This window comes from Rhinopithecus bieti, unplaced genomic scaffold, assembly GCF_001698545.2.
Source record: "Rhinopithecus bieti isolate Rb0 unplaced genomic scaffold, ASM169854v2 scaffold_6935, whole genome shotgun sequence".
Taxonomy (NCBI): Eukaryota; Metazoa; Chordata; class Mammalia; order Primates; family Cercopithecidae; genus Rhinopithecus; species Rhinopithecus bieti.
In genome coordinates, this window is record NW_016805255.1 from 411,956 (window position 1) to 463,721 (window position 51,766).

A 51,766-nucleotide genomic window follows, 5' to 3' on the forward strand; every position below is an offset into this window, starting at 1 on the left:
TTTTTTTTTTTTTTTTGACAGAGTCTCACTGTGTCGCCAGGCTGGAGTGCAGTGGCGTGATCTCGGCTCACTGTGACCTCCACCTCCCAGGTTCATGCCATTCTCCTGTCTCAGCCTCCCGAGTAGCTGGGACTACAGGTGCCGCCATGACACCCAGCTAATTTTTATATTTTTAGTAGAGACAGGGTTTCACCATGTTGGCCAGGATGGTCCCAATCTCTTGACCTTGTTGTGATCTGCCCACCTCGGCCCCCCAGATTTTTTTTTTTTTTGAGACAGAGTCTTGCTCTGTTGCTCAGGCTGGAGTGCAGTGGTGCGATCTTGGCTCACTGCAACCTCCGCCTCCCAGGTTCAAGTGATTCTCCTGTCTCAGCCTCCTGAGTAGCTGGGATTATAGGCACCTGCCATCACACCCAGCAAATTTTTGTATTTGTAGTAGAGATGGAGTTTCACCATGTTGGCCAGGGTAGTCTAGAACTTCTGACCTCGACTGATCTGCCCATCTCAGCCTCCCAAAGTGCTGGGATTACAGGCGTGAGCCACCACACCCAGCCCATAGAAGCTTTCAGTTCATTTATGTAGAGTTTAAGCTGGGAAAGTGAAAGCCTAAACTCATCCCTTTCTTTCCCCACTTTCTCCAGCAACCAGTGACTATTATACTCCTCAGTTTAACTAAAATGTTCTCAGGTGTCATCAAACACATGGGCACCCAGAACCTTGCCTTTTATATGTGTTTGATTGAAAGTATCCAATGGTAATATTTGGTATATCTCTATTGCCACATCATGCCATGGAGTACCTAAATGCCCTCTTGGCCACTGGAAATAGATTTAAGATTCTGTTCCTGTCTTCTGGTACCAAAATTTGTATCAGTCAGCATCCCATGAGAGAAACAGAATTAGTAGGAGGATATGTAGAGTACTAAGAGATTTTTTTCACTTTTTGTGGGTACATAGCAGGTGTATGCGTTTATGAGATACATGAGGTATTTTGATACAGGCATGCTGTGCATAATTACCATGTCAGGGTGAATGGAGTATCCAACACCTGGAGCATTTATCCTTCATGTTATAAACAATCCAATTATATTCTTTTAATTATTTTTAAGGTGCAATTAAATTATTATTGACTGTGGCCACCCTACCGTGCTATCAAATACTAGGTCTTATTCATTCTTTTATTTTTCGTACCTATTAACCATCCTTACTTCTCCTCCACCCCCACGACTCTTCCCAGCCTCTGGTAAGCATCCTTCTACTCTCAATCTCCAGGAATCCAATTGTTTTAATTCTTAGTTCTCAGAAATGATGAGATGCAGAGTTTGTGTTTTTGTGCCTGGCTTATTTCATGACTTCCAGTTCTATGTATGTTGGTGCAAATGACCATTGTTTGAATAGCTGAATAGTACTCCATGGTGTAAATGTACCACATTTCCTTCAGCCATTCATCTGTTGAAGGACTGTTAGGTTGTTTCCAGATCTTGGCTATTGCAAATCGTGCTGCAATAAACATGAGAGTGCAGCTACCTCTTGGATACATGGATTTCCTTTCTTTTGAGTAGATACCCAGCAGTGGGATTGCCGGACTGTCTGGTAGCTCTATTTTTAGTTTTTTGAGAAACTTCCAAACTGTTCTCCATAGTGGTTGTACCAACGTCCATTCATACATTAGCAACAATGTATGGGAGTTCCCTTTTCTCCACATCCTCACCAGCATTTGTGATTTCCTATCTACTGGATATAAGGGACAATTCTTCCCCAGAGCCTCTGAGGGGCTGCAGCCCTGCTAACACCTCAGTTTCAGACTCTGGCCTCCAGAATGTGACAGAATAAATTTTTGCTGTTTTAAGCCACCCGGTTTGTGGTGATTTGTTATGGCAGCCCTGGGAAACGAGTACATGGCCACGCAATCTTTCTCTGATACTTTGAGTCTCGAGGGTACATGAGATTGATTGGGCTGGGCCCAGGGCCGCTGCAAGGTGTGGGAGAGTATGTTTAGGGAATCAAGGGACGTAGGTCATGGCCCTGGTGCTTGTGGTCAGCAGGTTTGCAGATTCCTGGGGGCAACTGTTGGGTCTGAAGGGTTCCTGGCTACCTTCTCCATCCATGGATGGGCTCTGAGAGCTGGGCCTCAGGAAAGGCAGCAGGAGGGGTGGTCAGGAGAAGCTCAGAGGCGGTCCAACTAGGGCCTGAGAGCTTTGGACCTATCTGCATGGGGAGTGAAGACGAGGTGGCCCTGAAAGGCTCTGCCAGTTCTGTACCAAGATGGAAAAACAGCCCATCCCTAGAAAAACTGTTTCCACTACATCGGGCCATTAGTTAAAAACCGCCTGGTTAGTGGTCTTGGGACTTTGGTCCTGCTGTAGCCACAGAGGGCCTGATGTACTGGACAGAGCTGGCTCCCAGGCCTACCCAACCCACCTCCTAAATCAGGGGCTTCGAGAACCACGAGTCCCAGTCCAGATGCTTGTCTCATTCTCAAGGATCCCCCGACTGCTTCGGACATTTGGACAGAAGCTCCTCTAAATGTAATAATTTCCCTCCTTCCTTCCTTCCTTCCTTCCTTCCTTCCTTCCTTCCTTCCTTCCTCCTTCCTTCTTCCTTCCTTCCTTCCCTTCCTTCCCTTCCCCTTCCTCTCTCTCTTTCTTTTCCTTCCCTTTCTTTCCCTCTTTTCTCTCCCTTTCTCTTTCTTTTTTCCTTCTCTTTCTCTCTCCTCTCTCTTTTTTCTTTCCCTCCCTCCTTCTCCTTCCTTCCTTTCCTTCCGCCTCCTGCCTTCCTTCCCTGCCTCCCTCCCTCCCTTCCTTCCTTCTTTCTTTCTTTTTTGAGACTAAGTCTCACTGTGTCACCCAGGCTGGAGTGTAGTGGTGTGATCTCCCCTCACTGCAACCTCCGTCTCCCAGGTTCAAGCGATTCTCCTGCCTCAGCCTCCTAAGTAGCTGGGATTACAGGCACCTGCCACCACGCCCATTTTTTTCAATGTCATTTGGTTGTAATGTTGATAAGGAAAAAAAAAAAAAGACCAAACCTGATTCCTAGCTGGGGGCACTGTCTGTGTGGAGCCCGCACGTTCTCCCCATGGCTGCAGGGGTTTTCTCTGGGAACTCCGTTTCCTTCTACATCCCAAAGCTATCGGTGCATACGCATGTCTCGTGTCCCAGTGTGAGTAAGCATGGGTGTGTGTGAATGTGTCCTGAGAGGGGATGGGGTCCCAGCTGGGGCTGGTTCCCACCTTGCGCTGTCCTGAGCTGCTGGGCTGGGCTCCGGCCCTTGCCACCCTGAACTGGGTAAGTGGATAAATCATGATCTGACTTATTTTTTAGTAATCATTCTTAAAGGTATGTATAGCTCACAATTATTTTAATGTTTAATATTAAAGTATTTGGGGTCCTTATGTAGATGGTTGGTGATGTTTTTGTGACCAGGAATATGCCATAGGAACTTACCTGTTGTCTATAGCAATTAGCCTATGGGAAAATTGGTTTCCTTACTGCACTTCAAGTTGCAGTCTCCAAGAACCTATCAGTGAGCTAAGTGAGGACTCACTGGACCCGCCATGAGCCTCTGCCTTTCTGGCCCTTGGGAGGCTCAGACCCCTTCCTGTCTATCCGAGCAGCCGCTGCCCTCTGCGCAGAGGGGACGAGGCTCCAGTTAGGTGCTTCCCGAGGAGGGTTATCAAAATCCCCAGCTGTGCCTGAAGGGCCCCCGCCTGACCTTCCTGGACTGGCACTCAGGGTGTGGGGGGTGTGGAGGGGGAGCACTGGGGGACTATGGGGAGGTTGGCTGCAGGGTGACGGAATGGGGTGGCAGAGACAAAGGGGTAGAGTAAGCTGAGAGAGATGAGGGCCGGGATAGGAGAAGGGAGGAGGGCGGGGACAGTGGTGTGGGTGGAATAAGGTGGAGGGAGTGGGGAGAATAAGCTGGGGGAGTGGAGTGGGGACGAGGAAGGGAGAGGAATGGAGGAGGGAAGTGGAGGAAGCAGGAACAATGTGGTGGTGGGAGATTTGAATGGAGGAGGGGTGGGGGGAGTGGTGAGGGGAGGGAGTAGTGATGGGCCAGGAATGAGCCCCAAGTGCTCAGTTCAGCCCACTTGTTCCAAGAGGGTGAAGAAGAACTGGGTGGGGGATGAGTGGCTGCGTGGAGAGCTGGGGGAGGGGGAGAGCCCACTCCCTCGCCAGCATCAGCAGCATCAACAACGGGTGTAACTTACCAACTGGTTTCTGCTCAAGTCAGCACTTATTGGGCACCTCCCCATGCCAGGCACAGTACTCTGGTGGGCAGGTACACCCCGCCGTGTGGCCCTCCCAGAGCTCTCCACTGGGGGTTAACTTTGGAGCCTGCCCTGGCATCTGTGCTCCAGCCCCTTTGCTATGAGATGAACACCACCCTTTCCATTTCTCAGATGGAAGCCGGCAGGGAGGTGGGGAGAGTGGACTCCCCGGGAGAGTGGGGCCCTGGTCCCCCCGGAGGACCTGCCGGCTGTCCAAAGGTCTCTGAGTGCTTGGCCAAGGCAGGAGCCCCAGGAGAGGATTGCCGGCAACTGAGGTGTGGCCTGTGACACCTGGCATTTGCCTGCCTGGACCTCACAACTCTGGGAGTTTCCCAGGTATGGTGCTGGGGAGCTGGGCTTCAATACTGGTCCTGCCTGGACCTTCTCAGAGCCTTGGCTTCCTCTTCTTGGCAATGAGGCTGATAATTTACCCTCTTTTTTTTTTTTTTTCTTGAGACGGAGTCTCACTCTGTCGCCCAGACTGGAGTGCAGTGGCCGGATCTCGGCTCACTGCAAGCTCCGCCTCCCAGGTTTACACCATTCTCCTGTCTCAGCCTCCCAAGTAGCTGGGACTACAGGCGCCACCACCACACCCGGCTAAGTTTTTGTATTTTTAGTAGAGACGGGGTTTCACCGTGTTAGCCAGGATGGTCTCGATCTCCTGACTTCATGATCTGCCCACCTCGGCCTCCCAAAGTGCTGGGATTACAGGCGTGAGTCACCACGCCCGGCCAATTTACCCTCTTTACAGTGCCGTTGGGTGGTCTGTTTAGCAGCACACATTTATTAGACACCTGCCAGGTGCCAGGCCCTGTGCTGGGCTAGATGTGGGGTGGCTGTGGGGCAGCAGGTGACTGGGGTCCTCTGCGCTTGGAAGGAGATGCAGTTGCCCCAGCCTGTGCATACAGCAGGCACAGCAAGCATACCAGATTTTCCTTGAGCTCTCAACAGGTTGCACGTGCACCCTCGCCCCATCCTCATTTCAACCTGTTGGGACCCAGCCCTGAGAGGCAACCCACCCTTCTGCTGGCCTCCTACCTCTACCCTGGGCTTGCATTTGAGGAACAAGCCCCATCAGTGCTTACAGCCTCTGCCAACAGTCCCCGCATGGCCTGTGGGCCCCTGGGAACTGCCCTGAACTAGCATTTCCATTTCGCTTTCTCCATCAAAGAGGTGGCTGCCTTTGTGCTCTCAGTTTGCCTTCACGCTAAGTGAAGCCTGGCAGCTTTAGCTCAGGGTTGGTTCAGCCTGCTTGTCCCTAGCTTGATGAGAGCAGTCACCCTGATAGCATAGGGGATTTCAGGGTGGAGCCCTACGGAAGCTCCAAGCTCCCTTTGAGCCAGGAGGTCCCAGGCTCCCCACTTACTAGGTGTGGAATTTCAAGCCTAAGTTTCCTCTTGGACTCAGTTTCTAGATCTGTAAAATGAGGCCAATCTTCTACTCGCTGGGGCTGTTGTGAGCATTAAATGTACCTTAGCGGGGGCCAGCATGTAGTCGTGCTTGATAGAAAGGAAGAGATGCATTTAAGCTGTTATGAATATTCTGCAAGACTTAGGCGCTTTGTTTGCCATTCCAGCATCTGTCGTCCTTCCAGCCACTCCTTCCTTCCAGACTGTGCTGTGGGTGGGGCCTGTGGCCCGGTCCTAAGCCACTTCCCCATGTCATCTGCTGGTGTCAGGGATAGGCTGGGGGATGGACAGGTGATCTACTCAGCCAATGAGCTGTGTTGGGGGTTTTTCCGGTAATACTGAGAAATTGATTCTTGTTCCTTGAACAGGATTTGAAGTTGAGTCACTTTCTTGGACCATAGGGAGAAACCTTGTCTGAGAATGAAGCCAACAACCTTGGGGCCATCAGTTGAGCCCAGAGCAAGCTGTTCCTGAAGCACATATGTGGGATTTTTTCACCCATCCATGCAATATTTATTGAGTACTGTTATGCTAGGTACCACTCCAGTTGCTGGGGCCACAGCTGGGAACAAGACAGTTCCCACCTCACAGATATCACAGTCCCGCTTAAGACATTTGTTGGGAATGCTGCTCTTCTCCCAGTATCTCTGTGGGTTTCTCCTGCATCTCCTTCAAGTTTTTTTTTTTTTTTTTTTTTTTTTTTTTTTTTTTGAGACGGAGTCTCGCTCTGTCGCCCAGGCTGGAGTGCAGTGGCACGATCTCGGCTCACTGCAGGCTCTGCCTCCCAGGTTCACGCCATTCTCCTGCCTCAGCCTCCCGAGTAACTGGGACTACAGGTGCCCGCCACCTCGCCTGGCTAATTTTTCTGTATTTTTTAGTAGAGACGGGGTTTCACCGTGTTAGCTAGGATGGTCTGGATCTCCTGACCTCGTGATCTGCCCGCCTCCCAAAGGGCTGGTACTACAGGCGTGAACCACCGCGCCCGGCCTCCTTCAAGTCTTGATTCACAGGTTATCGCCTCCGAGGCATGCCCTGACTGGCTCAAAATTACATGCCCACAGACCTCACCTACCCTTTCTGATTTATTTTACTCCTTAGCACCTGTAACCATGTGACACACTCTATGAAATACTTACCTATTTTGTTCATTCTCTGTCTCTCCCACTAGAAAGTCAGCTCCACGACGGAAGGGATTTTCATGTGCTATTCACTGCGGATCCATAGAACAGAGTACCTGGAAAAGAGTCTGGCATAGCACGGGTGCTCAGTGTTGAATAAAGAAGTAGCCAGGGGTCTCAGGAGGTGGCAGTGCCATGGCAGTTTGAAGGCTTCCGAAGGTGCCATCCATTTGAGAAACCCCCCAGGGGAGAGCCCAGCATGTGGCTACTGTGGCCAAGCAATTCTCTTCTGACTTAAACCAGCTGGATTCATTTTATTTTATTTTATTTTATTTCAGGGCAGGGCGGTGGTCACTTTCAGCCTTCAGGGAAGCCCGCGTTGTGCTTGGTAGCCTGCAATACTGGAGAGCTGCCTCTGGAGGGCGCACGGGAGTCTCGTTGCCGTGCTCGGACGCGCAGTCACTCGAGGTGAGAGATGACCGTGGTGGGGGCAGTAATGGAGCCTTTGCCTTTAGGCCTCTTTTCACTTTCACAGCAGCCCTATGAGACAGGTACCATTATCCCCATTTCCCTTTTTTTTTTTTTTTTTGAGACGGAGTCTCCCTCTGTCCCCCAGGCTGGAGTGACTGGCGCCATCTCGGCTCTGCAAGCTCCCCCTCCCGGGTTCGCACCATTCTCCTGCCTCAGCCTCCCGAGTAGCTGGGACTACAGGCGCCGCCACCGCGCCCGGCTAGTTTCTTGTATTTTTAGTAGAGACGGGGTTTCACCGTGTTCGCCAGGCTGGTCCCGATCTCCTGACCTCGTGATCCGCCCACCTCGGCCTCCCAAAGGGCTGAGATTACAGGCTTGAGCCACCGCGCCGAGCTCATTATCCCCATTTCCTAAGGGAGGAAACCAAGGCGCAGGGAGGCTAACTAACGTGCTCATGGTCCCTCAGGGTTAAGTGGCAGAATCAGAAAAGAACTAGAAGGAAAGGAGATACAAGTCACCATTTTTTCTGTACACCCAGAGGGAATCCAGGAGGGACCCTGGCTGGAGGGGCTGTCGTCTTTTGGGGCTCATTGTGCTGGGGTGTGACCCCTCTTGGGCCTGCTGCAGCCTCTACCCCGTCCCTGCTGCACGTCTCCTAGCAGTGGCCTCTGTCTTCTTAACTGTGCAGCCAGATTGGAACTGCTCAGCTCCAGGTGAAATGGACAGAAAGCCCCATCCCTGCCTGGTTTGAGGATTGGGAAGGGTTCCTGGAGGAAAACATGCTTAATTGGAGACCTGAAAGAGGACTAGGAGACAGGCAGGTGAAGAGGCGTGGGCAAAGACCTGAAGGTACTGGGGTGAGTGATGAATTTCTTCAGAGCCTCTTGGCATGAGTAGAGTGAATGTTTACCCAAACCCAGTGAGGCAAATGCACCGCAACTTTCCTAGCCCACATTTCCATCTTTGCCCTTTACTGTAAACATTCAGAAGATGCATCCGCCTCCTTCCACTCTGGCAGAACAGAGGACGTTATCTGCATGCCAATCTCAGATTATCTGTAGCCCAGTCTCAGAAACCTCTGAGCACTGGGCTTTGTAGTTTCCAGACCAGCCTCTGGGACAGGAAGCAGGGGGGCTCAAGGGCTATAGGGCCAGTGCCTTGCAGAGGCTGGGAATCCTCTTCTCAGGATCCAAAGACGCTGGAAACTGGAAGTCCCCCACCCACACAGAGGCACCCTGTCCCATGACGGGCTCAGCTTCCAGCTCTCTGGCGAGCTGGCCCCCTTTGGGGAGATATTTTACAACCAACGTTTTCTTCCCTTATGTCCACCAGCATATGGGTGTGGTCAGGCTGCCTGGGCTGCAATCCCACCTGACTATTTGGCATCTCTTAGTTAACCTCTCTGGGCTTTACTTACCTTATCTGGAAAATGGGTTGAATGGCTTATTAATTGTGATGTGCATAGAGCAATGTCTGGCATATAAACAGTGGGACTCTCATTATTGTAGTATGAATGTGATTTGATGCTGTAATTTCTCCTCTCTTCAGTGCGCCAGGGTCTTCTTCTCTCAATACTCCAAGAAATGAGTGTCCAGCATGGATGTGAAGGGACGTTTTCTGCACCTGGAGTTTCAAGATGCCGCTGGGGAAAGGGGAGGCTGCTAGCGAACACCATTTTGGAGGGGGGCTCTATGTAGGAGAAAAGTATCCTAGCTTAGAGGTCGCAACTCAGATTTTCTAAAGGAGATTCAGGTGGCCAGAGGATAGTAGAGGCCCGGAAAGGAGGTCCCCAAGAAGGAGGTTTTGGGGTGGGGGCGTGAGGGGATCCTCAGGCCGACTGGGGAGCTGAACCTGTTGTAACCGAGCGAGTTAGAAACGCCACACTTTGAGATGAATTCAGGAGTCCTTTATTAGCCGGCGACCGAGAGACAGTGCTCAAAATTCTCTCAGCCCCAAGAAGGGGCCTGATTTTCTTCTATACTTTGCTTTAAAGAGGGGAGCGGGCAGGGTCTAGTTAAATCAGTCTTACAGAAGTAAAGCAGGCAAACAGTTAAAAGGATAAATGGTTACAGGCAGGCAAACAGTTCCAGGTGCAGGGGCTTTAAATCTATCACAAGGTGAAAGACACGGGGCTTTGGGTGTTACCAACCAGACACAAACAGGCGGGCTCTGGGTGCTATTAACCAGGAGAATTCCTGGGAACTGCGGAGAAAGCTTGCCACAGTATCTTATCAGTTAATTGCATTCTTGGATGTGCTGGGAGTCAGCTTGCACAAGTTAAGTCCTTGAGGAAGGAGGGTGGGTAAAGGGCTGCAAATGAAAGAGCCAAGATGGAGTCTGTTTGGGTCTCTTAGTGAAGGGAGAGTCAATTCAGGTTAAAACAAGGTAGGGTATCACAAGCCCACTTAACAAGAGCAGCAGGACCCCAAGAAGAAGAGCTTTAGGCGTCTCCCAGGGCAGTTCCACACAGGTCTCTGAGATCCCACAGACAGGAGAGCTGTGACAACTCCTAGTGACCAAGAAAGCGAGGAGGTGGTGGACGAGAGGCTCCCAGAGGCCTTGGGGCACTAGAGGGGAGATGGAGCTGAGAGAGAGTGGCTCTGCAGGCCGCCCTCTGAGAGGGTGCATGACGTGTGGCCCCAGGCCCAAGGGTGGGTGGGTACTGTCGGGGTGCACGGGGTGAGGGAAGGGAGGACAGGAAGAGGAAGAGGAGGTGGTGGCCGCAGTGACGTGGTGCTCAGCCAGATTCAGCTTCGTGGGAAGGTCCCTGGTGGGCTGGGCTGGCACTGGGGGTGCCCTGGCTCTGTGTCTCGGCTGGGTGGCTGACTCCTCCTGGAATGTATCCCTGACATCCTCCAGGCGGGGCTGGGGCTCCCATCCTCCCAGCGCTGGCTCCCTGTGGACTCAGCTGCCCCCCACAAGCCTGCGAGCCACCAGAGAGCAAGGGCAGGCTGTCTTTGCTGTCCAGATACCTGGCGCAGGAGGGGGTCTCAACCTTCAGGGTATGGGCTGACTCAGTGGGTTTCTCCTCCCTCCAGCTCTAACCCGCCTGTGGCATAAATACATCACTCCTCTGGGTTGTCTGGCTGGTGCAGGCCCCAGGGCGGCGCCCCTTTGAGGGGAAAATGATTCTAGTTTCCATGAGCCCTGGGACTCCCCTGCCTCCCACCACTGCTGTCTACCCTCCCGTTCCAGGTACGCGGGCTTCCTTCCGTCTGACGATTCCTGCTGCTGGAGTCGTCCTTCCTGAACCCCTGCCTTTGCTTAGCCTCATCCCCATCTCTCAGTCCCATCCTGCAGCTGGGCAGGCAGTGCTGGGCCCCGGAAATGCCCTGTTCCTCCCTGGAACACGTGGCCTGTGATTTTCCTTGAGCACAGCATTTTGTGACTTTGGTGTAAACATCAAACACAGCCCCCTTTCCTGTCTTCGCATCCAGGAAATAGGTTAGTTTCAGACAAGCCTGCTTGCTGGAGCTCAGCAGACACCAGGCCTTCCGGCCAGGCCTGGCCCCCCGTGGGCCTCAGAGCTGCTGCTAGGGCATTCAGGTAGGTGACTGTCCTCGGGCCATCTGCCCGTGTCCTGCCACCAGGGCCACCCCAGGGGGCTCTGGGAGACCTGGCAGAGGGTGAACGCCCCATCCATGAGTGAGAAACCCTGGCGGGGTGTGACATCCTCCCCCAGAGTGGGTGCAGAGAGTGTGAGCGGCAGGGCCTCCCTCTCAGGCTGGGGGCTCGGCCTGCAGGGAAATCCAGACTGGGTTTGTAAGTCCTGATTCTTCACCCAGAACCGGCTCTCTGTTGGCGTTGGGACCAGAGACCCCACAAGTGGCCTGTTTGCCTGGACATCTACCTGTACGTCCCCAGGTAAGTGGTGCCTGGGTGGAGTGGCACCTGGCCACCGTCTCCATGGTGGGCTGTGTCTGGAGGAGGAGGACAGAATATTAACCGGGAGTCAGGAGGCTGCTGGGAGGACCAGGAGGGCTGGAGGACTGGGCTGGGTGGTGACCGGCTGGAGATGGAGGCAGACAGGGCGTGTGGCCATGCTGAGGGAAGCAGCTCCCCCTCCAGAGGCTTGGCCAAGCCGGGCTGTTCAGGGGACACAGCGAGGCCTGCTTGGTCCCTGGGCTCCTGCTGGGCCCTGTCTGGCTGCATCCTTGGCTCCCGGAAGCAGAGAAAGCTCCAGAGAAAGCGCAAGTGTAGTCTAGCCCCCAGGCCCTGTGAAGATAAGGGGAATGTTCACCAGGGCCACGAGCTCCATCAGCAGAATGCTGTCATTCCTGTGACGGGCCCAGGGCAGGCTTGAGCCACTTGTAGCCAAGCTCAGGTTAGAGGAAGACCTGGGGAGAGAAAGAGCGAAACACCGGGTTCCGCTTAACTACTCTGTGTTCTTGGCAAGTTGCTCGGGCTCTCTGACCTCAGTTTGTGCATCTGTTAAATGCACATGCAGATACGGGCACCTGGCAGGTGCCTGGTTCCTGACTGTTGGCGAGAGGCTGGGAAGCGTGTCCCAGGTAGGAAGGATCCCCGACAGGAAGAACAGGGGTTCGTGAGGTGAGCAGCTCGAGATGATTCCTTATTCTCGTCTTGGTTAGAACAGCAGGCAGACGGGAGGTGCTTAATAATGCCTTGCTGAGAGATCAGGGTCAGGGACTCCTAAGGTGCCGCCTGTGAAGGTGCCTCCTGCTGAATCCGGAGCTTGCTTTTCCTCTTCTCACCGGCCCTCCAGCCTCAGCCCCGCTGCCCTGGCAGTGTTGGCGGGGGTGTTGATGTGTACACTCTGGAGCCTGGGGGCCTGGCTTCACATTCTGGCTCTGCCACTCACCAGCTGTGTGAGTGGGCCAGTCACTGCATCTCTCTGTGCTTCCCTCCCAGGGCTCTCGGGAGAATAAAGAGAGTGACTGTATCCACAGTGCCTGGCACATACAGGTGTGGAGAAACGTCTTGCTAAAACCCTCATTATCCTCACTAGCTCTGGGTGGCCTTGGGCTCTGGACTCCACAGTTCCTATCTACTCTCTGGGGCTGCAGCACCTAGACCACCCCGTGCTGACCACTCCCTGCCCCAACCCAAGGTACAGGGTTAAGGCAGCCGTTCTCATCAAAGCCAATTTTGCCTCCTCCCGTACCCCTGGGATAGTTGATAGTGCCCGGAGACAGTTTGGGTTTTGACCCAGCGGGTGTTACTGGCATCTAACAGGTCCAGGACAGAAATCCTGTGAACAGCCTACAAGGCCCAGGACAGTTCCACGCTGTCCCCTCTTCTCTTTCAGCCCCTATCCTCCCGACTCACTCCGCCTTTTCCCATCTCCCTTTTACAGTCACAGAGCCTGAGGCCCGGAGAGGGACTGCTGGTTGCTGAGGTCACACAGGCAGCGGAGGCCGGAGTTGGGGGCCTCCCTGGAGGGGCGGTGGAGGGGCGTTGTTCAATCCAACGCGCCTTAGAGAGTCTGCTGGGTTTGGGACTCTGACCCTGACCCCGCCCCAGCCCGGCTCTCCAGGGTCTCCTGATAGCCATTTGCTGGAGTGGTTAGCGCTGGCTGCTGCATTGGACACACCTGGGTTCAAATCATGGCGGCCCCTTGCAGGCTGCATGTTCTGAGCGTGACATTGACCTCTCTGAGCCTCAGTTTCTTTTTTTCTTTTTTTTTTTTTTTGAGACGGAGTCTCACTCTGTTGCCCGGGCTGGAGTGCAGTGGCCGGATCTCAGCTCACTGCAAGCTCCGCCTCCCGGGTTTACGCCATTCTCCTGCCTCAGCCTCCCAGTAGCTGGGACTACAGGTGCCCGCCACCTCGCCCGGCTAGTTTTTTGTATTTTTTTTAGTAGAGAGGAGGTTTCACCGTGTTAGCCAGGATGGTCTCGATCTCCTGACCTCGTGATGCACCTGTCTCGGCCTCCCAAAGTGCTGGGATTACAGGCTTGAGCCACCGTGCCCCGCCAGCTCAGTTTCTTTAGCTGAGGAGTGGGATAATAGTTCCCACCAAATGGAGTTGTGGTGAGAATTAGAATAAATGACTAATGCTCGTGAAGGGCTAGGCAGTCCCCAGCACAGAGGCTGTTGTGGTTGTCCTTGCACACTTGACAAATACTTGTTGGGAGGAAGCAGGAGCTTCCATAGAAAACAAGACAAGAGCCGTGGGCCGGGCCTTGGGGAGCTCAGCCTGGTCACGGACCGAGGAGCAGAGACAGAGGCCCTCAGGACTGTGATGTGGCAGGATGGGGACCCTGGAAGCCTAGGGGAGGTGCCTGACCCAGGCTGGGGAGGGGGCGGGGCCCATGGGATGCTTCTGGGAGGATGGGACAACGGAGGAGGCCTGAAGCCTGAGGCCCAGGAGGAGGATGCAGCGCTGTTCTGGGCTGAGGGAACAGCCGGTGGCCGGGATCCTCAGGACGGGCCCCTCCTCTCCCACCGTGGGTCAGTGGAGGCAGTCCCAAGGTCCACCATCCCCCACCCGAGGAAGCCCTTCTGGCCCCTCCCCCCTCCCCAGGTGTCAGGTTCCACTGGTGTTCAGAGGCCCCACCCACCCCAGCGGACTGCGGACCTTTGTAGGTACCTGGTATATTGAGCACCTGCTCTGTGCCTTGCTGGTATAGGTAGGGGAACAAGACAGCCTCCACTCCCATGGTGCTTACCTTCTGGCAGGGACGAAGATACCATGTCACCAAGTTGATACAGTGTCGTCTTTTAGGTGGTGAAGAACCCTAAAGTCGGGTCAGGGCTAGAGAGAGAAGGAGAGGCTATTTTAGAGAGGGAGGTCAGGGAAGGCCTCCTGGAGGAGGTGACTTAGGCAGAGACCTGAATAAAGTGGAAGGTGTTGGGGGAAGAGTGTCCAGGCAGAGGGAACAGACAGTACAAAGGCCCCGAGGCTGCACCATGCCTGGTTTGTTCAAGGAACCTGAATGAATAACAGGAGGAGGCCCGTGTGGCTGGAGGGAGCGAGTGGCGGGGAGTGACGGGCATCATGAAGGGCCGTGGGAGCTGCCCTGAGGACTTGCATTTTCGCCCCGAGTGAGGTGGGAGCCTAGAGGGCTTCCAGCAGAGAAGAGGAGGATGTGATGGCGTGACGGGGCCCAGCAAGTCTCACCCCAGGGGGTCCCTGCAGCCCCAGGGCTGGGCACCTTCACTGGCCCTGCTTTCCAGAGGTCTGGCGAGCTTCACTCGCTGCTCAGGCTGCACCGTGACCATGTGGTGGGTCCAGGATCCCATGATTTGAATCCGATCCCTGCAGTCAGGAAAGACATATGAAGGAGGAGCCTGTCGCCATGGCTCACTGCTGCTGTGTGGCTCATGGTGCCACCAAGCTGGCATCTGCTGGCAACCAGTGCCTATGCGGCCACTGTTGGTAGGCACAGGCGCCCAAGCACATCTTGGGGATTAAGGAGCAGGAAACAGGCTTCAGAGGGACTTAGGGTCTCAGGTGAGGACTGGGGGTTCAGAGAGAGAGAGCCAGGAGCTGGTGTGGGAACAGGATGGTAGCGGGGGCAGTAGGAGGAGGTGGGGGCAGTAGGGGGCCGGGGCCCCGTTCCAGCAGTGCCTTGGGTGGGGACATGTCAAGCCTCTGGCTGGGGTGACATGGGAAGCCTCTGGCTGAGGGACACATGGAGCCTCTGGCTGGGGGGACACGTGGAGCTTGCGCTGCTCCTGCCCACTCCCACCAGGTCCTGTGGCTTTGGCGTGATACCTCTGCTCTGACGATGGGCATGTAATGGGGGCTTTTGATACCTGGAGAATGTTCTGTGAAACAGTAGACCTTCACGGCTTTGCGGAATAGGCGTGGGAATTAAGTGACGCTGAAAGGGGTCCTTCCATGTGGTCTTCTCGGAGCCTTTAACGTGCTTTTCACAGCATTTGAAACTGTATTTGACCCCTTGACTCTTTTTTCCTTTGAAGCATGTTTGGGGAATCTGATCTCTCTGCAACAGCTGTAATCTAGCACTGCCTTTACCCCAGGAGGCCGGGTGAATGGTGGGGTTCCAGGCAGGTCCTTCTGACCAGGCTCCAAGGCTTCTTTCCATCGTCCTCCCAGGGCCTGGGCTGTGAGCGTGGGGCAGGTGCCCCGTGGCTGCTCTGCTGTGATCTCTCTGCTGCGATCCTGGGGCTGTAAGCTCTGGGAAGGCCAAACTAGGATCTCTGAACTGTGAGCTCAAGAGGAAGCTGGCTGGGGTCAGCCTAGGGAGAACCGTAGGCCAGGCTTGGGGAATGAACAGGCTCGCTGGGGACTGAGGGATAGGGCTCCTAACCCAAGTCCTGACCATTGGGGTGGCCCAGGCAGGACGAGGGCCGGGATGGGTCTCAGGGTAGGTGTCTCCTGGGAGGGCCGCGAGTCTGCAGGGACACAGCTGAGAACAGAAACATCTGATCCCCTGCCTGGGGTCTGGGGTCATCCCGGGAAGCTGTAGATCGGTGCAGCTCACTGACAGCAGACACTCTGGCTAGCCACTGCATGGCAAATTCTCCCCCCTCTTGCCCCCGGACTTTTCATCTCTGCCACCTCTGCCCACCTTCTCTGGCCTCCCCAGCATCTCTGGCCATGGGGTCCCTGTGAACTTGGGCCCCATGTTTTACTAGTGAGGACAGTCCAGAAAGGCCCCAGGGGTGGAAGAGGAGCCGCCCATCACCTGACCTGCCTGCTGTGGGCGGTGTTTGTGATTACGGTTGTCCTTGTGGGCCGTGGGACAGGGAAGCTGGGATGCAGCTGAGATGCACAGGAAGAGAGCCTGCCTCTGGGACTCCTTAGCCTCGGGTCACGGATGGCAGCCCTGGGCTGGGCACCGAACCTCCCTCATCTCCTCTTCTGCCCTAACCTGCTTGCAGCTACCCAGGCTGCACCTGTGGCCACGTGGGGAGGAGCTTCTCAAACTGTGTTGGCGACAGTTTCCTGCCACAGCTTCCGGCCCCAGGGACCAGCTTTGCTACCCTGCACCCATGGTCCTTGGACAAGCCCTCAGTTTGCTGCCTCATCCCGCATCCTCAAGCTTTGTTGGGAGTGGCTCCATGAGTCTTCAAGGAAGGGCTGGCTGGGTTGGAGAAGGTGGAGGGGAGACGGAAGGGTGCACTAGGTGGAGGGTACTGTGTGGATAAAAGTATGAACGTCCTTTGAAGGAAAGCAAGTAGCACAGCTCAGCTGGGGCAGAGGGCTGGGGAGATCCAAAGCAGTAGACAGTAGGGTCTTGAGCAAGGGAGGCCTTGGGGAAGAATTGCCAAGGAGCAGCTTGCAGACTCTGGAGCTCAGCTCTGTGGAAATAGACTGTGGGTTCAGCCAGCCACAGGCAGCATGAGCGTGCCATCTGGATCTTAGTTGGTTGTATTAATGGAAACAGTTGGTGGAGATCAAAGGAGATGATGCCAGCACCAACCCACCTCAGTCAGACGAGAGATCTGGGCGCAGGGAGAGGTGGGTGTGGCAGCATGTATGGCTACTGACAGAATGACCCAAGTAAGGGGACGGGGCTGGGGGAAGGAGAGTGAGCACGATGGTCAGAGGGCGGAGGCAAGCCAGGGGGTTGTGAAGGACCAGAGAGGTCTGTGAGGCTCAAGCAGGAGGGAGGAGTCATCGGTGTCGGCCACTCAGGGGACCCAGGATTGAGGAGGTCGCAGAGTGCTTGTCTGGTGCCCACAGACTGCCAGGGGTGCTATCAGTGCTGGAGAACAGCCTAGGGAGTGGGCGCAGACCGTGGGTCTGGCTGAGAAGGCTGGGAGTCGGGGACATAGGGGCGGGAGTGTAGACAGCCCTTAATCACTTTTCCTATTTTCATTAGCATTTTTAGTGTCCATTGTGTTTGTATCTTCCAATTCCTTTCCCCCTTAATCAAAATTTAGGGTATAAGTTACATACAATAAACTTTTATATCATTTTAGTGAAAATTCTGAGATTTGACAAATGCATACAGCCCAGAGACTACCACATCAATCAAGATACAGACTGTTCCCCCGAATTCCCTCCTGCCCTCTGTCATCACTCCTTCCCCGACCCCCAGCACCCAGCAACCCCTGGCGCGTTTTCCATCCCTGCAGTTGTGTGTGGAATCACAGTAGCCCTTTGAGCCTGGCTTCTCACACAGCCAGAGGCCTTTGCGATGTATCCGTGGAATTGTGTGTCTCCGTATGTTGTTCCACTCATTGCCAGTAGAATTCCACGATAGGCATGTCCCGCGGTGTATCTCATTCATCTGCTGGGAAACATTTAAGTTATCCCTAATTTTTGGCAATTGTGGCTAGAACTGCTATAAAGGTTCCTGGGTAGGTTTTTGTGTGAATGTAAATTTCCATTTCTTTGGAGTGAATACCTCGGAGCCTTCATGACTTTTTTTGTTTTTTTTAGATGGAGTTTTGCTCTGTTGCCCAGGCCGCAGTGAAGTGGTATGATCTCAGCTCACTGCAACCTCCGCCTCCTGGGTTCATACGATTCTCCTGCCTCAGCCTCCTGAGTAGCTGGGACTGAGTAGCGTGGTGCCCGCCACCACGCCTGGCTAATTTTTGTATTTAATTTAATTTATTTATTTATTTGAGACGGAGTCTTGCTCTGTCACCCAGGCTGGAGTGCAGTGGCACCACCTCGGCTCACTGCAAGCTCCACCTCCCAGATTCACGCCATTCTCCTGCCTCAGCCTCCAGAGTAGCTGGGACTACAGGTGCCTGCCACCACGCCTGGCTAATTTCTTGTATTTTTTTTAGTAGAGACATGGTTTCACTGTGTTAGCCAGGATGGTCTCGATCTCCTGACCTCGTGATCTGCTCGCCTCAGCCTCCAAAGTGCTGGGATTACAGGTGTGAGTCACCGCGCCCAGCCCTTATTTTTTGTATTTTAATGGAGACGGGGTTTCACCATGTTGGCCAGGCTGGTCTCAAACTGCTGGCCCCATGTGATCCACCTGCCTCGGTCTCCCAGAGTGCTGCGATTACAAGCGTGAGCCACTTCGCCCAGCCACTTCATGACTTTTTAAAAACACTCTTATGGAATGGTGACCTGTTTCTCCAGGTGGAGCCACAAATGCAGTCCCTTATGAGTCTCTGGAACACCCACCTGTCCAGGACCCCCCTCAAGCTTGGCCCTCCCAACCTCACCATCACAATTAATCGGGTTACAATGCACATCCTGGCCCCTCCTCCAGCTACTCTGACCCAGACCTCACCTGATTCCCATTCCAGTACCTTCCTTTCAGCTCCAGAGCCCATCCCTGGACACCCAGGGCAGAGGAAGCCCCGATTTCACAAAAGCATTCATTTTACCCCTTGGTTTCATTTGCATAACTACGAAGGGCACCCAAGGTCACTTCTCCAATGCAAACTTATGCCTGAGTAGCCTTGCTGGGCCTCTCTTAGTAGAGAAACGCCTCGTAACCGCTATGGAGAGGTATTTTTCCCCAACATTCTGTGAAAACTTACAAATATGCAGAAAATAGAATTAACTGTACACCAACAACTCACCTGCTAGATTCAACAGTTAATGATTTGCTATAATTGTTTTATCACATACAGTTGATCAACACTGTTTGTGGAGTTCTTATTTGTGAATTCACCTACTTGTTAACAATTATTTGAAACCCTAAAACCAACGTGGCACTTTTGTGGTCATTCTCAGACATACAGAGTGGCAAAAATATGAGTCACTCGATACAGATGTTCCCACTGAGGATGTACAAGGCAAACGTTCTCATGCTGCAGACAAGTGTCTTTTCTATGTTCTTTTTTTTTTTTTTTTTTGAGACGGAGTCTCACTCTGTTGCCCAGGCTGGAGTGCAATGGCGTGATCTCAGCTCACTGCAAGCTCTGCCTCCTGGGTTCACACCATTCTCCTGCCTCAGCCTCCCAAGTAGCTGGGACTACAGGCGCCCACTACCACGCCCGGCTAATTTTTTGTATTTTCAGTAGAGACGGGGTTTCACCATGTTAGCCAGGATAGTCTCCATCTCCTGACCTTGTGATCTGCCCGCCTTGGCCTCCCAAAGTGCTGGGATTAGAGGCGTGAGCCACCGCACCTGGCCAGTCTTTTTCATGTTCTATTTGGTGGTGCCACATATTTTGTTTTTTTATTTTATCCTTTTTTTTTTTTTTTTTTTTTTTGAGATTGGAGTCTCGCACTGTCACCCAGGCTGGAGTGCAGTGGCAGTGGCGTGATCTCGGCTCACTGCAACCCTCCACCTCCCAGGTTCAAGCAATTCTGCTTCAGCCTCCTGAGTAGCTGGGATTACAGGCACCCGCCACCATGCCCGGCTAATTTTTTGTATTTTTAGTAGAGACGGAGTTTCACTATGTTGGCCAGGATGGTCTCCAACGCCTGACCTTGTGATCCACCCGCCTTGGCCTCCCAAAGTGCTGGGATTACAGGCGTGAGCCACCACGCTTGGCCTACTTTATCTTTTTAAAGACAGAGTTTCGCACTTGTTGCCCAGGCTGGAGTGCAGTGGCCTGATCTTGGCTTATTTCAACATCTACCTCCTGGGTTCAAGAGGTTCTCCTGCCTCAGCCTCCCAAGGAGCTGGGATTACAGGTGCCCGCCACCACCTCTGGCTAATGTTTTATATTTTTAGTGGAGACAGGGTTTCACCATGTTAGCCAGGCTGGTCTCGAACTCCTGACCTCAAGTGATCCACCCGCCTCAGCCTCCCAAAGTGCTGGATGACAGGCATGAGCCGTCGCACCTGGCCTCATATATTTTGAATGTTTGTGCTTTTTGTTGGTGATGTCACTGGTTAACATGGCCCCCAACCATAGTGCTGAAATGCTGTCTAGCATTCCTAAGGGCCAGAAGGCTGTATGTGCCTTATGGAGAAAACATATCAGATAAACTTATAGTGCTATTGGCTAAGTGTTCAATGTCAGTGAATCAACCAGGTATATTAAATAAGGTGTCTTTAAGCAGAAACTCGCAAAAAAACAAGGTTATGTCTTGATCAGTTGATGAAAATGTAAACAGAGGCTCCTAGGAATCTAACTCTACATTTCCCCTAGGAGGGATAGTTCTATATTTGCTAGTTCAGTGTTTGCGTTGACTTTATAGAACTGCGGAGAACAACAGGAGTCAACTGTGTCTCTCTGGCTGTCTAACCTTTTATCCGTCCCTCTCGCTCTGTGTGTCCATCCATCAGTGTTATTTTGGGGTTTGCTCTCAAACTAGATTACAGTCCTCAGTTCCCATCACTCCTAAACATTTCTGCACACAGATTGTTACCGAGGGTTCAATATTTTATGTTTCTTTTTTAATTGAGGGAGGCACATACAATTAAATGAACACATTCTCAAGTTTTGGCAAGATCAGACACTTGTGTAACCCAAGCCCTGTGAATATACAGGACGTCACCATCACCCCAGAAAGTTGAGGGCAGGCAATTTTAAGTTATCTGCCTTACCAGATGTCCATCCATCTAAATAGCCTTAATTCCTCCTCCCCTCAATCACACGTTTTGTTTGTTTAATAGCTGTATCAAAGTTCACTTTGAGATTAAACCCTAATGTATTTAACCAGTCCCCTAGGGATGGATATGCAAATTAGCATATGCTCCGTAGAAACTTGCCAAGGAAGGCAGAGGGCAAGGCGAGGGGGCCTGCTAAGGCCGAGGGGAAAGCGTCAGCGGAAGCGACAGGGGAGGCTGAGAGGTAGGGCGCTTGGGTGAACAAAGCTGGGTGTGGCCTCAGGACTTCTGTGCATGCCGTCCCCCTCTGCCTGATGCGCTGTCCCGCGTGCTTTTTGAAAAGTTGGCTCCTCCTTCAAAAAGGAGCTCCACTCAAATGCTAGCTCCTCGGAGAAGGTGACCGTCCTAGCGAGAGCCACGTCCTCTCTCTCTTAATGTCACTCCACTTACTTCCTTTGTAAAGCCGACCTCAGTCTGTAATGATAGTTTTTGTTTCTTTCTCAGTTTATCTTACGGCTCTCCCTCCATAGAATGTTGCGTTCGGGAGGGAGGGGTGGGACCGCGTCTGCCTGGAGCGTGCATATCCCCAGCACTGGGCCTGAAACACAAGAATTCAGCACGTGGTTGGGACACGAAGGGATGGGTACAGGTGTTGGTGCTTGGGGACCAGTTGGCGTGCCTGAGTGTCCACATAATGTCTCTGGAAGTCAGAGGGGGGTTTGGGACTTCTGGATCTGTGCCCAGCAGGCTGCGGCTTCTCTCCAGGTTGACTCTGGCACAGAGCAGGCTCTGTCCCCTTGGCGCGCTCAGCCTGCGGCACTGATGCCCTCCACGCAGAGTCTCTTGCGCCGTCTCTGGGCCCCACGCACCGGGTTCAGGAAGGCCCTGATGTGCCTCCGACCCTCTGTGAATCCGCAGGTTTGGGGAGGCCCGGGGCGATGCCAGACCCTGCGGCGCACCTGCCCTTCTTCTACGGCAGCATCTCGCGCTCCGAGGCCGAGGAGCACCTGAAGCTGGCGGGCATGGCGGACGGGCTCTTCCTGCTGCGCCAGTGCCTGCGCTCGCTGGGCGGCTATGTGCTGTCGCTCGTGCACGACGTGCGCTTCCACCACTTTCCCATCGAGCGCCAGCTCAACGGCACCTACGCCATCGCCGGCGGCAAGGCTCACTGTGGACCGGCCGAGCTCTGCGAGTTCTACTCGCGCGACCCCGACGGGCTGCCCTGCAACCTGCGTAAGCCGTGCAACAGGCCGTCGGGCCTGGAGCCGCAGCCCGGCGTCTTCGACTGCCTGCGCGATGCCATGGTGCGCGACTACGTGCGCCAGACCTGGAAGCTGGAGGTGAGAGCGCGGCCTGGGGCGCGGGGTCTGGAGAGGCGTGGCCCGAGAGGGGCAGTCCGGGGTTTGGGGGGATAGGATGGAGGAAAAGGTCGTCTTCCCCATTCAGTCCCCTTTGGAAGCTGGAGAGGTGGGGCACTGGTTGGGGAAGAACCTGAAAGGAGGCCTCAGAGGTAGGGGCTCCGCGGTGGCGGTCGCCTTCCGCAGGCTGAGCGATGCTATGGTGCGCTACTGTGCCAGGTGGGAAGGTGGAGGGATGCACGGGACCGGGCGAAGGCGAGGCTTGGACTGGGGGCGGGGCTGAGAGGAGGGTGCGCGGGGCTAGGGTGAGCCCTTAGGGTAGGGCGGCTGTCTGGGAAGATGGGCTGTAGTCTTGCACAGCCTGAGTGACGCCACCGTGCACAAGTACCTGAATTAGGTCTTCAAGCTGGAGATACGCTTGGGGCCATGCTGGAAGGTGGGGGTGGTTCCTCCCTAGCTGGACTGGGGAGGGGACCATGGAGGGGGCAAGGAAGTGGTCCTCGACAACCTGCGTAACACGTGCTAGGGGCGCCTGGGTGAGGTGGGGTGGGGAGTCCTCTGGGACGGGGCTCCCGGAAAGGGGTTCCTGTGGCGAGCACTTAGCCACACCTACAGACCTCCTCGACTCTCCTTTTATAGGGCGAGGCCCTGGAGCAGGCCATCATCAGCCAGGCACCGCAGGTAGAGAAACTTATTGCTACGACGGCCCACGAGCGGATGCCCTGGTACCACAGCAGCCTGACGCGTGAGGAGGCCGAGCGCAAACTTTACTCTGGGACCCAGACCGACGGCAAGTTCCTGTATGTGGGGCCCGGGGTTTGGGTGCGGTGAGGTCTGGGGCTCGTTGGCAGGGATCCTGGGGACTGGGGCAGACGTGAGCGTGCAGGTGGGCCGTGAAGGTGTGCCTGTGCTCCCATGTGCAAGTGGGTTGTGCGTTTCTGATGTGCAAAGGAGCTTGCGCATGGGGAAGTAGAGGCAGTGACCAGGAAAGCCTCCAGAGTCGGTCCCTTGGCCTGGCTTGGAATCCCGCTTCTGCCACCTGCTGGCTGTGGCCCTTGGGGCAAGTAGCAGACCTTATTTGTCTGCCTGTTTCCCCTCCTTCAATCAACAAATATTTACTGAATACCTATTGTGTATCAGGCACTGAGGACATGGCAATGAGCCAAACAGACACAGTGCCTGTCTTCATGGGGCAGGTGGACAAGAAAAGGAATCAATAAAATAGAGGCCCTGTCAGATGGTATACGTGCCATGTGTGCAGGTGGGGAGGGGCTGCAATTTTCGATTAGGTGGTGGGAAGAGGATTCCTGAGAAGGTGGCTTTTGAGTAAGGGAAAGAAGCTGAGGAGTGAGCTGTGCAGCTTTCAGGGGAAGGGTGTTCCTGGAAAATGTAATGGCTGGTGCAAAGATCAGGAAGCAGGAGTCTACCTGGTGTGTTCCAGAAACATTGCCATGTGCCTGGAGCTGTGTAGGTGAGGGGGAGAATGGGAGGAGGTGAGGGCAGGGCAGGGACTTCAGCTTTTTGCCCAGGTGAGGTGGGATCCCAGGAGAGTGATGAAGCAGCCCCCTCTAACTGTCCTGTGGTTGAATCCCGGGAGAGTGATGAAGCAGCCCCCTCTAACTGTCCTGTGGTTGACAGCAGTACCTCCCCCCGGGGTCCTCTAGGAGGATGACATGAATTAGTACGTGTGAAGCGAGAGGATGGTAACTGACATAGGAAAAATGTGGTAAATGTTAGCTTTTCTATGTGGGTGAACGTGCGTGTCTGAGCCACAGCTGAGGCCGTGTGGCTGTTTGTGAATTTGCTAATGTGAAAAAAATCTCTCAGAAGCTCTTTTTAAAACTCTGAGTGTTTGACAGCCCTGCTGGGGCTGTTGCTTTCTGGTTTGGACGCGGGATCTTTTCTATAACAGATGGTATCCAGGTGCAGCTGAGGTCACTCAGGCCCCAGAATACAGAGAAACTGGTGCTGCCTCTTTCCCATGACCTCAGGAAGCCCAGTGTTTTCCCCCAAGAAATCTGTGGGGACAATTCCTGGGCCCTCCTTCTCGTGAGTGCTTCTTGGCCTGAGCCCCTGCCCGGCAGATCCCTCGGGTCACCTGCTTCCCCCAGGGCTGTTTCCTCTCCTGAGGTCAACCCACTTGGAGGAAATGACCACATCCCTTGATTTTCCTCACCCATGTGACGTTTCTGTAGATTGCCTGCAGGCTTCTTCGCAAGATGCAGCTCCCTCTCCAAGAGTCTGTTGTGGGCTGATAAAACAACTCTTTTTACCCTACCGTACAGATTCAGATTTAGGCTGTAAATTGGAGTGGAGTTTCCCAGGCTTCTGAGGGAGTTCTTAGATACATGTTGCAGATAATACTCAACTGCTGGCACAACTTCTGAACAGCTCAGGACAGGGCTGTGTTCTCTAGGAGGAAACCTTTGCATTTGTATCCGTTAGCTTTTGCTATATAACAAACAGCCCTAAGATTTATTGGCTCAAAATCACAGTTATTACTCTTCCTGATTCTGTGAGCTAACTAAGCAGTTCTGGTTTGGGTCATCTAGGCTGGTCCTGAATAGGCTGGGATGGCTACACTCACATGACTGGCCGTTGGCTCAGTGTCACCTGGGTGATGGGGATGAGCTGGCCCAGTGGAGTCATCATCCAGCAAGGAGCTGGGGCTTGTTCGTGTGGTGGTGGTGCAGGGTTCCCAAGATCAGTCGGAGAGGAGAGGACAAGTTCAAGCCTTTGTTTCTGTAATGTCACTGATGTCCTATTGGCCAAAGCAAGTCACACGACCAAAACCAAAGTCACTATAGGGAAGGGACTCCCTAAGGGAGAGGAATGCAGGGAGCCATTTTTGCAAAAGGTTGGTTGTAGGATTGGATCAAGGGGGTTGTTCATGAAGGTATGGGCATTGTGAACATGGGTGTTGGGGGCTGTCTCTCTTTCCTTTTGGACTGTCAGCCTGAGGGTAGGGGCTGCCTCTGGAGGGCTCTGTCTTGCAGTACATGGTGATGGCTGGTCCAGGTGTTACCCACCTTCCTCCAGATGTTGCATCACCCCACCCCAGGTGTGACCCTCACCAAGAGGTTACTAACATTAGCTCACACGTCTCATGCTCATATCCCCCTTGTCCAGACATGTTACCCCAGGTGCCTGAGAGTCCAGGCTCTCCCCAGGCTGGACACAAAGAAGGCTCTAAGCCCTTCCTATTGATGTAGCTGATTCTTTCCTCCCGTCTCTGCTTTCTCCTTCATAAAATGTAAATTCATCTGTCTTTGATTTTATAATCTGAGTTTCTACTCTGGTTTCCCCCTACATCCCCAATGTAGTTTTTCATCCCCGCAGTCTCTGTTCTTAGTTTTCCTTTCTTGTTCTCTTTCCCTCCCCGCCCCATCTCTCTTCTTCATCCTGCACTCACACACACACATACAGGTCGTGATTCTGCCACTGTAATGGCTTAAAAATTTCCCCCAGATTCCCTAAAGCCTCCTGAGAGTGACAGAGGATTCTAGGGGGTGGGAGAGTGAGTGGAGGATTGAACAGGTGGGATTTGGGCCCCCATTCCGCTTGAATGACAACAGCAGCTCAGCTTTGATCTGTTTGCTATCTTAGGCTTCCACATATAGTATTGTGTGGCAAAGCTTTCACTGCCCGAAGGAAAAGTTCAAACACTTTTTGTGTAACACAGCAGAGCTCATGACAGGTTTAGAGTTAACCAGTCTACTGAGATTAGAGGAGTCTCAGGAGGGCCAGGGCCAAAAGCTGTAAGCAGCTGTCTGTGCATCGCATGTCAAATTGGCGTGCAGTCTCCCAGGCAAATAGGACCAGCGTTGGCAGTGGGAGGGTGTGGCTAGGAAGGAGAGATGCCCAGCATCTGGGCATGACATAAAGCCTGTGGCTGGCAGTGAGGTCCAGAAACAGCTGGCACAGGGGTATGAGGGACAGTGACCATTCTGGGTAAATGTCAAGAGACCAGAAGCAGCTACAAGGAACCCGGCTCCTGGAAAATTAGGCAAGGCACGCTTTGGACAGAAACTGTGAGAGCTTCTTCTTGCGGTTCCTGAAGTCTATAACAGCTTTCTCAGGGCTCGGGGTGTGAAAGAAAGACACGTGCCACTCAGGCCTAGAGCGAAGACCAGGACCATGCTTACCGTTGAGCACAGTTCATAGTTGCCAAAGAACGGATGGAATTGTACCCAAGCCTGTGCGCTGCCAACGCTGGCCTGTTTCTGTGTTATTGGCAGCATTTTATGGAATCGGCTGATTTGACTTGAAAAGAAACTTGCCCTGGAAAGGGCCTTTAAGAGAGTACATTGTCCAGTGTTTCTTTTTTTGAGACGGAGTCTTGCTCTGTCACCCAGACTGGAGTACACTGGTGCAATCTCAGCTCACTGAAACCTCTGTCCCCCAGGTTCAGTGATTCTCCTGCCTCAGCTTACCTGAGTAGCTGGGATTACAGGCGTGCACCACCACGCCCGGCTAATTTTTGTGTTTTTGGTAGAGACAGGGTTTTGCCATGTTGGCCAGGCTGGTCTCAAACTCCTGACCTCAGGTGATCCGCCCGCCTCAGTGCTCCCAGGGAGACTTACTCAGCCTCCCAAAGTGCTGGGATTACAGGCATGAGCCACCACACCTGGCCTGTCAAGTGTTTCTTACCCTCTCCTGGACCGCAGACCTCTTTGGAATCCTACTGACTGCCCCTTTCACAATCCCCCAAAACATATTCACCTCAAGGACTTTGCAGACAGTTATACAAGATTATGGTTGGTCCTGAACCTCGTCCTTCGAACCCTTTTCAGGTCAAGAAGTTATGATTTAGACCAGTTATCTCATTTTATACATAAGGAAACCGAAGCCCAGCGAAGATTAGCAGTTTATTCAGGGTTTCACAGATAATCTGTGACAGAGCTGGGTGTTAGTCCTAGGTAGCAATTAACTGTAGAGTCAGAAATGCATTTGAATCCTGGCTCCACCTCCCACCTCTTACCAACTCTGCAATTTAGGCAAGATACATAATCTTGTGCCTCAGTTTCCTCATCCACAAAATGGAGATAACAATATTACCTACTTTGTGGGGAGTGCTGTGATTATAGGACAAATATGTGAAGAATTTAGAACCAATATCTTAATAAATAAATAAATGGTAGCTCTTTTTTTTTTTTTTTTTTTTTTTACAATCATGAACCGGAGATAGATGGAGCTCTTAAAGGTTCTACGTATTATTTTAAGAGCAGAGATACAAGTTCATTTTTTAGCCTATACTTCTGGCTTAAGTGCAAGTTCCAACTGCAAGAACAAAGAACTGCCACTATCTAGCATTTTTTTTTTTTTTGTAAATAAAGTAGAATTTATGGTACTGAAATATATGTGGTGATAACACCAATGTCTTAGCCTGTGTGGTTATTATCTGGCAATTTGTGGCTGCTCTTTATGAACTCATGTGTCTCTTTCCAAAGAGTGTATTAGTTAGCATTTGCTGTGTAACAGTGTGCTATATTCACACCCTGAAACGTAGTGGCTTAAAACAATGGTCATTTACAGCTGGGTGTGGTGGCTCACACCTGTAATCTCAGCACTTTGGGAGGCTGAGGCAGGCAGATCACCTAAGGTCAGGAGCTTGAGACCAGTCTGGCCAACATGGTGAAACCTTGTCTCTACTAAAAATACAAAAATTAGCTGGGTATGATGGTGAATGCCTGTGATCCCAGCTACTTGGGAGGCTGAGGCAGGAGAATTGCTTGAATCTGGGAGGTAGAGGTTGCAGTGAGCCAAGATCATACCATTGCACTCCAGCCTGAGTGACAAGAGCAAAACTCTGTCTCAAACAAACAAACAAACACCAGTCATTTATTCACTCTTGTTTTACTTGGCAATTTGGCTGGTTTGCTTGGTAATCTGGGCTAAGTTCAGCTGGGTGCCTCTTCTGCTGGGTTTTTGAGCTTACTCATGTGGCCACAGCCAGATGGAAGATTGGCTGGAGCTGGATGGTCTCTGGGATGGCCTCACTCACATGAATGGCTATTGGCCACTCATGTGGGGCACCTTGGTTCTCCTCCATGGGCCTTCTCTAGCAGGCTAGCTTGGAGTCATTCCCATGGTGTTTGGAGAGCTGCCAGGAAAAGCAAGTGAGGGCAGGCCAACCTCAATGCTCAACTACTTTTCAAGTCTCTGCTTGTGTCATGTTTGCTAATGTCCTGTTAGCAAGGCACATGGTCAAACCCTGATTCAGGAGACAGAGGAGGAGACCCCACCTATTGATGCAAAGAGCTCCCTAATATTGTGGCTGTTTTTCTCCAATATTCCACACGGAAGTTTAAATAAACAAGGAGGAAATTATTAGTTCCAGAAGAAAGAATGAAAGAGACAGACAGAGGGCCGGACACGGTGGCTCATGCCTCTAATCCCAGCACTTTGGGAGGCCAAGGTGGGCAGATCACGAGGTCAGGAGATCAAGACCATCCTGGCTAACACGGTGAAACCCCGTCTCTACTAAAAATACAAAAAATTAGCTGGGCGTGGTGGCAGGCGCCTGTAGTCCCAGCTACTTGGAACCCGGGAGGCAGAGCTTGCAGTGAGCCGAGATCGCACCACTGTACTCCAGCCTGGGCGGTAGAGCAAGACTCCATCTCAAAAACACAAACAAACAAAACAAAAACAAAAAAAAACAAAACAAAGAGACAGAGGAGGGGAGATGGGAGGGGAGGTTTGCTGTTTGTTGGTGAGTGACTTGGCATCGAGTCCCTTGGCATCGAGTCTCCGTTGTCAGTTTAAAACTTCAGGCTGTGACCCTTAGGAGGTGCTTTCACTTCTCACAGTCCCTGGAGACCATCACCTCCCGGCCAGCCTGCCAGCTGCCTCTGACTTCCACAGCTCCGAGACCCCCAGGGCCAACAGCCTTCCCTCCTCACTGGAAAGCTGCACTTAACAGGAGCTTGTGCCAGTGACTCAAAATAGAAATGTTTTGTAGGAGATGTTGACTGGTGTCACTGCGGGGTTTCACGTGATGGCGTTGCATCTGCTGTCCCCGCCTCATGTCTCTGTGGGACGTTTGTTTCCTAATTTGTGGCAGGCTTCTCTTCCTTGCCCGTTTGTGTGCCCTCATTGTCCCCTGCCTTGATTTCCCATCTCTCCACGTTGTCTCCAGACTGTTGTGGGCTAGCCTGGGAACTGCCCCACCCTTCACTGCACTGTTCTTTGGGGAACATGCTGTCCAGGAATGGAGGCGATGTTCACAGCTGTACCTCTCTCCCTCACTCAGGGGACATTTCCCAAGGAAGGGCCTCATTGCAAGGTTGCGCCCACGGCTGCCTTGCTCACTGCCATATCCCTGCACTCAGAACAGTGCCTGGCCTGTGGTCCACAGTCCGTAAAGACTTGTCCAGTGAATGAAAACCCGCAGGCAGGGCCAGGCCCGGTCTAAGAATTTGCACCTTGGAGGGTGCAGCTCACAGGCCATCCCAAGGGCTCTTCTGTAGGGCAGTGCAATCCCTGAGTCAGGAGTTGGCTGCTTTTGCCCTCCACAGCTTCCATGGGGCCAGCTGCCCTCCCTCCTCACTGGAAAGCTACACTTGATCCTGCAGTAGAGGCTTGTGCCAGTGACCCCAGACAAAACTGTTTTGTGGGGGATGCTGACTGGTGTCACTGTGGGACTTCATGTGAGGGTGCCAGTGTCTGACACTAAGTTGGTCTGTGTGTATGGGGGATGTGTGTGTACTCAGGGCTGGAGGGGATGGGGGGACAGTTTCTCACCCCACAAACACACCACCTTTGAGGAGCTCAATTCCCATCACAGACATGGAAGATTTCTATATTTATTTTGACAAAATTCCAGCAGAAAGCAATCGAGGGTCTCATTCTAGGAAAGGTCCATCTATTATGGAACTGGTCAGTCTTGTGATGAGAAAGTGACTTGTTCTGATTTGCACAGGGTGCCCTGTGAGCTGGTCATGGAGCTGCACCTACCTGTGTGGGTCTAGGTGGAAAAGGCTTTCTCTCCCGAGGAGAATGGTGCTAGGTCTACCTGTTGAAGGCTCTGTGTCTGTCGTAGAAGACCAAGTGCCCCCCATGGTTGGCTGACTGTGTGGCCAAGTGTACCCTCAATGAGTGCCTGTAGATGGCTCTCTCCCTGTGGATGGCAAGTGTCTGGCCATGGATGGCCAAGTGTTCAGCCATGGGGGACCAGGTGTTCCCCAGTGGATGGGTGTCCCCCTCCTCCACGGCTGAGTGTCCACTGTGGATGGTCAGGTATTCCCCGTGAATGGCCATCTGTTGGCTCTTGGAGGACTGTGCATTTTCCTGGGAACACAGCCATGGCCCCTCCACCACCCTCTGCCACTCAGCCCATCATCAGCAGATCTGGAGGCGATGGGGGCCTGGCCTGGCTTCCCCAGTCCCTGCAGCTTCTCTGCAAGGCTCCTGGGTGTGGAGCCCATAGGGTGTGTGTGGGGGGAACCGGGGCACAGTAGGAGGCCCCCAAGTGGCTCTAGGGGTTACATCCCTTCTCTTCCCCTGCCAGGCTGAGGCCACGGAAGGAGCAGGGCACGTATGCCCTGTCCCTCATCTATGGGAAGACGGTGTACCACTACCTCATCAGCCAAGACAAGGCGGGCAAGTACTGCATTCCCGAGGGCACCAAGTTTGACACGCTCTGGCAGGTAGGCCACCCATGCAGCTTGTTCTGGGAGATGTTGTGCTCCGATGGGGTGCCGGGCTCTGGTGAGGAGAGGAGCCTCTGCTAGCTGCCTGCTCCCTGCAGCTGGTGGAGTATCTGAAGCTGAAGGCGGACGGGCTCATCTACTGCCTGAAGGAGGCCTGTCCCAACAGCAGCGCCAGCAGCGCCTCAGGTGCCTGCAGCGGGCAGGCGGGCGGGCAGGCGGTGGGCGGGGCGGCAGGAGACCTGGCCCCCAGCCCTCACTGGTCCTTCTGCTCCCCCAGAGGCTGCTGCTCCCACGCTCCCAGCCCACCCATCCACGTTCACTCACGTGAGTTGGGGGCACCTGGAGTGTGGCCTTGGGGATGGAGCTGGGGGGTGGCTGTGGGGGAGGCTGGGGTGCCTGTGGAGCAGAAGAGGTTGTGTCTCCACTGTCTATGGGAGTCCTCAGTGGACATGGGTCTCATGAGAGGGGATGGACATCCCCAGCTCAGGCCTTGCTGACTCTGTGGCCTTTAGCCTCAGAGACGGATCGACACCCTCAACTCAGATGGATACACCCCTGAGCCAGGTGAGCGGGCAGAGGTGGGGGTGTGGGTTGGGGCTCATGCCAAGCCGAGAGCAGAGTCCCTGTCAGGGCTGTGGGGTTTCACAGGGACGCTGTGGGCCGGGCCGGCCTGTGGCAGTTGGCTTGGTTAACCCCGTGACACACATGCGCATGCCCATCATGCCTGCCTGTGCGCACGTACGTTCCAGTGTGTACTGACGTGCAGGGAGCGTACCTGGCCCCGCCTGGGGCTCCCCAGACACACGTTTGTGGAGCGCCTACCATGTGTCAGTCACGTTCCGAGGTCACTGTGTGTATGAGCCACCGAGCCCTCCTGACATGCCATATGAGGTGGCGATGGTGATTACCCTCACTTTACAGATGACAGAGGGAGGGCTCTGTCTACTGGGATGTGAGGCAGTGGTGGGGGCGGGATGTGAACCCAGAATGGACCCCAGAGCTCACACTCCTAAAATGCTCTGCTGCGGGTGCTCCTGTGTCTCATGGGTGGGTGCAGACCTGAACACGTGTGTGCACAGAGAAGATACATAGTTACATGTGCACCCAGAAGCTCAAATTGGAGGCCTTGTAAATGTGGTTGTGTGCTGCATACACAGACAGTGGCAGGCCTGGCCATAGTTGTACACGTACGAATGCACACACATGCACACCGCAGCTGGCACAGTAATGGTGCCACGTGGATACCAATGCACCTGCTCCTAGAGTCCACCCTCCTGTGGCCTCATGGTGCACCCACAGCTGTGGCTAGGAGTGTATGCCAGTGCCTGCGTGTGGATGTGCAGGAACACGCATGGGCACCCACCTGCCTGTGCATGCTCCAGGGACGGCACCCTTGTCTGGGGCTGGTGCTTGTCGGGGCTGAGGCTGCCCTGCTCCCCACGCCACTGCCCCTGACCTGGGAGTATACGGCTGTGTGTGCCCAGCACGCGTAACGTCCCCAGAGAAACCGCGGCCGATGCCCATGGACACCAGCGTGTATGAGAGCCCCTACAGCGACCCAGAGGAGCTCAAGGACAAGAAGCTCTTCCTGAAGCGCGATAACCTCCTCATAGCCGACATTGAACTTGGCTGCGGCAACTTTGGCTCAGTGCGCCAGGGCGTGTACCGCATGCGCAAGTATGGCCGCCCCTGCCGTGGCCGGGGCTCCGCCGCAGGGGGGCAGAGGGGGGTGGCTTCACCAGGCTGTGGGGTGGGCACCGGGATGTCTGTCTCACCGCAGTTTGCCTGCGAAACATACTCTGGGGCAGGACATTGCACGCTGCAGGATTCCCTGAGAGAGCGCGGGACACCTGAGGGGGGTGGGATGTGGGCCTGGGCAGGGGGAGGTGGCTGAGCTGCAGTTACCCAACCCAGCGGAGCTGCAGTGAGGTCCCCGATCCGTGAGTCCGCTGGCCCCTGACAGGCTGCCCCTGGGCAGGGTGTCACTTTGGATTCCTTTTGGCAATGGGCTGTTCCCGGTGAGCAACCCGGCTGGGAGCTGTCCTCAGTAGACACTCCCGGCCACAGGGACATTGAGCCCCTGGGTGCCAACCTGGGTGGCCACCACAGTTGTCTACCACACAACTCAAGGGAGAAGAAAGATGGGTGGGTGGGGGTGTGGGGCCGAGCAGGGCCAGTGCCCCTTGCCCACACGCCTCCTGTGGCCGGGTCGAGCAGGAAGCAGATTGACGTGGCCATCAAAGTGCTGAAGCAGGGCACAGAGAAGGCGGACACAGAGGAGATGATGCGCGAGGCACAGATCATGCACCAGCTGGACAACCCCTACATCGTGCGGCTCATTGGTGTCTGCCAGGCTGAGGCCCTCATGCTGGTCATGGAGATGGCTGGCAGTGGGCCGCTGCACAAGTTCCTGGCCGGCAAGAAGTGAGCACCGGGTGGGCCCAGCCATCGGGTGGGTGGGGCCGGGGCTCAGCCTGGGCATGGTGGACACAAACCCGCACGCATGCATGTGTGGGAAGGACCTGGCTCAGGGGCAGAGAGGACGAGACAGTGGGAGACAGTGAGGAGGGAGCAAGGGCCTGGGCGGACCTGACCGTTCCTGCCTGGGAGTCCAGGTGAGTGGTGCTGTGGCTGCCTCCTGGTGGCAGAGGCCAAGGCGAGGAGTGCGGTGGGTTCTGGGGAGATTCTGATGGCAGAACTGCCAGGGTTTGCTGACGGATTGGGTGTGAGAGAAAGAGGAGCTGCTGGAGAGGACAGTGGAGGAGCCACGTGGGTGTGCACGTGGGGACGGGGACAATCAGGCCACATTATCTTTGAGATGCCTGTGACACCTCAGCACGTTGGGGGTGCAGGCAGAGGTCTAGACTTGGGAGTCATAGCGTGTGGGTGATCCCTAAAACCTCGAGACTGGATGAAGGCAGGGGTTTTGCCTGTTTTGTTCACTGCTGTGTCCCCAGCGGGTACTCAATAAGCGTTTTTGAACACGTGGTCACCTGGCTCATGCCCAGCTGGGTCAGAGAAGTGTGCTTTGCCCCTGGGAACTTGGCTGGTCTCCCAGCTGACCCCGCCTTCCCCGCCACCCCAGGGAGGAGATCCCCGTGAGCAATGTGGCCGAGCTGCTGCACCAGGTGTCCATGGGGATGAAGTACCTGGAGGAGAAGAACTTCGTGCACCGTGACCTGGCGGCCCGTAACGTCCTGCTGGTTAACCGGCACTACGCCAAGATCAGCGATTTTGGCCTCTCCAAAGCACTGGGTGCCGATGACAGTTATTACACCGTGAGCCTCGAGACCCCTGTGATGCCCGGGTGGATAGGCTGGGTGGGTAGAGGGTCCCCGAGCCCTGACCCAGCAGCATCTCCCCCTCCCCAGGCCCGCTCAGCAGGGAAGTGGCCCCTCAAGTGGTACGCACCCGAGTGCATCAACTTCCGCAAGTTCTCCAGCCGCAGTGATGTCTGGAGCTACGGGGTCACCATGTGGGAGGCCTTGTCCTACGGCCAGAAGCCCTACAAGGCAGGCGCGGGCAGAGGCGGGTGGGCGGTGCGGTGGGGAGGGGGAGGAGGAGGAGGACCCTGGTCACTCACAGGTGTCTCGGCCCTGGTTTGAGTAGAAGATGAAAGGGCCGGAGGTCATGGCCTTCATCGAGCAGGGCAAGCGGATGGAGTGCCCATCAGAGTGTCCACCTGAACTGTACGAACTCATGAGCGACTGCTGGATCTACAAGTGAGTGCCGGTGGGGAGGGGACCCGGCCAGGCTGACCCCTGGGAAGTCCTGGTGCTGGATGAGTTGATGTCAACATAATGCCATCCCACCGAGCTCTCTGGCCTTCACCCAGTTCATGGCCCTTGCAGCCACCCCTACCCGCCCACCCAGCTCTCGGACACACCAGGGTTTGCTGTCCTGCTCCAGTGTGCCCCGCCCTGCCACCCCGCCTGTGGGCCTGTGCCTCAGCATCTAAAACCTCAGTCATCACTCAACACATGGACCCTGCAACACACAAACACATCCATACTCTGCTACTCAACCTGTGACACCGACACTTGGGGCATGAGATGGTTCTCCACTTCCCAACACTCCAGTCCCCACCAGCCAGCACGCAGCACCCAGCTACCAGACAGGCGAGCACTGAGGTACCAAATTCTCATCTGTTCCAGCCTCCACCTCTGCCTGGTTGAAGTCCAACCTTCAGACATCTCAACTCCTAACACCATCAATATCCCACCTTCCCATCAGACAACAGGCAACACACACCCAAACAAGCGGATACCCTAGACTGCCCATGCAACGTGTGGACACTCTAACGCATGACTCCCCACCGGCCAGCACTTAGGACACTGACACCCAACTACCCAAGCAGCCCAACAGAGAGACACCCTCTCTGGCCGATCCACCCTCCTGTGACACGTGTTAATTCGACCTCCATCAGGAAACACTCAGGGTACCACACCCCGGTACCCAAAGAGGCTAGCACCTAGCATCCCAACCCAGTCCACGGGTACCCCATGCCCAGTGCCATTAATACTGCAGCTCCCCACTGGCCAGACCCACTGCTGCGCTCCAAGTACCATTAATACTGCAGCTCCCCACTGGCTAGACCCACTGCCGCGCTCCAGGCTTCTGCTGCTCACCAGCCCCGCACTCCCTCTTGTCTAAGCCCTCGCCCAGCCCACTGATACCCTGGCCCCCTGGTGCAAAGCATTAGCTTTCTGTATCCCAGGTCCCCATGGTCAATAGCTGCCACTCTGACACCAAGTCCACTCAGTCCGCTGAGTCCTCACTGGTTAATGCTCAGTAGAGGGTCATCCCAGCACCCTGTGTGTGGGCAGCTCTGCCTCTTAGGCTGTGTGGCATCGCCCAACGCTCTCACACCCCAGAGGCCTCTCCACCACCCAATGTCCCACCACCCCAACAGCCCTGCTGACTTTCTGAGCCCCGAAAATCTACCTCAGCCAAGCACTGTGCATGCCCACCCTCTAGTGAAGCTGGGTCCTGGGGGTGTGGTCAGCAGCCTGGATGTACCCCAACCCCCACAGGTGGGAGGATCGCCCCGACTTCCTGACCGTGGAGCAGCGCATGCGGACCTGTTACTACAGCCTGGCCAGCAAAGCGGAGGGGCCCCCGGGCTGCGCACAGAAGGCTGAGGCTGCCTGTGCCTGAGCTCCCACCGCCCAGGGCCGCAGCCCTCCACGCTGGCTCTTCCCCTGCCTCAGCCCCACCCCAGGCCCTGCTGCCTGGCTGAGCCCTGCTTGGTTGTCTCCACACACAGCTGAGCTGTGGTAGGGGGCGTCTCAGGCCATGCTGGCCTTGCATTCCCTGCCTGGCCCCTGTCCTCTCTGACTGTGGAGCAGGGAGGCCCGGGAGGGTGGGGCCGTGCAGCCTGGGCTGGGGGCTCCCGGAGGGCCCTGAGCTGAGGGGGTTGCTTACACAGATGCCTACCTCTGGGCCCTGACACTGGAGCCTGGGTGTCCTTGGGTGGTCAGGTGTAGATAACCAGAATAAACTCAGCTTCCCTCTTGTCTGAGCGCCCTCATCTTTTCCAGGGTGAGGGTAGGTGCCAAGGGAGGGGTGGGTTATGAAAAGTGCAGGGAGGTGACTGTTCTTGTGTGGACTGAGCCTGGAAGGGACCCCTGGGAAGATGGAGCTGGGTCCCACTCTCCACCCTAGGGGCACCTTCATGTGAGTGAGGGGCTGGGGTGGAGTGGGGAACCTGAGGCCAGGTGGGTGTGGGCCCAAGGGCTGCGTGCCCGGCTGAGCCCAGCTCCCCTGCCTGTGTGGAGACGGGTGTGCTCCATGCCAGGTGCACTTTCAGATCACCTGGAGCGATTTTAACCAATGCTAACCCCCTCCCCCATCCAGATGGGGTCTTCACCACCCCAGGGGTGCCTTGCAAGTCCTGAGAGACACCGTTTTTCCTTGGTAGATGCACGTATTAGCTCCCACATAAACTGTATTACTGAATTTGAAAAATAGCCAAATGCAAACATTCTTTTAAATTGTTTTAAAAAATAATGAATGAAGAAAATTACATCAGTTAATTTAGTGGTTTCTTAAATCATCTGGTTTGCAGATAGTTCAGTTTTATTAAAATTCACTCGTGAGTCACTGAACAATGACTTACATTATTATGTAAAATATATTGGACAGCAAATAAATTGTGACTTTCTCTTATGGTCATTATGATTTGTTTCATGTCATCATTATTGCTGAAAGTCATTTTATTTTATAAGAAGGAGGCATTAAAAAATGGTCCTCTAGGTGTCAAGTACACTGGGGACGTCATGGGGAAAGTGATCCATCAAATTCCTGAAAGGTTTCATGGGCCACAGGGCGGAGAGCTTCTCCATGGTCTGAAAAGGAGAAGAGGGAATACCATGGAAGGATCCAGCGAAGGTGACACAGCTGCTAAGTCTGTTCACTGGGGAAAAGAATAATCCCTTCAACAAATGGTGCATAAGGATTTCCATAAACAAACAAAAAGACTTACCTCACGCATACACAAAAACTAACCAAAGTGGATCAATGACCTAAATGTCCGGTGAGGAACCAACGAAAGAGGGTGCAGTATGGCAGCCTCCAGATGGCGATGTTCCCCCAGGCCAGGGCCAGCTCCAGTCAATCCTGCCCTCACCTCCTGCCTCACCTCTGGACGGCTCCTTTTCCGCTAGCAGCACGACCTCAGGCCCTCACCTCGAGGTCCCCATTCCTGTCCCCTGTTGGGGTGAGCAGACCCAACGCCAGGTCGTGAGGGTGACAAAGTCTGGCAGAGTCAAAGAATTGAGAAAAAGACAGTCTGAGAGATAAAGGTAGGACACCAGGGGGCCGTCGCGATCGTGGAGGCGGCCAAGGCCCGCGCCCTGGGAGCCCACGCTATTATTGATAATCCCACAGAGAAACAGGTGGTGAGAATGTGGAGGTCAAAAGGACGCGTTGCATGCAGCGCATGATTTACAGCTGTGACGGTTTAGCATTTATAGGGAACATGTTCTGCTGCTTGAGATAATGGGGACACAATCGATCTAGGAGCCTAGGAGGGCTAGAGCAAGGAGCCAGCAAGTCTAGACACGTTCCAGAGAACATTATTTCAGTCCTGCAAGCCCTACTTCAGTTTCCCTCCCAGCACTCCCCTGCAAGGATCTTTTCTCCTGGCGGCTCTGACCAAGCCGCTTCGCCCTCCTCCAGGGTTTCCAGCGCCCGCGCGGACTCCCCTCTGGGCCTCTGCATTCATTGCTGCGGCTGCCTGGAAAGTTTCCCGTCCCCCCTTCCCCCCACCCCGGGTGATGTGCGCTAGGAAAGCTCCCCATCCCCTCCGGTGATACCCACTAGGAAAGCTCCCCATCCCCTCCGGTGATACCCACTAGGAAAGCTCCCGTCCCCGCTGGCTGATGTCCGCTGGGAAGGCGCCCCGCCCAGGCTCCCGGGGTACGGAGAGGGGCTGAGGGACGCAGTTTCTGATCACTGCTTGCACACCTCCTGTGATGGGCAGCTCATCCATTACCTCTCAAGACAGCCTGGGCTGGTAAGTGAGTTACAATTCTTAGAAAGGTTTTCCAACTGTTGACACCAACCTGGACCCCCATTCCCTTCACCATTCCAAGATCATACCCCTTCCTCCAGATATCTCACTCCTCCTCTGTCAATCATGTGCCTATTCCAGACGTGTGTGTCATGAGGCCCACGGGCCCAGGGTGAAAACCACTGGCATGGTGGCAGCCCACTGGGCCCTGGAGGTCCAGAGAAGCTCCTGAGCCAGCTGAGAGGGGCCAATCTGGTGGGCTTCCTGTAGGAGGGAACACCTTAGCTGAGTTCTGAAGGGTGAGTGACATTGGTTGGGGACGAGGTAAGGAACGTATCCCAGGGAGCAGGAATGGTGTGTAGCGGGACAGAATGTCCTTCTGGAAACAAACAGAGGTTTTGTGGGGCTGGAAGGCTGAGTTTGGACATGGGAGGAAGACAGGAGGCCTGGTGCGGTGATCCAGATGGGAGGAGAGTAACATCCTCTTTGTTTCGTATTTCCTGATTGCTTGGCCAGGAAGCAACTAACATCCCCATCTACCAGGTCCATGGCTTCCTAGCATTGGGTTTCACCGTTTTAAAAACATTTTTTGAATTTTAGGTGGGAAAAATATCTCATTGTGTAAATGAAGACAAATTAGCATTTCTCTTGTAAGTGGCGAAGGTGAGCAGTTTTCAGATGTGCGCCGGCTTGACAGATGCCACCTCGTGCTGTCCTCACCCAGCACAGAGTTCGCCTCTTCTCAGGCCCCATCCTCTGCTCTGAGCAAAAAGCCAGGGGCGGGGGCTGCCCTGTGGCCACACGGTGAGGACGTGCTGAATCAGTTTCCTGTTCTGCTTCCATCACCTTTGTCCCTTCAGGGTTTCAAATTTCTCTCTTCTCTGTTGGAGGCTGGGGTCCCCCGTGCCCACAGCTTTGTCCTTGTCTAGGGCATCTCTGAGCTCAGGTTAGAGGGCTGTGAAGCCCCACGAAGGTATCTGTGGGAGGCAACTCTGATGTGCTGTGTGCCTCGAACACACAACTTCCTGTTGAATTCTCAAAACATCTGCCTGGGGTGGGGACTCTGGAGCCCATTTTACAGTTGAGGAAACCGAGGCTCTGAGGACTTAAGTTACAAACCCAGCGTGCCACTGTCACTACCCCATGGCCACTATGTAAGAGGTAACTCTACTGGCAGCTTGTCTGGGCTTCATTTAACAAACTGGTCTGTAGACATGAAGGTTCTGTTTAATTCACGTTCTAGGGGGTGAGGTTGTCAGCTCTCCATCTTGAGGTGAAACCTTTTGTCCTGCCCTGCCCAATCAAGGCATGGAAGCCTGTTTCTCATCTAGGAAGGGGCTGTGGTGTTCAGCTCAGCACCAACCTTATATTTCAGTGAGAGAAATGGAAAAGAAAAATAAGGGAGAGGAAAGCACATACATTCATCCTCCTCGGAACCAAACTCCTGAGTTAGGCCTTGGTTCTGGCTCTATGGCTGCCACTAAAATTCCATGTGGCCTTGTTAAATCCCTCCCACCTCTGGCTTTCTACTTTCCCTTCTGTGGAGTTTTTATTCTAGCAACGATACTTTTTACATCTAAGCTCCCAGTTCTTTTTTATATCTGCCTTCTTTTGTCTCGTAGTCTCCTGTGATTTTTTTTCTTTGAGATAAAGTTTTGCTCTCGTTGCCCAGGTTGGAGTGCAGTGGCGCTGTCTCGGCTCACTGCTATCTTCACCTCCCAGGTTCAAGCAATTCTCCTGCCTCAGCCTCCCGGGTAGCTGGGATTACAGACACGCACCACCATGCCCAGCTAATTTTTGTATTTTTAGTAGAATGGGGTTTCACCATATTGGTCAGGCTGGTCTTGAACTTCTGACCTCAGGTGATTCACCTGCCTCAGCCTCCCAAAGTGTTGAGATTACAGGCATGAGCCACTGCACTCAGCCTTCTGTGCTTGTTTATGGCTGTTACTCCCTTCTTCTTCTGTTTGAGTTTTCAATATGTTTGTTGCAAAGTCCTTTTAAGGTTGCACTATTACTCTCTATTTCCTCAGATGTAAATTCTTCCAGTTGGGGAGTTTGTGGAAATTTCATGAAGTGGTTGTGAATCCATTGTCTCTTCAGAATATTTCTTGTATGTGTACCTGGTCAGGGCCGTATGTGAGAGCCTGTGCTCTTGGCTTCATACATTCGGGGGCTCTGCGTTGGTACTAGCCTCCTAATGGGTGGGGGGTGGGGGGCTTCAACCCTTGTCTCTGGGTACCTCTGCAGTGGTCTCTTGTGCACCTGGTGTTTTCCTGTCATTGCTGAGTGTTTGAAGAATGGTTTCTGTGTGTATTTGGTTTGCCATCTTGAATGAAAGTCCAGTTTCACCATCTGTAAACATTTCACAGATGAGGCACGGGAAGTTCAGGGAGGTGGCCTGACTTGCCCCAGTGCACACAGCTAGGAGGGAGAATTTGAACCCAGTGAAACCCTATCCACTCCCACTCCTCAGGAGGCCCCGGCCTGGTGCTCCCCTCAGCTCTGACTCATTGCTAGCTCTGCGTTCCCTGGACACTTTCTTCCTCAGTGAGCTGGGAGAATGGCCTCTATCTACCCTGTAGACATGCTAAACAAACTCAAAATTTTGTCCTGGTGGAAGGAGTGAAAAAAACCAAAACTGGCAGGTTAACTCGGTATATTGACAAGGCCCTGGACTCTGCAGTCCGGCTCTGTGACCTCAGGGAGGTTACTTAACCTTGGGGAGCCTCATTTTTCTCATTTGTCACATGGTGATGATAATTGTATTTACTTTTCTGGGTAGTGATATGAAGTGAAAAAATGCATTAGTCTAGCACTTAGTAGCTGCTCATTAAATATTTCTTTCTTCCATGGAGGAAAGCAAACTGGGGATGGGACCAGGGGAATGTGATAGCTGATCTATCAAATTCCTGAAAGGTTTCATGGGCCACAGGGCGGAGAGCTTCTCCATGGTCTGAAAAGGAGAACAGGGAATAACACGGAAGGGTCCAGGGAAGGTGACACAGCTGCTAAGTCTGTTCACTGGGGGAAAGAATAATCCCTTCAACAAATGGTGCATAAGGATTTCCATAAATAAAACAAACAAAAAGACTTCTACCTCACGCATAAACAAAAACTAACCAAAGTGGATCAATGACCTAAATATTAAGTATAAGAACCAAAACCATAAAACTCTTAAAACAAAGGGGTAAATGTTCTTGGATTTTGCAGTGGATTCTCAGGTATGACACTCAAAGCACAAGCAATAAAAGAAAAATAGACAAATTGAACTTGACCAATATAAAATCTTTTAATTTTATTTTGATTTTATTTATTTTGTTGTTTTTTTGAGACAGAGTCTTGCTCTGTCCCCCAGGCTGGGGTGCAGTGGTGTGATCTCGGCTCACTGCAACCTCTACCTCCCAGGCTCAAGCAATTCTCCTGCCTCAGCCTCCTGAGTAGCTGGGATTGCAGACGCCCATCACCATGACCAGCTAATTTTCATATTGTTAGTAGAGATGGGGTTTCACCATGTTGGCCAGGCTGATCTCGAACTCCTGACCTCAGGTGATCCGCCTGCCTTGACCTCCCAAAGTTCTGGGATTACAGGCATGAGCCACTGTGCCTGGCCAAAAAACCTTTTAATTTTTAAATTAAAGGACATCATCAAAGGGTAGCCCAGAGAATGGGAAAAATGTTTGCAAATCATTTATCTGATAAGGATTTAATGTGTAGAATGTACAAAGAATTCCTACAATCCAACAACAAAAAGATATTCAACTCAATTAACTGGGCAAAAGACTCGAACAGATATTTCTCCAAAGAAGCTATACAAATGGTTAACAAACACACAAAATGCAAACCTCACTAATCATAAGAGAAATGAAAATAAAAACCGCAGTGACAAGCCACACCTCACACCTCCTAGGATGGCCGTGTGCAGTGCACACACCGTAACTATAGCTGCTGAAGGTGTGGCGAAGTTGGAACCCTCGTACGCTGCGGGTGGGGATGTGAGATGGTGCAGCCTCTGTGGAAAGCATTTTGATGTTTCCCCACAAGGCTAAACACGGGCCGACCATCCGACCGGGCACTTCTACTTTTAAGTATACACGCCAACGAATTGAAAACAAGGTCTCAGAGAATAGTAAGCCAATGTTCATTGCAGCATCGTTCGCGATAGCCAAAAGGTTGAAACAACCCAGACGTCCATCAAATGATGAACGGATGAACAAAATGAGGCGTATACGTTCCATGGAACATTATCCAGCTGAAACGAGGGAAACTGTTGCCTTCTACAACGTGGAGGAACCTTGAAAATATGCTAGTGAAAGAAGCTAGACACAAAAGGACAAATATTGTATGATTCCACTTACAGGAAATATCGAGAACAGGCAAATTCATAGAGACAGGAAGCAGATAGAGGATACCAGGACCTGGGGGGAGCAGGCAATGAGGAATCATTGATTGACGTTTACTGAGTTTCTACTGGGGGTGATGGAAAAGTTTCGGAAATAGATGGGGTGATGGTTGCACAACACTGTGAATGTAATTGATGACACTGGGTCGTGTACCTAAAAAGAGTTAAAATGACAAATATTGTTAAATATGTTTTACCACAATTTTAAAAGTAGCCTAAAAAGCCCACCACTGCCACAAAATATAGTTACTCTCTGTAAGTCCAGTGAGGATTAAGATACAGCAAAAGGTCTCTTGCTCAAGCACACCCAATGTTGTCTATGCCACAATTTATAGACCTGTGTTTTTGTGTTTTGACTTCAGCAAGGAGGTGAACAGAACTTTCAGAGGAGGTGAAGGGTTTGGCAGATTTTGCTGCTGACACACCCAGACAGGAGTAGCGTTGATCTTGGTTTTCCCAGCCTCCAGAGCTGGGAGCAATACATTTCTGTTGTTGATGAATGTCCCAGTCTAAGGCATTTTGTTACAGCAGCACACACAAAGACACAACAGCACCAGCAACAAAAGAAAACAACAGAGAAGGTGGACTTCATGAAACTGAAACTCTTTGTACAAGAAAAGTGTATCAATAAATTGAAAAGAGAACTCACATAATGGGCCGAGTACTTGCAAATCATATATTGGGTAAGAATCTAACATCCAAACTGTGTAAAGACCTTTGTGTAAATCAACAATAAAAAGACTAAGTAAAAAAATGGACAAAGGATATGAACAAACATTTCTTTAAGACATACCAATGACTAATGAGTGCAGGAAAAGATTCTCAACATTATGAATCACTAGGGAAATGCAAATGAGATAGTACTTAAAAAAAAAAAAAGGTAAAGGAAAAATGGGCAGAAACAAGTGTGGGAGAGGATGTGGAGAAATCAGATCACTCATGCATTGCTGGTGGGGGTGTCACAAAGTGCAGCTGCTTTGTAAAACACATTGGCACTTCTTTAGAAATTTAAACATAGATAGGCCAGGTGTGGTGGCTCATGCCTGTAATCCCACCACTTTGGGAGGCCGAGGCAGGCGGATCACGAGGTCAGGAGATCGAGACCATCCTGGCTAAGACGGTGAAACTCCATCTCTACTAAAAATACAAAAAATTAGCTGGGCATGGTGGCGGGCACCTGTAGTCCCAGCTACTTGGGAGGCTGAGGCAGGAGAATGGCGTGAACCCAGGAGGCAGAGCTTGCAGTGAGCTGAGATCGCGCCACTGCACTCCAGCCTGGGCAACACAGCGAGACTCCGTCTCCAAAAAAAAAAGAAAAACAGAAATTTAAACATAGATGAACCATCTGACCCAGCAATTCTACTCCTAGGTAATACTCAGGAGAATGGAAAACATATGTTCACACAAAAACTTGTACATGAAGGCATTATGTAGACAGTGGCATTATTCATAGCAGCCAAAAAGTGGAAGTAACTCAAACATCCATCACCAGATGAGTAGACAGATGGGTATACACATACAAGGAAGCCTTATTCAGCCATAGGAAGGAATGAAGTCCTGATGCATGCCGCAGCAGCCACTAACCTCAAAGACATTACCTAGGTGACAGATCCAGACACAAGAAGCCACATATTGTGTGATTCTATTTATATGAAGTGTTCAGTATGGGCAAATCCAGAGAGACAGAAGGTAGATAGTGGTTGCCAGGGGCTGGGGGAAGGACAGTGGGTAGTGACTGCCCATGGGCATGGAAATCGGGGAGGTGGCAGAGTTGATGAAATGTTCTGGAATGAGAGAGTGGTGGTGGTTGCTCAACATTGTGAATATACTAAAAAGCAGTGAGCTTTATACTCTAAAATGGTTAAAGTGCATGTATTTGATGTGAATTTTGTCTCAGTGTGAAAAAATCCTGCTGTCAGAAGAGTGTCTATTGGACCTGGCCTGTCCTGGCACGAGGGCTTTTTTTTTTTTTTTTTTTTTTTTAAAGCTGTTGCCGAGCCATCTGTTGTGAAGATGGCTGCTTTGTAGTGTGGAAGGCTCTGGGCAGGACGTGTCTGCCAACTCTAATACAGACACTTGCCAGGAACTAATGACTATTAGTCCTTGTATTGCATCTTGGAGCCAAGCGCCTAGGTTTTAAAACCCGTGTGGGAGACACTGACAGTGAAATTTCCCGAGTACTGGGTGGTCTGTACCCAATCCACAAGGAGGGAGTGACAGGCATGTGGCTGCTCTGCCGGGCTCTCCACGTCTGTGTGGTGTAAAATATCTCAACTGGGGCCACGTTTCTTACCTGTTGAGAGTTTATGAGCACAGGGCAATGGCAACATCAGGAACATTTATTCACAATGTTGATGATGGGCTAAACCCAGCTCAGTCATGGCTGGGGAAAACCAGTTCCTTATAATTGACGTGTTGGTACAGGATTTATAATAAATGGTTGAAAACTGTTAATCTACTTGGCAAGTTTAAAGCAGGTTTTCTTTGATCAAGAAGAAGCTCAATTGTGTTTTTTTAAGAAGTCGTGGCTCTTCCTTCTCTCTGGAATTTCGTATTGGTCTGATTTTCATCAGGTGAGGAGGCAACAGGCTGGTGGCCATGAAGAGTCAGTTCTGCTTCCCGGCCTGCCATGGGCTGGGCACTATAGTGAACTGCAGGGGTGTTCTCCATGGGGCAGAAGAACCAGGGTCTTTCGCATGTATGATGCTGCTAGACTGACCCCTGGTGGCCTTTGTGCTGTGACTGGTGCGTGAGGCCTGGTGTGGGTTCTGGGCCATCTCCTCATTCCGTGTTCAATGCCATACGCTAGCTGGGCGGGGTTCCCTCCCACTCAGGGTGTGCTCAGTGGAGCGCCTACCCAGCACGCAGTCTCCAAGGTTCACACCACCTCTAAAAGACACTGGATTCTAATTTTATAAAACATACAGCACCGTAGCACTGTAAGGCCAAATTTTAGTGTCTCTATATAGCTTCCCATAACACTGCTCCTGAAAGCAGAGCCACAGGCTTCCCCTCCAGTGGCAGCCCATGAGCCCGGGGCTGATTCCCGATCTCATACCCTCTCCTTAGGTCCATGATGGTTTAGTCCGGGAGCGCGTTCGTAGAGGGAGTATTGCTTATAGGGGATGTGACACCTTCTGTTTCTTACAAAAGGGGTTGACTAATAGCATGCACAGTGTGCTGTCTGTGTGGGAAAGGAGGGAGATGGGAGCACTTTTCCCAAAAGGAAATTTATAGAGCAGGGACAAGGGGATGATGGCAATAGGTTTTTTTTTAATTTGAGATGGAGTCTCGCTCTGTCACCCAGGCTGGAGTGCAGTGGCGCAATTTCGGTTCACTGCAAGCTCCGCCTCCCAGGTTCACGCCATTCTCCTGCCTCAGCCTCCCGAGTAGCTGGTACTACAGGCGCCCGCCACCTAGCCCGGCTAGTTTTTTGTATTTTTTAGTAGAGGTGAGGTTTCACCGTGGTAGCCAGGATGGTCTCGATCTCCTGATCTCGTGATCCACTGCACCTGGCTGGCAATGGGTCTTTCTAGGCAGCGGCAAGCCCTGCTGGCTCTGGAGTTCTGGGTGGACAATGCACTGTCAGGGTTCAGGTCTGTGAAAGCTGCTGGGAGCATGCATTCTGGAGAAATGGGAGGGGGACTGAGGGCAAAGCAATTAAGTTGCAGAAGGATCCTGAATGCATGCAAACGTGCAGCCCCACACTGGCTTAACTGGAAAAGGAGGTGGTGCTTTGTGGGCATAGGAATCTGATGCATCCTCCTCTCCCTGCTGCAAAAGATCTGGCTGGGAGGAATGGTCCAAATCCAGTCCCTCTAAGAAATTTGTCCCTGGAGTTTCTGCCACAGGTGTGCTGAGAGGCGGGGCTGAGGCAAACGGCATCCCAGGGTGGTGGTGGACCCAGTGGTGAGGGTGGGATGGATGAGGGTGTCGGACGAGGGGCCCCAGGAGGTGGCAAGGAGCTCAGGAGCCTCCAGATTGGTGGCCTTCTGTCCCCTGCCAAATGAGTTCCATCCTTCCTATCAGGAAGCTGCCATTTCTAGGGGCTTAACACTCGAAAGGTCTTTGGAATACAACAGACAAGAATAGGAAGTGCTACCATTTATTTATTCCGCCTCATGCTTCACACCATCCTCCTGAGATAGGATGTTTGTTTTGCGTATGGGGAAACCGAGGTTCTTGGAGGGGCAGAGTGTGCCCAAGGGCCATGACCAGTAAACGGCAGAGCCAGGACTGGAACCCAGGCCCACACCATCCGTGCCCCTTCGCCATGTGTACACCCAAATTGTCAACGCCTTTCCCAGAAGAGCAGCAGCAATGCCCCGCAGTTAAAGCAGCTGGACTTGTTGCTCCCTGCAGCAAGGGGGGCCCCCACACCAGTGAGCTGGGGTGTCTCATAAGAGGGTGTTAGCAAGCAGCAATTGTAGGATGTGGCCTTGGTTATTAGCTTATTTGGGGGTGGGGCTGTGGAGTCAGGGCTTGCTCTAGAGTGCAGGCTGGTTTAAGAGTGTCTGTTGAACACAGTCTATCGTTACACCAGAGTTAACAGTGTTTTTCTCTCTGTTGTAAAGCGAGTTGTTGAACCGCATGACGTAAATGTTGTGCATTTGCATCCGAAACTCTAGACAGGAGATACTGGCTGACCATTTATAGGTCATTATGAGAAATGCAATGACTGTTAGTTCCCGTAACACGTCTGCAAGACAAGGGCCTAGAGCGCCTCCAGGTAATGGGAGCATGTTCCAGAAGCCAGCTGGGTCGGCTTTAGAGGTCAAGGGCTTTTTCTAATAGTCCTAAGCTGTCCTGTTCCCCTGTGGTGTTTTTCTAGGTATAAAAAAGAAGTATTTGCTGTGGCATGACCTGTCCCTTTGCTGGCTAAGAGGAAAATAAAGCTTACATGACTGTCCTTCATAACTCTAAAGAATGGACTTAGTCGGTTGGACTTTCAGAGCAGCGTGGTCTTGTTTATGGCTTTAGCTAAAATTACCAATGAGTTTTGAACTCTGTCTCTAGTCGTTTTATTCCCTTGGTGGGAAATGTAGTTTGCAGAGTATGCCTGAAGAGCAAATCAAGGATCACTACGGGAAGGTTTTGGAATCATCTATGATAATTTTACGCTGGATCGCTGGGTACTCTTTCCACGAATGGATTACTGGATACGTGGTTGTTGTAAATATCTGAACATATCTAACCACTCTGAATATACGTGAGTATGTGGCAGACCAATATAAGCCTGGCATGGACTAATAAGATGTAGTGTCCCGCCGACACGCAGATTGTATGGGGAGCATATTATTGTAACAGGAATGCATTTCGTGTCTTTGTGTGCCTTTTGTATAGAAGCTGTAGATCATGTAGAGGTGGGTGTGTTTTGGAGGTACTGTACAGTTCATGTTCATGTTGAGATAAAGCTGGAAATAAAATGTAATCTGTCATGCGCGTCCATGTGAAGGGACCACCAAACAGGCTTTGTGAAAGCAATAAAGCTTTTTAATCACCTGGGGGCAGCAGGCTGAGTCTGAAAAGAGAGTCAGCGAAGGGAGATGGGGTGGGGCCGTTTTGTAGGATTTGGGTAGGCAAAGGAAAATTACACTCAAAGGGGGTTGTTCTCTGGCAGGCAGGGGTGGGGGTCACAAGGTACTCAGTGGGGGAGCTTTTGAGCCAGGATGAGCCAGGGAAAAGGAATTTCACAAGGTAATGTCATCAGTTAAGGCAGGAACCAGCCATCTGGATGTGTACCTGCAGGTCACAGGGGATATGATGGCTTAGCTTTGGCTCAGAGGCCTGACATTCCTGTCTTGTTATATTAATAGAAAAAATAAAATAGTGCTGAAGGGGCGGCAAAAAATTTTTTGGGGGTGGCATGGAGAGATAATGGGCGATGTTTCTCAGGGCTGCTTCAAGTGGGATTAGGGGCGGCGTGGGAACGTAGAGTGGGAGAGATTAAGCTGAAGGAAGATTTTGTGGTAAGCGGTGATATTGTGGGGATATTAGAAGGAGCATTTGTCATATAGAATGATTGGTGATGGCCTGGATGTAGTTTTGTATGAATTAAAAAACTAAATGGAAAACACAAGGTCTGAATAATAGAAGGAGAGAAAACAGGTATTAAAGAACTAAGAATTGGGAGGACCTAGGACATCTAATTAGAGAGTGCCCAAGGAGGCTCAGCATAGCCCTGCCAGCAAAGATTATTTATTTACTTTAAGAGGGAGTTAAGAGTGGCGGTTTGGGGATAGCACCACGAGATATCAGCTGTGATGGCTTTGGAGACACAGTGTAAACCGCCAGTGTAAACATGAGCAGGGCATTTATGAGTAGTTGAGAATGGTGAATAGGAGTATGACTAGACAGAAGACAGTAGGGATGACTAGTTTTTTGGGGCGCAGTCCAAGTTGGTCTGGTGTCTGGAATGAGACTGGGACCTAATAAAAAGCAGTGTCCACGCAGGAGCTCAAATGGGCTGGAACCTGTAGCATTCCGAGGACAGGCCTGAATTCTGAGAGGGCAAGTGGTAAAAGTATTTCCAGTCCTTTTTAAGTTGGTGGCTGAGCTTGGTGAGGTGTGTTTTTAAAAGACTATTACTCTACTCTACTTTTCTTGAAGATTGAGGGCCGTAAGGGGTACGAAGGTTTTACTGAATACTAAGAGCCTGAGAAACTGCTTGGGTGATTTGACTAGTAAAGGTCAGTCTGTTATCAGACTGTATAGAGGTGTGAAGGCCAAACCGAGGAATTATGTCTGACAGAAGGGAAGAAATGACTGCGGTGGTCTTCTCAGACCCTCTACCCATCCAGTGAAAGTGTCTACCCCGATCAAGAGGTATTTTAGTTTTCTGACTCAGAGCATGTGAGTAAAGTCAATTTGTCCATCCTGGGCAGGGGCAAATCCTTGAGCTTGATGTGTAGGAAAGGGAGGGGGTCTGAACAATCCTTGAGGGGTAGGAGAATAGCAGATGGAACACTGAGAAGTGATTTTCTTGAAGATATATTTCCAGGATGGAAAGGAAATGAGAGGTCTCAAGAGAAGACCTAGCGGCTTGTAACTTACATGGAAGAGGTTATGAAATGTCGGCAGAATAGAATGGGCCTGTGAGGCTGGAAGGAGATATTTTCCTTGGTCTAAGAACCATTCCCCTTGTGTGGGAAGAGATTGATAGGTGGAAGTTTCAGTGGGGGAGCAGGTGGGAGTGACTAGATGAGAAGGCGGAAAATTGCCGTGAGGGATGGAAGTTGGAAGCTGGCTGCTTCTTTAGCTACCTTATCAGCATAAGTGTTGTCCTGAGCGATGGGATCTGATGTCTTTTGATGGCCTTTGCGGTGAATGACTCCAGCTTCCTTCGGCAGTAACGCGGCTTTGAGAAGCATTTTTATTAAAGAGGCATTAATGATGGAGGACACCTGTGTAGTGAGGACACCTCTTTCAGCCATATATCAGCATGGTGGTGCAGAATATGGAAGGCATATTTAGAGTCAGTATAAATATTGATGCGTAATCGTTTTTGCAAGAGTGAGGGCCTGAGTTAAGGCAACTAGTTTGCCTTGCTGAGAGGTAGTGAAGGGGGGCAGAGTGCTAGCCTCAATGATAGATGTGGAAGATACTATAGCATAGCCTGCCTTTGCTGGTGAGTGGCGATTAGGCCTGGTGGAACTGCCGTCAATAAGCCAAGTATGATCAGGGTGAGGAACAGGAAAGAATATGGGGAAATGGAGTGAATGTCAGGTGACCAGAGAGATACAGTCATGGGGGTCAGGTGTGGTATCAGAAATAATGTGGGAGGCCGGATTGAAGTCTGGGCCAGGAACAATGGTAATTGTGGGAGACTCAGCGAAGAGTGAGTATAGCTGAAGGAGCCAGGGAACAGAAAGTATATGTGTCAGGTGGGAGGAAGAAAATAGATTTAGGAAGTTATGAGAACTGTAGAATGAGTTGAGCATAGTTGGTGGTTTTTAGGGCCTCTAAAAGTATTAAAGCAGCGGCAGCCGCCGCACGCAGACATGAGGGCTGGGCTAAAACAGTAAGGTCAAGTTGTTTGGACAGAAAGGCTACAGGTCTTGGCTCTTGTGTAAGAATTCTGACGGCACTAACCATGCCTAGTAAGGAAAGGAGTTGTTGTTTTGTAGAAGGGATTGGGGTTTGGGAGATTAGCCGGACACGATCAGCAGGGAGAGCACGTGCGTTTTTATGAGAATTATGCCAAGATAGGTAACAGATGAGGAAGAAATCTGGGCTTGAATGAAGTAATGGGAGCTGTCTGTGAAGCCTTGTGGCCGTGCAGCCCAGGTAATTTGCTGAGCCTGATGGGTGTCAGGGTCAGTCCAAGTGAAAGCTAAGAGAGGCTGGGATGAAGGGTGCAAAGGAATAGTAAAGTAAGTATGTTTGAGATCCAGAACAGAATAATGGGTTGTGGAGGGAGGTACTGAGGATAGGAGAGTTTGTGGGTTTGGCACCACGGGGTGGATAGGCAAGACGATTTGGTTGATAAGGCACAGATCCTGAACTAACCTGTAAGCCTTGTCTGGTTTAAGGACAGGTAAAATGGGGGACTTGTAAGGGGAGTTTACAGGCTTTAAAAGGCCATGCTGTAGCAGGTGAGTGATAACAGGCTTTAATCCTTTTAAAGCGTGCTGCGGGATGGGATATTGGCATTGAACGGGGTAAGGGTGATTAGGTTTTAATGGGATGGTAAGGGGTGACTGATCAGTCGCCAAGGAGGGAGCAGAGGCGTCCTACACTTGTGGGTTAAGGTAGGGGGATACGAGGGGAGGATGTGAAGGAGGCTTTGAACTGGGGGAAAAGGTGGCAATGAGGTGTGGCTGTAGCCTAGGAATAGTCAGGGAAGCAGATAATTTAGTTAAAATGTCTTGGCCTGATAAGGGAGCTAGGCAGGTGGGGATAACTAAAAAAAGAGTGCATAAGCCGGGCGCAGTGGCTCACGCCTGTAATCCCAGCACTTTGGGAGGCTGAGACGGGCGGATCACTGGGTCAGGAGATCGAGACCATCCTGGCTAACACGGTGAAACCCCGTCTCTACTAAAAATACAAAAAATTTGCCAGGCGTGGTGGCGGGCGCCTGTAGTCCCAGCTACTTGGGAGGCTGAGGCAGGAGAATGGTGTGAACCCGGGAGGCAGAGGTTGCAGTGAGCCGAGATCACGCCACAGCATTCCAGCCTGGGCGACAGAGCGAGACTCCACCTCAAAAAAAAAAAAAAAAGAAAAAAGAGC

General features: G+C 52.4%; 1 protein-coding gene across 4 annotated transcripts; it reads left to right on the forward strand.

Moving 5' to 3' along the window:
* The first annotated feature begins 9,976 nt into the window (after positions 1-9,976).
* ZAP70 (zeta chain of T cell receptor associated protein kinase 70) lies at positions 9,977-36,139 on the forward strand. Of its 4 annotated transcripts, none has more exons than XM_017871849.1 (15): positions 9,977-10,459; positions 10,702-10,810; positions 11,050-11,128; positions 21,533-21,954; positions 22,612-22,772; positions 30,482-30,620; positions 30,722-30,809; positions 30,901-30,947; positions 31,136-31,187; positions 32,108-32,300; positions 32,841-33,047; positions 33,709-33,901; positions 33,995-34,135; positions 34,233-34,345; positions 35,657-36,139. In XM_017871849.1, the coding sequence occupies exons 4-15, from the start codon at positions 21,553-21,555 to the stop codon at positions 35,778-35,780; spliced, it is 1,860 nt and encodes a 619-aa protein (XP_017727338.1). In that variant the 5' UTR covers positions 9,977-10,459; positions 10,702-10,810; positions 11,050-11,128; positions 21,533-21,552; the 3' UTR covers positions 35,781-36,139. The 4 variants fall into 4 exon arrangements, with proteins under 4 accessions (XP_017727338.1, XP_017727339.1, XP_017727340.1 ...); XM_017871850.1 differs by having other exon boundaries at positions 9,977-10,266; XM_017871851.1 differs by having other exon boundaries at positions 10,702-11,128.
* The last annotated feature ends 15,627 nt before the right edge of the window (positions 36,140-51,766 follow it).

Excerpts from the sequence above, each read along its gene's own strand:
- ZAP70 (XM_017871851.1), top strand. The coding sequence starts at position 21,553 with ATGCCAGACCCTGCGGCGCACCTGCCCTTCTTCTACGGCAGCATCTCG. Across the intron at positions 21,955-22,611 it reads GCCAGACCTGGAAGCTGGAG|GGCGAGGCCCTGGAGCAGGC; the intron begins GTGAGAGCGCGG and ends CTCCTTTTATAG. Across the intron at positions 22,773-30,481 it reads CAGACCGACGGCAAGTTCCT|GCTGAGGCCACGGAAGGAGC; the intron begins GTATGTGGGGCC and ends TTCCCCTGCCAG.